Genomic DNA, 72,089 nt, shown 5'->3' with positions numbered 1-72,089 from the left:
CGACCATAGCTGTCAGCATATAATGAGTTAGCTAGCCCATGAGATATCAAATTGAAGGCATTGAGTCCTCTTTCCAACGCCATTGAGTTTGCTAAATTCCGAGTTCGAATGAAGGAGATATGCCCGTTTGACTGCAGCCTCTCTAAATTGAACTTTTTATCCGTTTCCTGGAGAGGTATTTTGGTCTTTTCCTTACCTCATTAATCCCACGCGTTTTGACTCACCCAAATAGGGGTTTAAGCCGACTGAAATCAATTTTCAAACTCTCACAAAACACTCACGCAAGTTAGCGCAAAGTTCAAGAGGAGAAGATAGGAGAGTTCAAGAAGTTCTTCAAGGTTTTGGGGAAATCGCCAAGAACTTGGTTCTTTCGAGGTACGTGAGGTTTCTCTTAGTGATATATATGTTCATCCTCATGCCAAACATGTATTTCTTTCAGTAAATCATCCACAAAAGCATTATGTATAGGTTCTTGAGGAATTCTCAAGGTTTTACTTCATTCCTTATCAGTGGACTCATGTTGAATTGTTAAAGTGAGGATTTTTTTGAATGAGTGTTGTTCTTAGTGTAAATTGAGTGTGTTTTCGATGAATTTCATTGGGTTTATGAATCTGAATGAGTTTGGGAATGAATCATTTGATTCATAGTGGCAGAATTTACGCAATTTCTTTTCTAAGAAAGAGATCATGAATTGAACAAGAAAAACTCGTTAAAATTTTTGGTTTGGAGTGGGGCATCATGCCCCCAAGGCGCCAGGAGTCCTAGCGCGATGCGCCAGCAGTGCGCCCAATAAAAAACCCAGTAAATGGGGGCCTGGCACGATGCGCCACCTGTGCACCCAATCAGACCCCAGTAAATGGGGGTCATGACGCGCCAACAGTGCCCCTAATCAGACCCCCAGTAAATAGTTTATTCTATGTTCTTGTTCCGTACTTGTTCCTTTGAGTTGAGTTGTCGTTTTTGTTTTTATAATTAACTATCTAAACCTCCATTAATCATTGAAATATCTTATGCACATTCCAATCATCGTTATTAAACTCACATTTTCAAGTCAATGTAAAGTTAAGAGGGAAGTTCAACGGTTTTATTTCATAAACACTTAAGAGTTTTCAAATGTTATTTATATAACCAAATGTGTACTTATGTATCTATGTTGATTATTGACTTGAAAGATCAGTTCACAAGTACATGTTTTCAAGAATGTAAACACGTCTAATGTTTGAAAAGTATTTCAATCAAGTTCCATTTCTTGTAATGGGTGAATTAGGCATAATGTTATATCTATTATTTTGGGAGTAGTATCGAGCACCGAGTTGGGTTAGAGTCTCTTATGATTCGGAAGTCTCACAGAACTACGTAGCTAGCATAGGATAGGATATCATTGACTCTTCATGCAACTCCTCACTGCCTCTGAGAAGGCTAAGTAAATGGATCCATTGTCACGATATAATCTTATACCCCGCAAAGCATAGGGTGGCCCTGGCAATGTGAGGTAAAATGTTGTATCATTCCTAGGCTCATGGTAATGGTTGTCAGTTAGAAAAACTCCCCACAAGGAAAGTATATTATTTTCATGTTGCTTTCACTACATTATTATATTGTAAAGCTTAAATGGTTTGTCACTTCATATTCAAGTATTAATCCAGTTGTGTTGTGTCAATCCTTCAAAGCTAGATTATTATTTACTCTAACATTTTAACGTACCAATACATTCAATGTGTTGACGTCATTGAACCTGTATAATTTCATGATGCAGATACATGTATTTAGGATCATCAACAGGCGAATCATTGAGATCATTATCCACTCGCAAACAATATTTGGTGAGGCCTCCTTGCTTTCAGGGGACTCCATTTCATTTTACTTAGTAGTTTTAGGAGGTGTCGTGGGTCGTATCCCAACATACATATCACATTGTTAGAGGTTTTGTAGATCGATTGAGTATGTGTTTTCCATTGTTTTCTGATGATGTTCAATTTAACTCATGATTCATGTTAAGTATTTTGCAAAGATAGTATTCTAAGATTTTCTTAAATGTTCAATTGTTCACCTATTTAAGCTTCTGCATATTGTTTAATGTCATGTAAGTCATGTATCCAGACCAAGGGTTCATTTGGGGATCAAAAATGGTTCTCGAGTGCCAGTCACGTCAAGGGTGTAGGCTTGGGGCGTGAAATTAATATCCTCCTCAGCCTCCCAAGTAGCTTCCTCAACAAATTGGTTCCTCCATAAAACGTTGACTAATGCAACATCCTTGGTTCTTAGCTTGTGAACTTGACGATCAAGAATCTGAACGAGTATCTCCTCATAAGATAGGTTATCCTTGATACCAATATTCTCAGTGGGTATAACAAGTGAAAGAATGCACATACACTTCTTCAACATAGAAATGTGGAATACCAGATATACTGATTCTAACTCTAACGGTAGCTCCAACTCATAAGCTACATCGCCAACTCTCTTGATTATCCGGTAAGGACCAATATACCGGGGACTGAGCTTCGCCTTCTTGTCAAATCTCATCACACCTTTCATGGGGGAAACCTTCAAGTAAACCAAATCATCCACCTCAAACTCCACGTCTCTTCTCCTAACATCTGCATAGGATTTTTGACAAATTTACGTTGTCTTTAACCTTTCCTGAATAATCTACGCCTTCTCCATGGCTCAATGAACCAAATCTGGTCCTATCAACTCAGCTTCACCACCTTAAACCAACTAATAGATGATACACCTCTTTTCTCATAAAGAGCCTCATAGGGAGCCATCTAGATACTAGAGTAGCTATTGTTGTAAGCAAACTCTATGAGGGGTAAGTGATCATCCTAATTACTTTTGAAATCGATCACACATGCCCTCAACATATCCTCTAAAGTCTGAATTGTGCGCTCTGCTTGGCCATCAATCTAAGGATGAAAAGCGGTACTAAGATCTACCTTCGAACCCAAACCTTTTTAAAAAGACTTCCAGAACTGAGCAATGAATTGTGCAATTCTATCTGACATGATAGACACTTGAACTCCATGAAGTTGGACTATCTCTTGAATATATAGTGTAGCATAATCTTCTGTGGAATTGGTAGTCTTTACCAGCAAAATATGAGATGAATTAGTCATCCAATCTAGAATCACCCAAATCAAGTCATGCTGCTTGCGAGATCACGACAAACCAGTAATAATATCTATATTGATCATCTCCCACTTTCATTCCAGAATAGCTATATTTTGAGGCACACCACCGGTCCTTTGGTGCTCTACTTTGACTTGTTATCAATTTGGACACTTGGCAATGAAATCTGCAATACACCTCTTCATGCTACTCCACCAATAGACTTCTCTCAAGTCACGGTACATTTTTGTGGAACCGGGAGAGATCAAATATCTGGAGCTATGAGCTTCCTCCATGATCCTCTCTTGGAGTTCATCCACCTTTGGTACACACAATCTACCTTGATACCTTAACACACCATCTTCCCCTTGTTCAAAAGCTATCATCTTTTGCTTATGAACATTCACTTTTAATTCAAGCAAAACAAGATCTTGGTCTTGTTTCTCCTTCAGACACTAGTGATGATTCAACCCCATTCATTACCACAACTCCAGCTTCGCTGGAATCCAATAGACGGTCTCCTAATCGGGCAAGTCTATGAACTTCTTTAGACAGTTCCTTCTTGCCTTCCTCAACGTGGGCAGTACTTCCCATAGATAGCATGCTCAAAGCACCAGCAACAAGTTAGCCTTACCTGGGTGATAGAGGATAATCATGTCGTAATCCTTGAGTAACTCTAACTACCTCCTCTGTCTTAGATTAAGCTCTTTTTGACTGAAAACATACTAAAGACTTTTGTGATCGATGAACACATCTACACGAATACCATAGAGATAGTGACGCCATATTTTTAGATCAAACACTGCAAACTCGAGCTCATGAGTCAGATAATTCTTTTTATGAATCTTAAGATGCCTGGAGGGATAGGCTATAACCTTACCATTCTGCATCAATACACCACCAAGTAAAACTCTGGACGCATTAAAATACAATACAAAGCCTTTTGTACCCTCCAGTAGGGTCAACACTGGGCTGTAGTTAACCGGGTTTTTAAGATCCATGAATGTTGCAAGAGTATAAGTTAAACCAAAAGACATAACTAGAAACTTATAGTGACCATTCCCGATCCAGAATGTTGTCTTTGAGATGTCATTTCTCTTACTCTCAATTGATAATAACTAGATCTGAGGACTATTTTAGAAAAACAAGTGGCACCCTGGAGTTGATAGAAAAGATCATGAATTCTTAGAATAGGATACTTATTCTTTATATTGACCTTGTTCAACTGGCGGTAATCAATACACATCCTAAGATAACTATCTTTCTTCCTTAAAAATAAGACCAGAGCGCCCCAAGGTGAGACACTAGGTCGAATAAAACCTTTATCAAGAAGATCTTTCAACTGCTCTTTTAACTCTTTTAAATTAGCTGGACCCATTCTATATGGCAGAATAGAGATAGGTCGATTATCCGGAAGAATGTCAATGCCGAAGTCTATTTCTCTCTTAGGAGGGACTCTGGGAAAATCATCTGGAAAGATCTCTGGATACCCACTCACAAATGGAACTGACTGAATAGGCGGTGTCTCAACACTAAAGTCATTGACTCGGACTAGGTGATAGATGCACCCCTTAGAGACTAACTTTCTACCTTTAAAGTGTGAAATGAAACAACCCTTAGGCACTGCTGAACTACTTCTCCATTCTACAACTGGCTCATTAGGAAACTGAAACTTAACTACTTGAGTTCTACATTCAACTGAGGCATAACAAGCATGAAGCCAATCCATACCTAGAATGACATCAAAGTCTACCATATTTTTCTTGACCAAGTCAGCCACGGTGTCCTTGTGATTGACATAGATGACACAATCACAATAAATTATCTTGGCTAGAATCAACTCACCAAGAGGAGTGAAAACACTGAAGGGCTCAAGAAGTCGTTCAGGAAGAATATCGAACTTCATAGCTATATACGAAGTCACAAAAGATAGACTTACGCCTGGATCAAGTAATGCATATACATCAAAAGTAAAGACTTTGATCATGCCTGTGAAAAGATCTAGTGAATTCTCTTGCTCTTGGCGACTGGTGATAGCATACAAACAATTTTCTCCTCAAGTAGTTCCTCTTGGAGCGCTCTATCTACTAGGGCCACTAAAGAATATTGGGATCTATTACCCTCATTACCATTTCCTTTACTGTTCTTAGAGCACTCTCTCATGAAGTGACCTGCCTGACCACACTTAAAACAACCATTGGAGCCATCACGATATGCTCCTAGGTGGTTCCTACCACACTTAGAAAATGTAGGAGTTCAATTAGCCCGTCATACCGCACTACCCTGAGACTGAGTAGGTCTAGCTCTGGAATTCTAGGAGTTCTAGTTCCTGAAGTCACCTATGTTATTTGGTGTAGGTGCACTAGCTCATGATGGAGCAGGTCCAGTTGGCCTTTCTTTGAAAAGATGACCAGTACACATTCATGTCGGTCTTCTATTGTCCGGACTCATGACATGTTTCTTAGCCCTCTTACTCCGGAACTCTTCCCTATCTTTCAACTTATCTTTCTCAACCTTCGTCACAAGGACCATAAGTCTGGCTATGCCCATGTCTCTTATCAACATAGATTCCTTGCCTTCCATACTTGACAAGCGAGACAATCCAGACACAAACAAACTTATCCTGCTTATCATATCTGCCACCATCTCGACAGCATAACCGGACAACTGGGTGAACTTAAGGTTGTACTCATGCACACTCACGGCCTCTTGTTTAAGATTCAAGAATTCTCTCATATTTGCTTCCTTTAGCTCACGGGGAAAGAAGCACCCTAGGAAGGCACTTTCAAAAAGAGTCCAGCTCAAAAGTTATGCCCCTTCAACCCTGCTCTTCTTCCATTGGTCGTAGCATATCCTAGAAACACCCTTGAGTTGTTATGCAACTAACTCCACACGCTCAACATCAGTGATACACATAACTTCAAACATTTTCTGAAGCTCCTCCACAAAGTTCTCGGGATCCTCAGTGACATTTAACCTTGTGAATTTTGGAGGATTCATTCTCAAGAACTCATGGATCCTGGATGTATTAGCCATATCCTGACGAACTACTCTTTGTTGACCAGCTTGAGTCACCACAACTTGACTCAACATTCGAATAGCATCCCGAAACTCAACATTTGTGGCCTCTCTTTAAGGGGGGTGCACTTTTGGTACATTAGGTACCCCTTGGTCTTATGGATCAACATTTCTTCTTGCAGGACGACCTCAAACAACTCTTCGTAGAGGCATGATCTTAAAAGATACGCGCAAGTATGAATTAGAAAGAAACATTTATAGAGTTGAACTATATCGCACGAAAAAAGAGTAAGTAGGAAGTGAAATTTTTCAGCAATGTCACAACATCCTGATTATAGATATGGCGTGCTTTACACCGATAAATAAGACTCTACGACACGAATTCATAGACATCATAAGACTCTTGAACTCTATGTTCTGATACTAAGTTTGTCAATTCCCGAGCCTACACCCTGGGAGTGGCCAGCACTCGAGAACCATCACTGGTCCCCAAACGAACCCTTGGCCTGGCTGACTACTTAGCGAAAGAAATACTCAAGTAAAATAGGAGCTCAATTGAAAAGATTAACTCATAAGGTTTCAATAACTAATAATTCACTAGATGTCTGAGAGTATTTAAATGAACATAACAATCAACTCAAAGTCTTTAAAACATTAACAAGGGAAATGGGAAAAAGATTCTTCAACTACTACTGTCTATGAAGCCTCTAAATAATAACCTAACAAGAACAAAAAAAAAACAATAATGTGAAGCCCTCTGAAAAGTAAGAAGGCTCACCAAAGCTAGTTGGAATGCAATGGGATCAATGAAGCACCTATTGATGACCCTCAACACATGTCTCTTCATCATAAATAAAGTAGTTGAACTCAAAACTGTCTGAAATTCTCAAATAAACGTAAATGTTCAACTCATTCACAAAACCCTTACCTCAAGAACTCAACAAGACTCCATTGTTAATAAGGAATGAAGCTAAATCCTCAAGAACTTCATCAAGAATCTCAATACAAATGATTACATGAATGAATTCATGGAAGAATTACATGTGTGGCGTGTGGGTGAACAAACCCAACACTATGAGACACTTACATACCCCGAAAGAACTAAGTTCTTGGTGATTTCCCCAAATTTCTTGATGAACTCTTGAAACTTTCTCTTTTCTCCTCTTGAACTTTACCCTAACTTTCTAAGCGTTAAAGAATGAATGAAAACTAATCTCAATCAGTTTAGACCCCTATTTGAGTGAGAAAAACGTTTAGGCATAGTAGGGGTAAGGAAAGGACAAAAATACCCCTTCTTAAAATGGATAAAATGCCTTAATGAGGGAGGCTGCACTCAACCGGGCATAACTCCTTCATCCGAGCTCAGAATTTAGCAAATTTGGTGGTGTTGGAAAAAGGACTCAAAGAACTTCGATTTGATACCTCATGGACCACCTAACTTCTTATATGCTAGCAGTTATGGTCGTTTGAGTTGATCTAAAACTAAAAACAGATTGAAGTCTAAGGTGTTATACATAAACAAGCAGAAATTCAACCCCTAGAACTTGAAAGTCATTGTACCAGAACTTCTAACTAAAACGGTCTAAGATAAGGGGATGCAACCCCAAAAAAACTAAACATACAGTAAAGAGTTTGGAAGGTCTAATTTTGAAGGAAATACTAAGATCCTAAATGAATCCATGGTAGTTTGAAGGATCTGGTTCACCCTTGAACTCGACCAGTCATTGATCTCTTAGCTGCGGTCTCTCAACAGCCACCTAAAGATGCTATGTACTCAACAAAGAAAGAGTAAGTGTAGTAACAATACATAAACCAATGGTGTATTGGTAAGATCACGCGGTTATTCCAATAAGTGAGACATACACGAGTAACTACAACATAATTAACCGCACATATACAGAAACAGTTCATGCTCAATATATCAATTTCACTATATCAATCTTAAATGCAACAATCAATGATATTAATCTAATGGTGTAATGACCCGCTAGATCGTTTTGAGAACTAGGACTGTTTTGACTCTTCTCAAAAAATTTAAAAGAGTATTTTAAATTATTTGGTAACTACGAATATCTAGTTGATGATTTTTTGTTAAATGAGTATTATAGTTGAATAGAGAGTGGGCTAAAATCCACAATTTAATTAATACTCTTTTTCCACCTGATCCATATAAGTCAAATAGATTAGTGGGATTTATTTTAGAAAAGAAAATAAAGGTGCAGTAACTGACCTGTGCGGCGGACGAACAAAGAGCGAAGAGGAACAACGTGCTCCAGGTAATGGTTGTTATCATTCTCATCGGGAAGTGAAATTATTGATTTGAGATGTATCATTAATTGTTATAAAATATTTTGGTGCAAGGGAATTAAAACAAGTGTGTAGGAAGTAGTAGTAATCTTCTCGTCTGGATCGAAATTAAGAACTAAGGATTTGTATGTTTGGTTGTATAGATGTAGGCAACTGTCATTAATCATTTTTGTTATTATTGAAGGCGTATGCCGTTATCATTAATTATTCAGTTGTTGTTGGAAAGGAATTGGGATGACAGTTTGGTGCACTTTGATTTTAAAGGAATGAGGTATTAGTCAATGGTGGGGGAAACAAGATTATGAGCCAATCATTAGGCAATCATGCCAATGATTGGCATTTGATATGTAATTTTTTTGAGATTAGGCATTTGACTGAATGGTTTTCCAAGGGTCATGTTCGCAGTGCATTCTGCTTGTTCGTAGATTAGGTGTTACGTTGACCCTTTTAAGTTAATTATCAAATTAAGATTTAAGTTTAACATATTGAGATAGGTAATTAAACATTAGGTGTATTGGGTTATATAAACGCTATTAGATTTATGATTTTTGGAGAAATTAAGGATTTACCCTAGGCTTGAAATTGAACAAATATGATTCTTGACATATAAATTTTAGGAGCTCGATTAGAGATATGAGTGAGTTTTGGGTCTAGGATAGACATATAACAATATCGGTGCCTATGAACTCGCTTACTTACGAATATTGCATAATTGGTAGATTGGGGAACGTTCTGAAGCTTTGCGAAAAGGGAAGAAAAAAATCTTGAGGATTCGTGGCACGTGATCGGCACTCAAGGTATGTTAAGACCTTTAGACTTCGTTGAGGACGTTTTCTAATTAAAGTTTAAAAATGGAATAGAAAATGGGTAAGGGCGAAAGATGGGGGTCTCGAACCAATGGTGTGACGGGCATTGATAGAGTACCGGTGTTATAAAGGAAAAATTTATTACTATAGAATGCGGATTGAAATCCGAGAATGCCAAAGCATATGGGCATTAGCTGATATATTATTAACTTGAATTTTTTTGTGTGATTGTGCTTCTTTATTGAACCCGTATAATTGTGGTAGTTCAGGTGGTTATATATTATGTTGATCTTTGATTGATTGAGATGCATTATCATCCCTTTTATTTGAAATTATATTGTGCACATGCATTGACATGGGACTGAGTATAAGTTGGGCACGTGGAGATCGTCCGTGCGAAAATTGTTTGATTATATGATAGTGCGTTGAGATCATCCGCACAAACACGTGGAGATCGTCCGTGTCAGTATATGGACCTTGCGACTCCCCCATGGGTCATGAACTCTTGATGTATTTCCGAGGAGTATCATGTATATACTGTTGAGAGAGTACTTGGTATTCTGAGGCATATCATTTCAGGGTGTCATATTGCATTGCATCTCATGGCATCTTTCATTCTTGATGATTATATTGGTGGTTGGACTTGATATTTGATTACCTTTATTTGATGAAACTTGACTGGTAAGTGTTATATAGACTTGTATAAGTAAGGAACTGATTTTTCTTATATAAACTCCGGTCACTACTTCTTCGTTGTCGTTCTATAAGATATACTGGGTACACGTGGTTTCATACTCAAACTACACTTGTTGCACTCTTTTGTGGTGCAGATTCGATTCCGAGTACGAGCACATCTCGTGAAGCTTTTTGAGTCTGTGCTTGGAGCATCTTGGAGTTGTGGTGAACTGTTTGGCTGTTCTGTGGCCCACACCTCCCTCTATCTTTTATTTATTTTGTTATTTTAGTACTCAGACAGGATATCCCTTGTTGACACCCAATTTTGGACCTCCACAATATGGATTAATCATCGAGTTTCTTCAATTTTAAACGATTTAAAATAATTAGTTTTATAAAATAAAAAAATAAAATAATAATAATAATAATAAAATTAAAAAAAATATATGTATATATATATATATATATATATATATATAGTTTACAAGTTATATTAAATAGTTTTGTCACCCTTTTATAAATTTTGAATAACATATATGTTTTATATAATTTTGGATATAATTAGCATAGTTTATAAAGATTCAAAAATCATCTCAAAAAGATTTTATTTTTTATATTTTGTTAAATAGTTTAGCTTAATTATATGCTACATTTTGAGTTAATTAGTTTATACTTAAGTTAACTATTTTATTTCGTTAAATTAAGAAGCTCTTTAGTTAATTATATTAACTTAACTCAATTTGGGCCCAACTCCCTCAATTCCCAGCCCATCAGAATACAACAACAATGTACAGCAACCAACACCAATACCCAACCGACAAACAGCCCAACTCTCTCAATTGCCAGCCCATTCCCCTGACCCGACCCAAACCCTTTTCCCCTTTTAATTGCAACTTGAACATCCAAGACCCAGAAACAGTCCAAATCACTAACACACAGCAGCAAGGAATAGAGAGAGGAGGCTGCAATTTTGTCGTCTCCCTACCATCCCTGTCTACATTAATATCGCAGCAGCAGGCAACAGACATGCGATTTCTCCCCTTTCCTCTTCCGGAATGGGTTGAAATCACAAGAAAAAAGGTGCCTCACCCGAATCATGAAAGTGTTTGGGGAGTTTTGAATTTCAAATTTGAAATCACTCTGAAATCTGCCTGTTTCTCCCCTTATCGATTCCATTATCCCCTCTACATAAACCCATAACTTTGACTGTTTTAGGGGGATTTTTTCTTTTTTCTTCGGAGGGAATAGAATACTCAGCATAGCTTAAGCAAAAAGACATACAGAATACACTTCAAGGAAAACAGAGGAGAAACCTAGCTTCCGTGTTTGGGTTGGATATTCTGCCCAGACTTCCTGATTACTATCCGTATTAGAATTTTCGTGGTGAAGGTCGTCCCCCTCTCCCGTCTTGCCTCAGCTCGCTGCATTTAAGAAGGTAAACTTCGTTTCAATTCCAACTCCTTGATGGATGTGCTGTTTTGACAAGCTGTGGGCTGTTTGATTGATTCACTAGTTTTTCTCTCTTCCTTGGCTGCCTTCATTCTCCTCGGTTCATTATTGATTATGTGATATCCAAGTGATTAGATGGAATTCGGCGTTTCGGTTGTACGAAATGTAAGACGTGCTCTTAAGAATGTTGTTGTTTGTATGAGTTTAGTTGGCTAACATGTTAAAGGGCATGTTTCCGTCCAATGAAATCTTTAGAATATATGTGATGTTGCTGGTCTATCTCATGTTTAGCCCTCTGTTCACTTTAATTTATGATGTTGTGCCTTAAATTCCTTGTTGAAATGTTTCGGTTTTAGCTAAAAATCTCACTCTTGCTTGGTCTTCTAGCATCTTTAGTTACTGTCGTGCTCATTGTTTTCTAGCAAATATTGTATTGATTGTTATGGAGAACTTGCTGCTAGTTTGACTCTTTATTAATGCTTTCATAGTTCCATTGATACTTTGGTGTGAATAATGGTCTTAGTTCCTCCAATCCATGGTTCTGTATCCTTTAGAGCATTTCATAGCCATGCATTTTTTCCATATTTTTAACTCTTTACTTCCTTTGTTGGATTTTGATTTTATTTCCTTAGGTTAGGCATATGGTTTTAATATTGGATACTATTCTAGTAGTAATATCTATTGAGGTCTATCTTCTTCTTTCTAGTTGTTTGCGATACTTTCCATGGGTAGTTTTAATTTAAATGACATCAATTCGCATTAATAATTGGGTTTTAGATTCTTATATGATATATTTGTTAGCTTATATCTTTAGTTGATCCAGATGTGGTTAAGCATGCAGTAGTTTGGTAGAAACAAGCTTATTAGTTTAATTGTGGTGCAACAAAAATACAAAAAAAAAATGTCAAAGTGTGTGGTCTGATTGCTCTCTAATTATTCTAATCAGTATTTGTGTTTTTTTTAGTGTATTGAAAGAGTTTGTTCATTTGCTAATTTGTTTCTTCTTTTCCTTTGTTGTGACATGTCGACGGAGTCCAATTCGGACTCAAAAAACATAATATGATTATGTAATGCACAAGTTTCATAAAACTCTTGAGAAATATTATTTAAATCTTCTTTACTATAAGTGTCAAAAAACCAAGTTTTAAACCGGTTCCATTTTTCATTTAAAAATTCGTTTTGAATATATTTTCTTGCCAGTGAACCTAGACTAAAATCAATCTGTTGTTTACTCATCATTAAGTATCATTAAGATTAAAATCCATCTCGGATACAGAAGGGATATCCTTATCAGAAATATCAGATGCTTTGTCATTCGTTTGAACAATGTTTAATCGAGTATCAATTTTAATTTTTTGTTTTTCTGCAGATATAACTGTTGATAAAGAATGTAATGAAGCAGCGCGATTTCTTGCTGGACCATAACAAGGTTCTATCGGAGAAATATGTTGAATAGCCAGTCTTCTATCAGAAGCAAAAGAATGTCTACTGTAAGGAACACTTTTTTCATCAAACTGCATACAAATTTTTCCATCGGAATTTTGACTAATATGAGAATATTTAGAATTAGTGACAACATCGGTCATTTGCTCAGGGAGTATAACAGAATCTAAAATCCAAGTGGTAGGAAAATTAATTTCTTCCCATTTTATAGGTCTTCTAGTAGTAACCTTAGATCTGGCGAAATTAGTTGCTACTAAAATAGTTTGATCAGATGTATCATATAACTTACATCTAGGATTCAAAGTAGCAAGTAATTTATAATAGATTCTATACGACAAGCAAATTAATTCAGATCCAGGTGCATAGTTATAACCATGGGTTTTAACATTCAAGGTTAAAACATCTAATATATTAGAATCAGTCAAAGATAACTGCAAATTGGGTTGAGCATTAAAATAAACTGGACCATAAGCCACCGTAGATTCTATCGAACCCATCAAGGATTGACGAAAATTTAAATTCCTCGCATCTCGTAGAGCAGCTAAGAAAGTCTCTGGTAACCCTTTAAGAGTTAAAGGTTTAAAATCAATTTGAACCACGCCAATATGCAAAAATTTATACTGAGATTTATATAATTCAATATCACCCTATTTAATAAACGAATAGTTTATCGGACAAGTTTAGCGCCAAGGATTGTTCAGTTGTTTTAATCAACTGTTTATTAGAAATCTTATCAAACCAACCATAATCATAAATGGTTTTTATATTAACTTTCGAAATAATCCATTTGTTTAACAAATCAAGGTTTTGAGGTATATCTACCTCTTCTAGTCGAGTGCTTTTAATATCTTCTTGATCCATAAAAGAGAGAATATATCTATGTCGAAATTCTTCACATCAATTATATATATACCATGAAAGTTCCTAGGCTCTGATACCAACGTTACAGGATCACTGACCTGGCGGTGGTCCGCCCAGTCATAGATCAAGCAAGTCAATATCCTTAGAGGTAGTCCAACTACATAAGAATCGAAATACACAAGAATTTTAACATAGTTTCTCAGACTGCATGGTTTAATTATTTTACCCAAGCAAAGGGCCTCTCAAGAAGCTAATACATACTTTTATTAAGCCCACGTGTCTACTAGTTCTAACCGGGTATGAGGTGCCCTACTTATCAAACTCAATTTCAGGCTAAAACCACGGCTCATCAGACGGAGTCATAAAGACAAAGCCAATAAAAGTAGTACTAGATCTGACTGTACCTCAATCTCGAAACCAAGTCGAGAAGCCATACTAAAATTCTTCTATATTTAAATAAAGCTTAGATCCGTCCATGGTCTATATAAAAGAGAAGTTAGTTATCCGGCATAGATATAATTTCTTAGCCTAGTCACGGCTTAACTCAGAGATAAAAAGATAAAACTAAAAGTAAAAGGAAGTACTTTGTAGCAAACAGCACACTTTACTATTCCTCCGGCCGAAGTCCGGTAAGCTTACAATACTTGAAAATATTTTACAAGTGGGGAGAGAGAAAGTAGAAAGAAGGAGAGAGGGTTTCTAAAACCTGCTCTCAATTAAAGAAAAACAAACCTATTTATAGAAAAAAGAAAGCATCTATGTACAGGATATTGGGCCCCTATCTGGGTCCTGGTAACAGTGTATCTACTATTGGTGAACAGTGTTGCTACAGTAGCGCAAGCCCGCTACCGATGCGCATAAGCTTTACACTTTGTCCTTTAATTTTGCCAAAAAATATTCGGCTTTCTTTAGTGCATCCACTGGACTTTCTTCTTCATATTGTTGGGCTTCGTGCATATCTTCACTTGTTTCACTACGCATTGATGAATCTGATTTTACGTAATGACTTATATTTAGAAGAATCTTCTTCTTTACTTCTTCTAGATATTTTATAATCATTTCATTTTGTTCTCCTTCATCATGATTAGAAATCTTTCTAGCCATATGTTTTACGGAGGTTGAGTCATCAGTCATAATTCCTTTATTAGGAATCGATTTATAATCATGTACGATTTTCGTAATTAGATCCAGCAGTTCTTGTCCGTATATGGAATTTGTTTGAGGATCTTTCTTCATCAACTTGTCCCAAAAATTATTATAATAAGTTCTGTATAGGCAAGGGATTTGTTCCTCAGTGAAATCTACTTCCGGAACCCATTTATGAATCCATGGAACAGAGAATTCTATAAAAAAATATATCTGTTCAATTTGTTGAAAATAACAAATATGTTCTTGATGATATAACTTGTTGAGATCTGGGGAAACCTTGATCCATTCTTTGTATAACTTGAGAAATGGTTCGGGCAATATTTTTATTGTTGGCCCGTGGTATGACCACCAGTTTAAAAACCAATTTGGTATAGAATTCGCAAATATCTTGGCACATACTTTTATGAACCAAGTATGTTTATGCCTCTCATTGTTATAACAAAGAACTTTATTAAATGCCTGAATATAATCTCAATAGGTAAAGCTTACCATGACTTTGTTTAGACTGAATTGTCTTTCAGTTATTGAGGAAATACCCCAATCTTCAATATGAATGACATGTTTTATAATCATTTTAGAGAAGTTATAAACATTTTCACTTGTATTATATCCTGAAAAATGTTAAAATTCAACACCTGTGCTTATCAGCAGAGTCTCATAATATTTTCGAGTTTTGTATGACTCACCCGGGAAATAAAGCCCATTAACTAAATACCTCTGGAATATCTTCCAAGGTTCTTCCCTTCTCTGTATGTCAGAGTTTTCTAAGAGAAATATCATTTCTCTTTTTTCTACGTTTTCATATGTTTTGATATCATCAACTTCTTCTTTGGCGATTGAAGCAAAAGAATCACCTTGCTTTTGAGTTAGAAACTCCTGTAGTTTAGCATATAATGGATCACTTTCTGGAATATCTTCCAGATGTATTGATGATGAAGCTTTTTCTTGTGCTCTAGAGTTTAAGTTATATAAAATCATTCCTCCCTTTTGTATAATAGGAGTACCAGATGATGAAGATCCGTATGATGATCTTGATGAACTTGGGGATGATCTTCCCCTTCCGCGAGTATAACTGCCTTTTCCTCTAGCCTTGGTTATCTAAGGAGGATCCATCCTGCAAACATAGCATTTAGTTTTAATCATTCAAGATGTTATATTTTTAATCATTCAAGAGGTTATAAACTTCATCACAATAAAATCTTTCATAAAGCTCTTGTTCAATCATGTAACTATTGACGATATCAATCACCATTCCGTTTATAATTTTCCATAATATAAGTTCCTTTAAATCTCTATTAAGAGGAACTGCCTTCAAAATCGTAATCAAATCTTTATCAGGAAAGAGGTCAAGAAAATCCATCAGAAGAAAGATATTCTCTTGATAAGAAGTCTGGGAGGGAATTATCACTTCCTTTTTTATAGTGAATATCGAAATCAAAAGGGGCTAATTGTGTCTGCCATCTAGCAAAAATTAACTTAGACTCATCATGTTTAAAATCTTTATCAAACATATACTTGACTGACTGAGCATCAGTTTTTATCAAAAAATTTTGATTATATAAATCATCTTGAAATTTTAAACACGCTTAACGATAGTTAACATTTCATGAGCTACTGTCGCATATTTTTTCTGAGCATCGCTCCATTTTCCTGAATGAAATCGAATGAGATATTAATTTTTATCATGCGGATTAATTTGTTTCAATATACCTCCATACCCAATATTAGACGCATCCGTATCTACAATCTTTGGCCAAGCAGGATTAGCAAAGGTTAAACAAGGTAAAGATTTAACTCTTTCTTTAATAGTCTTTACAAGATCTGTGAGACTATTAGTCCAAGGCTTCTTATGATCCTTTTTTAGCCTATCATATAACGGAGCTAGATCTCGAGACAAATTTTTGTAGAAGGGGGAAATGTAATTTAAACTTCCCAGAAACCGCTGCAATTGTGTCCTATCTGTATTAATATCAGGGAATTTTGATGCGAATTCAATAGATCGCTGAATAGGAGTCATTTTTCCTTGACAAATCAAATGACCCAAAAATCTAACTTATGTTTGAAAAAGACTCATTTTAGGTTTAGATATGACCAAACCATTTTGAATAACTATTTTCTTAAAAATGTCTAGATGCTTAATATGCATTTCAAGAGTCTTTAAGCATACCAAAATATCATCAATATAAACTATGATGAAATCCAAATAAAGATTAAAAATATCATTCATAATCTTTTGAAATTCCGAGGGAACATTTTTTAAACCAAAGGGTATTACATTCCATTCGTATTGTCCAAACGGAACATTAAATGTCGTTCTATAAGAATGCTCTTTAAATAGTTGGATTTGCCAATATCCAGATTTTAAATCAATTTTGAAAAGATATTAGCATCATATAATCTTGATAATAAATCCCTTTTGTTTGGAATGGGATACCTAATCCATTTTAAAAATTTATTCAAAGGTTTATAATTTATAACTAACCTGGGAACACCTCGTTCTTTTTCTGCTGCGTTATTAACATAAAAAACAGTACACGACCATGGTAATTTGGAAGGCTTTATCAAACCTTTTTGTAATAAATTATCAATTTCCTTTTTGCAGAATTCAACCAATTCGGTATTCATCTGACAAGGACGTGATTTGGTAGGGATATTTTCCTCAGAAAAATCATCTTCATATGGAAGAGTTACAATATGCTTTTTTCAATTCCAAAAGGCACTAGGATGATCAGCACAAATATCAAAGGCCATTTTTTCAGAAATGAGTTTAATCTTTTCCTGTACTTTAGTAGATTTTAAAGTGTCGAATATATTTATACTAAATATCTCAAGTTGTAAATAATCAACATGCTTTTGTTTCATTTCAATTAGAGCATTAATATCTCTAGAAATAGGCTCGGTGATAAAAGTATAACTAATATCTTGATTTTTATAAGTAGCAGAAAATTCTTTAGCATTTATATTAGTAAAAGGATAAATTGCATTTATAAAAGGAGTTCCTAGAATAATAGGAGGGTATAACTGATTTTTTACTAAGAAAAAGAAGTGAGGAATACAAACTTTATTCTGGCAAATACGAGTATTAGATAATTTATACTTAATATCTAAAGCATGACCAGATGCAGATTTAACCATATGAGTTGTTTTTTCAAAATATTTAGTAGGTACAAGACATTCTTGAATACAACTCACATCAGCGCCACTATCAATCATAGCAATGTTAGTTATAGAAAAAGTATTATCAATTAATATAGTACATTTAACATACCATTTATGAGCTGTAACAATTTGCACCATTCCTAAAAACATATTTTGTTTCGGATCAATATTCAAAGTGTTGGCAAGAATATTTTCTTCAGCAGTAGATTCATCAACCTTATTTTTTTCTTTGCTATTAGCAGACTCAATCTGAGTAAGACGGTGATCATAAATAATATGATTTTTGTTTAAGAAATTTAATTTCTTCCTTCAAATGTTCAATTTCTCCTTTTAAATCATCAAAAAAGGTATCACGAATAACCATAGTTTGTTTAGAAGAGAGTCTATTATGAACTTCAGACAAGGAGTAAGGAGCAGAATAATTAAAATCATCTTTAACCTTTTCATCACTAGGAATACTAGTTGAAGAGCTAGTTTTACTAGCAGCCAAATGAATGATCTTTTCACGAAGAGTATTATCGGTAACTTCTTTTAGAAGTTCTATCACATTGTCTGCAGTGATAGTGAACATATTCATGTCTTCAAACTGAGATTGCAGCTTGTAAAATTCATCATGTTCGCAGTGACAAATATCACCATGACATTTGCAAGCATCATTCGAATCTTGATGAACCTTAGAAGGCTCAGGTTGCTCACCCTCTGTTGCATAACTTGCTTCAGAATCACCATAATCTGATTCGGAACTAGAAGTATAAAGAAAACTATAAATCTTCTCTTGAATATCATCATCAAGTTCTAGAGTCTTAAGCTTTTCCAGCTTACAATTTGGAGCTATATGCCCAAATTTTCCACATTTATAACACTTAATCTTATCAAGATTTCGCTTTGACCTATTCCTGGTAAATCTATGAGATTTACGATGAGTCCTACGCTCATCTCTTTCTTCTCTAGTCCTTCTTCTAGATCTTCTTTTTTTATGATAAAATCTATGAGATTCTGATTTAGAAGTTTCGCGGTTTGTTCTTTTTGAAGCATCCGGTAAATCGAATTGGGTACAAAAATTTCCTAATTGAGACTTTTCTCTAAGCTTATCCATCTTAAGCTGTATTGAGAGTTTTAACTCATTGCACAAATTTATGCCTTCTTACGTACAAGCCCCAATAAGCTTTCCAAAAGTAAAATCACTATAGGGAATAATTCCTTGAGAATTTCTAAGAGTCTTTTTTACTCTTTCTGCAAATAAAGAAGGTAAGCCATCAATAAATTTGGCTTTCCAGAATTCTAAACCATTTTCGGGAAGTTCCATGACCCGACTTAAATAAGTATCTTTATACCGTCTAAACTCACCTAAATGTCTACATCTAAGACCATTTAGAAGAGATCTAATGGTTTCATATTGATTGGTAAATCTACCACTAAAATGTTTAAGAATAGTCAAAATAAGTGTATACACAGCGTCTGCTCTATTTTGAACAAGGGCAAAGCCACAATTATCAACTCTTTCATTTACTGCCTTAGCATTAATAAATGCTGCTCTCGCATCAGAGGGCATATAATTATCCCACCATCCTCTTAGTTGACCGGTAAATCCTGCAATAATCATCTTGCAAATGGTCTTGTCAGTGTTACTAACACTTTTGCAGATAGTAGCATACATAAGCATCCTATGAACCATAATCGTCAACTGCCAATCAGTTAACCCATCGAGATTCCATTCATAAATCTCACTGCCACTATAAGAAGTGTTAGTTTGATTCCAATCTCTTTCCTCTATTAAAACATCTTGAGGAGTAGGCCTGGGATAGTAATATGTTTGCATGCTAGGTTTTCTAGCATAAGCAGTATTACTACTATTCTTCTTTGGATACCCATGAAGTTTATTAACTTCCATTTCCATTTGAGTTTTGAAATCAAAAGTGGCTTCCATCTCATCTGCAAAATTTTCAGCGAGACTTATCGGTTTTGCACTTGCACCAAATTGAGAAAACTTTTTATCAAGAAGATTTTCAAGGTCGTGCAAAGGTCTAAGAATAAAATCATGAATCTCAGGAGGCCTTTGAATATGAACATCAGGTTGTTTTGACGAAGAAGCCTATTCCGAAACTTGTTTCACAGATTTTAGCTTACTATCAATTTGAACAATCAGATTAGACAGGCTATCTAATTTTTTGTCTAGAGAACAAATATGTTCACCAATAACTTTGACCTATAGGCCCAAATAATTATTTTGAGAAATAAGACGATTGATTTCATTTATACTTACCGCGGCGACCTCATTATCAATAAATTTATGAAAAGCAATAAAAGTAATATCAGTATTACTTGGTAAAATAAACGGAGCTTGAGGAGGATAAATGGATTGAATAATATTACCCGATTCATCTTTGTAAGATCGTTCAAGAACGTTGATGAATAAAGGCAAATAAGTGGTTATAAACCAAGGCACAAAAAATATAATATGATTATGTAATGCACAAGTTTCATAAAACTCTTGAGAAATATTATTTAAATCTTCTTTACTATAAGTGTCAAAAAACCAAGTTTTAAATCGTTTCCATTTTTCATTAAAAATTCGTTTTGAATATATTTTCTTGCCAGTGAACCTAGACTAAAATCAATTTGTTGTTCACTCATCATTAAGTATCACTAAGATTAAAATCCATCTTGGATACAGAAGGAATATCTTTATCAGAAATATCAGATGCTTTGTCATTCGTTTGAACAATGTTTAACCGAGGACCAATTTTAATTTTTTGTTTTTATACAGATATAACTGTTGATAAAGTATGTAATGAAGCAGTGCGACTTCTTGCTGGACCATAACAAGGTTCTATCGGAGAAATATGTTGAATAGCCAGTCTTCTATCAGAAGCAAAAGAATGTCTACTATAAGGAACACTTTTTTCATCAAACTGCATACAAATTTTTCCATCGGAATTTTGACTAATATGAGAATATTCAGAATTAGAAACAGCATCGGTCATTTGCTTAGGGGGTATAACAGAATCTAAAATCCAAGTGATAGGAAAATTAATTTCTTCCCATTTTATAGGTCTTCTAGTAGTGACCTTAGATCTGGCGAAATAATAATAATAATAATAATAATAATATAATTTTTTATATTTATGCTCCATACTTAGTTTTTTATTTTATTAGTCCCGTCAACACTTGAGGTTTTCCCTTTAAAAGTTTTCCTTTATTTATTCCCCTTAATAATAGTAATAATAAATAAATAAAAAGTGAATTTCTTTTTAATTAGTTAATATTTTCTCAAAAGAAATTAGTCAAAGTCATTTTTAGTGAAATCGCCGGTCAACCACAAGTTAGCGGACATTCCGAGGGCCTAACACCATCTCGGAATGTACATTGAACTTCGAACCCTTTTTCAATAGATTTTATCTGTTTGAGTCTTTTGAAAAACCTTATTTTTTCTTGGTTTTTACTAAAAAAAAATTAAATGGCGAATTTGTTTCTTCTGGAAATCGATTTCTCTTCGAACTATAAGTTTAGTCGATTTTTTGAAACTAGTCATTTTCTTTTATTTATTTTTCGAGTAAAACATCCCTTAGGTTTGAATTTGTCATTTTAGTTTCAGACTTGCACCATATTGAGAAGCTCTTGTACTTATGACACCAATTCTTGGGTGGTATTTTAGTTTTCTGCATTTTGTATTTATAAAGGACTTAGTGTTGGAAATATTTTACTCGTTGTTTACCTTTTACCTCATTAGTTAGTTAAAATTGATAAAATATGTTGGGTTGGCTTACCTATTGATTGGGAACATATGTGTCATCACGACTTGTGAATTTGGGTTGTGACAAATGTAACCCACACTCGAACGATTAGTGCGTCAAAACGTGACACCCGATCCAATATATGTCGAAACGTGAAACCTGATCCAATAGTGTCGGAACGTGACGCCCGATCCAATCAACCAGAATCACAAACACAATTAGCACCACAATGAATGATTTACACATTTGTATCGTATAGTCAGGTAACAGGTTCATTGCATGCTACGAAATCACAAATAGTCATTTCATTAGATTCATTTCATCTTTCTCTATTCACATACATGCATGAATACAATGGAGCAGTTAGTAAACATATATAACACAGACGGGAAATCAAACCATCACCTACTTCGAAACCAAGCATGAACACTCTTAAGGAACTTGAGCTTTCCCTTCCCGGAGTCTCTCAGCTTGTTTTTAGTCTAAAACAAGTAATTAATACAAAGGATCAATAATAGTGGCCTAGTTTACCAAGATTATGTCCAAATACTAACCCTTGGCCAATTCCATGATCCTAACACCCAACTAGGGCTTTTTTTCCACCATTAAATTCAAGCCAAAACCCTCCCCAACGATAAATAGCAAATATTCTAAGTTCTAAGAATCATTTTATGAATTAGGGGAGTACTTGACTTACATTTAGCGTAAGAATTAGTGGAAAAAAAAGAAATAGCCCTAGGTCGCTCTTTTGCTCTCGAAAAATGAAGTTTACAGAAAAATAACGTTTTTGAGACTTTTTTCGTTTTTAATCACGACTGGCTCGCCATGGAAGGAATAATTTTGTCGTGGGCGGTTGCATGGACACAAAGACTCATAATTTGTGTTCCAAGTCTCTATTTCATAACACACCCTCAAACCTTAATGTTCTAAAACTACCATTTCACGCTAAGATCAATAATGGGAGTTCTGCCCACCCAAATTTGATTTCGTAAAGCCATGCATACACATATCGTCTTGGTTATCCACTGAAATGATCAAATTCATAAACACATCCCCCATCCATTATCGGATTACCCTATACATAACCTGACTCAGATTTTGTCCAAGTTTTGCCTAGGTTGGAAATTTCCAAGTTACTACATTGAAGTTTTCTGGCTCAAATTACTTGCCCATTGGCTTATCCATAATGACGGGAACAAGTCGTTACAATAAATACCAATTTACCCATCACCCATCCCCGAGTGGCTAGAAGCTTAATTAGCTTGGATACTCCTCACCTTAATGTCACGCCCCAAACTCGAGAGGGGCAACTGGCTCCTAATGCCAAAACACAGGCCCGAGCCGACCCTGCTGAACCATTTGCTACTAGCGCATGGCAGCCACACACAATCAAGAAATCAAACAAGTATATCTCGGCGTAAAACTAAGCCATCGGCCGGCAAGGCGGGGTCAACCAATCTATAAAAGAAACAGCTAGTCCCAGGAGATCATATAAATAAATAGTCAACTAGCACAGAAGTCCTAATTGGGTCATCGAGGCCACCATGATATCTATACCAAAACTAAAAGCAGGTATATATCAATACAATACATCAATCAGCTCACAAGCTTCAACAAACCAACAACATAGGCCAGGATGGCCGTAACGTAGCTATAAACCCCACACACTAGTCTGCAAGCCTCTAAGAGTAGTAAAGATTGGTGGGACAGGGCCCCAGCCTACCCATAAAGATATATACAACAAAATGTAACAAACCTCCCAACTCTGGCAGCTCCGGAGGAATGGGGCTAGCCAACCGGATAAAAGTCAATCCTGCTGCTTAGGAGGTCTACTCAGTCGTCTGTCAAGACCTGCATACATGCATGCAGTGCCCCCAAGGCCATGGGGTGTCAGTACAAAATAATGTACAGAGTATGAAAGGCAGTAGACTATGATGAGGTATCTTGATATACTAGAATAATCTAATAAATAAATCAAGGCTAAGATAAGTGTACTGACCTGCTCCTAAATCTAAACTTACCAAAAATAATAACACAACAACCTAACCAAGCCCCCATAAGCTCGGCAGGTACAAACAGCACACAAGACCACCTACTCAGGCCCCCATAAGCCCGGAAGGTGCCGATCAACCTATATACCCCTATTAGTAGTCCCCTAGCCCCGTAGGGAGTCACATAGCCCTCTTAGGCATTAATATAGCCCCTTAGGTAGCACATAGCTCCTTTAGGCATCAACGTAGATTATAGACAACTCATAGCCCTTTTAGGCAACAACATGGCCCTGTAAGAAGAACATAGCCTTCTTAGGCGTCAATATAGCCCTGTAGGCAACTCATAGCCCTGTTAGGCATTCATATAGCCCTGTAGGCAGAACATAGCCCTTCTAGGCATAGATCACATTCCTGCATCTAACCACAATAGCCCCAACGACAATAACAACAATCCAACCGCTAAAAGCGAGCAATTTAGTTATAAGCAATCTATACAAATAGCCTCTTAAGTCATGTCCAACATAGGGACGCTACTAACTGAATAATAATCCCGACAAGGGAGGATTATATCAACTCGAGCAGCCAACAATATATCAAGGACAACAACCCAAATACATTGCTTCTAAACTTTAAGGAAACATGTCGTAAGTAGAGAATAGCCTTAACATACCATTCCAATGAACGCTCGAAAGACCGTAGTTCCTTCACAAAAGTTGTTCCTTATGTCCTAAGCTTCTCAAACACTATATATACACAGCTGGTACGCACCTATAAACAGTTTATAATTAATCTTATATCAGCAGATTTGCCATATTGCCCCAACTTGTCGAAATGTCCGTAGAAATTCATAAAAACAATCATAAAAGAGTCCCGAGATGATTACCTTAGTTAACCAAGTTAAAACCTTGAAGAAACACCAATAGTTACAAATTTATATCTTCAAAAACTAGCTCCAAACGCAGCAAATAAAAGGGAAAAATGATTGCCACGTGTAGGGATTACGTTTCTAGGCACGGGGGCAATGTTTAATGGTAGAAATCGTCAAAACTAACCTTCATCATACTAGGACTCCATAGGAACCCTCTCCTAAGCTTTTTTTCTTGTTTTGGAACTGCAATGAACTGTTTCCATGGCTAATAACGTTAAATAGCCGACATACCATATTTCTTTACCCGACCCGGATTTTGCCCTGGCAGTCCCTAGTAAAACCCTCATAACTTTTTACTCGGATGTCCGTTTGATACGGGGTTTTGTGCGTTGCAAACTAGACTCATAGGCCTTCGATTTAATGGGTAATAGGCCTTCTAACTCTTTATATATTGGGAGAAAACATCCAATACATTTTACCCAAATTTCAAAAAAATCTTTAAAAAGGAACTTACGATAACTTTCGCCAACTTTTATTTTTCCATTTATTTAACTTCAAAACTTGAGATAAAACCCTTGCACACTTAAAATATGAATACCACATCCTTTTCAAATTAAAACTCACCCTCTTTCTCTTTCCACGAAGGTACGAGTTAATTTAGACATTTTGGAAGAGTCGGGTGTTACACTTAAACTGAGCATCCTTTACAAAATCCACCCTCAAAGGTTTCACATATCCAGCCTCAAACCATCATATGGGAGATCTACAACCCTCCCATAAAGTGCATCGAACGGTGCCATGTCAATGCCGAAGTGATAACTATTGTTGTAGGAGAACTCATACAAAGGTAGGGATTTATCCCAATGTCCTCCAAAGTCAATTAAACATGCCCTTAAAATGTCTTCCAACACTTGATCTTCGACTGTCCATCAGTCTGTGGATGAAAAGTTGTGTTGAGAGTGAGTTCAATGCCCAACTCTTCATGCAACTTGCCCCTACTTAAAATTCATAAAATACATTTACTTCTGTCAACCAATGCCTTTCACAATATAAACAATTGTAACACAAAAAATATTAAATTTATCATCAAAATTAGTGTAGTCAAAAGAGTACTTAAACTGATGCTACCAAAACTTTATATTTTTTTCTATTTAAAGAATTTCAAGGAGCAAAGAATATTCAACTAGTAGTAGTATATACCTTTGATTTCCGGTCAAAGTTAGTGACCGAACACTATTGTATTGCAAAGTACCAAATGAAATTTATTTTTAAACCATAAAAAGATTCTAGAAATACATACCTAATTTATGCATATAATATTCTTGATTCCAATAGTTACCATTTTCCTTTTTGATTCTCATAACGAGATCAACCAGAACATGAACTGAGTAAAATATGAGCTAAAGCAACTAAAACTCAATCCCAGTTAGATACAGGGTTTTGTGCGTTGCAAACTAGATTCGTAGGCCTTCGATTTATTGAGTAATAGGCCTTCTAACTCTTTATATATTGGGAGAAAACATCCAATACATTTGACCCAAATTTCAAAGAAATCTTTAAAAAGGAACTTACGATAACTTTCGCCAACTTTTATTTTGCCACTTACTTAACTTCAAAACTTGAGATAAAACCCTTGAACTCTTAAAATATAACATACCACATCCTTTCTAATTTATTACTCACCCTCTTTGTCTTTCCATGAAGGTACGAGTTAATTTAGACGTTTTGGAAGACTCGGGGTGTTACATCCTTCCCCCCTTAGAAACATTCATCATCGAATGAAAAATCTGAGTCACACAATCGTGTCTCTAGGAGTTGCCAAAGTATAGGCAAAGTATCATTTGTGAATGTGACTATCCATAACCTAAAACGCAGAAATTTTAACCTAGGCGTCTCACATTACGGCATAAATAGCTAAGCACTATAGCTCCCCAATAACAATGTGAGCAAAATACAACGACAACAACCGTAATAATAAGCAATAATATATAAATAAAAATAAAAATTTATAGGTATTTAACCTTACTTCACTAATATAAATTGATATGTTATCACCCTGGGGTATGAAACAATTGAGGATATTTGGACCTCATGCCATCCTCAGCTTCCCAGGTCACCTCTTCTCTATTCTTGTTTCTCCACAATACTTTAACCGAAGCCACCTCCTTGGTCCTCAATTTACGAACCTGTCAATCTAATATGGCAACTGGAGTTTCCTCGTAGGACAAATCCTTTGTGATCTGAACATCCTCAACTGGGACAACCCGATAAGGGTCTCCTACGCACTTCCGTAGCATCGATACATGGAAAATTGGATGAACAGATTCTAGCCCCGAAGGAAATTCTAACTCATAAGCCACTTGTCCTACCCTCCGAAGAATCTAGTATGGCCCAATGAATCTTAGACTAAGTTTGCCTTTTTTGCCAAATCTCATAACACCTTTCATAGGCGAGACTTTTAAGAATACCCAGTCATCAACACAAAACTCTAAGTCCCTTCATCGCACATCTGAGTATGACTTCTGTCGACTTTGAGCTGTTAGAAACCTCTCCCGAATGAGCTTAACTTTCTCTACTGTCTGCTGGACTAAGTCAGGTCCAATCAACCCTGACACACCTACCTCGAACCATCCAATGGGGGATCTACATTTTCTCCCATACAAAGCCTCATAAGGTGTCATCCCGATACTGGAATGATAACTATTATTGTATGCAAACTCAATAAGAGGCAAGTGGTCATCCCAACTTCCCTTGAAGTCTAGCGCGCACGCCCGTAACATATCCTCGAAGGTCAAAATTGTGCGCTCAGCCTGGCCATCTGTTTGAGGGTGAAAGGCGGTACTAAGATTAACTTGTGTTCCTAATCCTTTCTGGAAGGACTTCCAGAAGTTGGCGGTAAATTGTGCTCCTCTATCGTAGATAATAGATACTGAGACACCGTGTAGCCTAACAATCTCTCTAATATAGAGCCCTGCATAGTCTTCGGCAGAAAAAGTAGCCCTGACTAGTAAGAAGTGGGCTGATTTTATTAGTCTATCAACAATTACCCAAATAGAGTCAAACTTGCGAAGCGATCGAGGTAACCCTGTAATAAAATCCATATTAATTGTTTCCCACTTCCACAAAGAAATGGCTATCTCCTGACCTAGCCCAGCGGGCTTTTGGTGCTCAACCTTCACTTGTTGGCAGTTAGGACACTGCGCCACAAACTCAACAACGTCCTTCTTCATCCGCTGCCACCAATAGATCTCCTTAATATCATGGTACATCTTCGTCGAACCAGGGTGAATAGAATAACGAGAATGATGTGCCTCTTCCATAATTCGATGTCGAAGCCCTGCAACATTCGGAACACACAATCGACCGCTATATCTGAGGACTCCATCTTTTGCTATATCAAATGCTAAAGACTGTTGATCCTGAGCCTTAGCTCTAAGCTGCTCTAAGCTAGGATCCTCTTGTTGTCGTGATTTTACTTCTACAACTAGAGATGATACGACTGTATCCTGATTTGTGACCCCACTATCGTATGCCTCTAATAATTTGACTCCCAAACTAGCCAACTGATGAAGCTCTCGTGCTAGCTCCCGCTTCTCAACACCTAAATGGGATAAACTACCCATAGATCTTCGACTGAGGGCATCGGCTACCACATTCGCCTTTCCTGGATGATATAAAATATCCACGTCGTAGTCTTTCAGTAACTCAAGCCATCAACGCTGTCGCAGATTTAACTCCTTCTGTCAAAATATATATTGAAGGCTTCTATGATCAGTGAAGATGTCAACATGAACGCCATAAAAATAGTGTCTCCAGATCTTTAATGCATGCACAACTGCATCCAACTCTAAATTGTGGGTTGGATAGTTTTTCTCATGCTTCCTCAACTGCCTTGAAGCATATGCGATAACCTTACCATGTTACATTAGAACACATCCCAACCCAACACCAGAAGCATCACAATACACCACATAGCCTTCTGAATCGTCTGGTAATGCAAGAACTTGTGTTGATGTCAACCTGTCCTTCAGTTCCTGGAAACTATGCTCGCAAGCCTCAGTCCACTGGAACATAGCTGTTTTTTGAGTCAGCTTCGTTAATGGGGCTGAAATTGAAGAAAACCCCTCTACAAACCTTCTGTAGTACCCAGCTAACCCTAAGAAACTACGAACCTCAGTCAGAGTCATGGGTCTGGGCCAAGTCTTTACGGTCTCAATCTTTTGTGTATCAACCACAATACCTACATCTGATACAATATGGCCTAAGAAAGCTACAGAGTCCAACCAGAACTCACACTTAGAAAACTTTGCATAAAGTTCTCGGTCTCGAAGAACTTGAAGGACTGCTCGCAGATGATTTGCATGCTCATCTTTTGAACGTGAATACACCAAAATATCATCAATAAACACAATCACAAACAAGTCTAGATATGGCCTAAATATACTATTCATCAGGCCCATGAACACTGTTGGGGCATTAGTTAATCCAAAAGACATTACCAAGAACTCAAAGTGTCCATATCTAGTTCTAAAAGTTGTCTTTGGAACGTCTTTCTCCCGAACTTGTATCTGGTGGTACCCTGATCTTAAATCAATCTTTGAGAAACACTTAGCACCTTGTAACTGATCAAACAAGTCATCTATCCTCGGAAGGGGATACTTATTCTTTATAGTTGCCTTATTCAGCTGTCGATAATCGATACACATTCTTAGTGAGCCATCTTTCTTCCTTACGAACAACACTGGCGCACCCCATGGTGAAGCACTAGGCCTAATAAAGTCTTTATCCAGCAAGTCTTTCAGCTGATCCTTTAACTCCTTTAGCTCAGCAGGAGCCATTCTATAAGGAGGGATAGATATGGGTTGTGTACCTAGTAGCATATCGATAGCAAAATCAATTTCTTGTTCTGGAGGGATACCAGGAAGGTCGTCTGGAAATACATCTAGAAACTCACTAACTACCGGAATAGACTAAAGAGTCGGTGGTTCTGCATCTATATTATGAACGCGAACAAGATGATAAATACAACCCTTAGTAATTATCCTTCTCGCCTTAAGATAGGAAATAAACCTACCTTTCAGCGTTGCTGTATCGCCTTTCCATTCCCGAACTGCCTCCCTTGGAAAGTGGAATCTAACAATCTTTGTTCGGCACTCAACATTAGCATAACAAGACGATAACCAGTGTATGCCCATAATGACGTCGAAATCGACCATCTCTAACTCTACAAGATCTATAGAGGTCTGACGATCGATAATTTCTACGGTGCAACCTCGATAGATTCTCCTGGAAACAATAGACTCACCAACTTGTGTAGATACAATAAAGGGTCGATCTAATGACTCTACTACTATACATAACTTCCCCGCAATAAATGAAGTAACATAAGACAGAGTAGATCCAGAATCTATCAAAGCATAAACACAATGGGAGCAAACAATCAATGTACCTGTCACAACATCTGGTGATGACTCTGAGTCCTGTCGGTCGGCTAGTGAATATGTACGATTCTGGCCACTACCAGAACTAGATGCTCCCTCTCTGCCTCAGCCTCTACCTCTACCTGCAGAAGTCTGGGGTCCACGCCCTGTAGACTGTGCTGATGAAGAGGAACTTAATACTGACCTGGTCGACTGACCTATACTACCCTGACCTATGGTCGGGCAGTTTCTCCACCCATGCCCCTCCTGTCCACAAGAATAACAACCTGTGGAACCCTGTTTGTACCTCCTGAAATGCATCCTACCACAAGTTGCGCAACGCGGCGGTGCTATCCTAGCCTGGTCTTAGCCTCTCTGCTGTTTAGAGCCTGATGCTCGTGAACCCTCACCTGGGCCTAACTGTCCCTGACGATAAAATCTACTCCCCTGGAACTGCTGTGGTGGAGGTCTAGGTGGCCTACTAGAATATCGAGGTCTGGGACCACCCTGAATATCTCCATATGAACCAGCGGGCCTATCCCTCTTCTGTCTCTCTCTATCGTCCCTCTCAGTCATATACTGTAGATGTCGGCGATCCTCTATGCCTTGTGCAAAGGCCTAAATTTGTGAGATATCCATATTATCATTTAGTGCAGCAGTAAAACAAGCGTCGATATAGTCTGAGTCAAGCCCTCCTACAAATCTACGCACCCTGTCATGCATTGTATCAACAAATGTTGGTGCATATCTAGCCAATGAATCAAATCTCAACCCGTACTCTCGGACACTCATGCTGCCCTGTCGGAGGTTCAGAAACTGGTCCACCCGGCCATCCCTAATCTCTCGAGGCAAATAGTGATCTATGAAAGCTTCTGTAAAGCTATCCCAAGTCGGTAAAGATATATCTTCTCCCCTAGATCTCTCCTAACTTTCATACCACAATACTGCAACATCACGCAATCGAAATGATGCTAACTCAACTGACTCAGTCGCTGAGGCATGCATGACTCTGAAGATCCTGTGAAGTTGATCAACAAAGTGCTGAGGGTCTTCTCTGCTATCTGTCCCAGTAAACTGTGGAGGATTCAAGGCAACAAATTCACGAACTCTCGAACTTCCGGGCCCTTCAGAAGGTCCGGCAACATTTGCACAACTAGCTGGCGCTGTGCAGCTACTAACTGTGCTAGCATATATACTGCACTATTGAAATCATGATCAGATGGAATATGAGGAACTAGAGGTGATACTGCTGGTGGAGCCGGGGGTCATGTAGCCCTTGGAGGCTCCTGAAGCGGTGGAGAAGCAATAGGGGGCTGAGAAGATGTCTCCCCTTGGGTCTCACAATGGGCTGCCTCCACCTGTGGTACCTTGCCAGTACCCTTGCCTGCAGTTGTATCTAGTTCCCGGCTAGTTGTGGTCTGTCTGGTGTCAGCCATCTCTATCTGCATACAAATATCAATTATAAGCCAGAAACCTCAACCCTTAATACACCGCTCTAAAGCACGAGGTAAGCAAAAGAAGGATAGTCATTCTAATATGCCCGGCAGCTTCTTGCTTATCGAATGCGGTGCACAACACATTTATAAACAAGACTCTACTAGACATGGCTTGCAGACTCCCTGGGATAAGACGTTGCTATGATACCAAGTTTTGTCACGCCCCAAATTCGAGAAGGGCAACTGGCTCCTAATGCCAAAACTCAGGCCTGAGCCGACCCTGCTGAACCATTTGCTACTAGCGCATGGCAGCCACACACAATCAAGAAATCAAACAAGTATATCTCGGCTTAAAACTAAGCCATCGGCCGGCAAGGTCCCTGTCAACCATTCTATAAAAGAAGCAGCTACTCCCAGGAGATCATATAAATAAATAGTCAACTAGCACAGAAGTCCTAATTGGGTCGTCGAGGCCACCATGAAATCTATACCAAAACTAAAAGCAGGTATATATCAATACAATACATCAAACAGCTCACAAGCTTCCGCAAACCAACAACATAGGCAAGGATGGTGTCACGACCCGGGAGCACCCCCTAGTTGTAACCGGCGTACTCGACCTCAAAGAGGTCTAATACAAGCCTCTTAGCATTCATTCATCGCATAGACACCAAAACCATAAGGAATTAAAAACTTTCTTCACACACGAAGATACTTTCAATAAATAGCAAGCGAAAGACTTTCTAGACTTTATACAATATGTCTCAAAACCATCTAATACTTGAATATAACATTGGGACTAAGCCCACTCAAAACTTAAGCAAATACTAGAGAGACATAAAAAGAACATGTTGGTTATTGCCCTCGAATCTATGAGGACTCACCAAGTCTTCATCTTCAACTCTTAAAAACCTATCAAGTAGCCATGACATATCACCATCTCCAAATCCCTACACTTTAGTCAAAAAGCGAAAGAAAGGGGTTAGCACAATTAAGTACTAAGTATGGAGACCATGCAAGAAAATATGCACAACGGACATTTACAAGAAATGTATGCTTTCATGTCCTTTGATAAAACCTTTCCTTTACAAGTATAAGAGACATAATACAAGTCAACATTAACATATTAGACCATAGCCAACCATACATATACTTAACATAAATCCATATACAACCCATGCTTAACTTTAGAAGGACACATGTCATTTCATTACCATAGGACCTCTACCTAATATAACCTTAAGACACACTTGAGTGAGACAAGAAGTGACCGCCCACACAATCCTCTTCAAGCACACTTAAGTGTTCCCCAAGATTACCTTAGATAAGGACTTTATAGGCAAAGTGCATAATCATACCCGATAGATAGCATATTAATGAGATGATATGTATAATGATGCTTACATAAAATAAATCATATTTAGTGGGGCATAGTACATGTGTGGTGAGTGACCATCAATATAGTATTTCCAAGGCCTACCACCCCCTTGGAGAGGCGAAAGAGGTACAAACCCCTCAATGTGGTTACCCGGGCCTACCACCCCCCGAGCTAGGGACCAAGGTACAAACCCCTCGATATGGTTATACGGGCCTACTACCCCCCGTACTAGGCAACCAAGGTACCAACCCCTCGATATGGTTATACGGGCCTACTACCCCCCGTACTAGGCAACCAAGGTACCAACCCCTCGATATGGTTATACGGGCCTACTACCCCCCGTACTAGGCAACCAAGGTACCAACCCCTCGATATGGTTATACGGGCCTACTACCCCCCGTACTAGGCTTGGTCGACTCACAACACTTATATAGAGAAAACAATATACATGTGTCCATTTCATCATCATTTCAGTAATTATATAACCATCCGATTCATAGGACGTACATTGGACCTTCCATTTCCTAAGAATTCTATAAATGGGCATTTTATCAAACACAAGGTGGGCTATTGTTCATGTAAATGAAATCTTGTATTTCAAGAATACTAAGTCCAACCAATTCCAAAATCCATATAAATCAGCCCACCAACAACATACATATATATCAACCTTCATAATTTGATCATGGAAGCATGAAAACCATAAACATCACATAATAATTCCATTTCATGATAATATGCAAAATAGACCATAATAGGATGTGTAGTAGTAATTCCATAATTCAAGAGTTCATAAATAATCATAAGGACCCATAAACTTGAAGTAGAAATAGAGGATAAATGGTTGGACTTGTGGAAAGGAAGGTTTCCACAATCAAACCCACATACCTCAACTTGTTCACGAGTATATCAACCTTAGAAATACAATTACATAACTTATTTAACTTCTATTAGCTCAGTAATGTTGACGTAAAATAGGATCATCATCATAAGTAAGCCTAGCATGTACAAATACAACTATGCTCCCAAAACAGTGAATCTGGCCAGCCTAGTACCTCATGTTGCATCTTAGATTTGAAAAGGAAAATGGCAGAACTAGACTTTATAACCTTCATGAAAGATGTAGATACATCTCTTAGGGTTGCAAACAAACAAGGATCACCGCAAAATATATTTTGTACAAAAAGATATAGTCAAGACACTAGCCGCTGGTCATGCAGGATTTCAATTCTCGGAATCTGGGCAGAACTTGCCCTATGTTGCGTCCCATATTTCGTATCCATAACAGTTAAATTAGAATTTTACATAAACATAAAAGTTGTAGGTATACGAGTTAGCTTTCCAAATCATATTTATTCACTGCAAACTAAGTTCTAGAGCAAGAGATATGCCTAAAATACCAAACACTATCCAGCTCAAAAACAGGTTTCGTCACTTACATCCGAAAGGAATGCCATATCCTATCGATTCATATTCAACAAAGCTTCTAATGTATCAAGAAGAGGCACCTAAGTCTACCAAGTCAAGACACACATCACATTATAAAGATCCTTCACATTCCATCATCATCACATATGAACAATAATAGAGGACACACTTTCAATCACAATACAATAACACTTTAAACAAGATCACCTTGAGATCACATGAACACCTTTATATTCACAACATGATTGCCTTTACTTCATTTGATTCTCATTCAAGTCCTTCACATCACATTCACATATATGATATCATGTCAACACTTCAATTCCTCATATAATGCCTCCAAGGCCATAAACACAATACATTCAATAAGTAAACACCTCCACCATAAGTGGATCACACATCAATCTATCACAATTCTATATCAATTCTACCTTAACAATGAAGTTAGGTCCACTTACCCTTTTTCCCAAGCCACAATCACCATTCCTCAACTCTCCAACAATTCACAATAGATAAGCATAGATAATAATAGAAGTCAACTATTCAACTCAATCCAAGCATACTTCCATCATCATTCAATCATAAATAATAAACCCACTTCATAAGCCAACTTTAGGAAACTTGCCAAGACATGGGTTCATGGAAATTTCTTTCTTAAAACCATCAATAGACACCATTAATAACGTAAATCATCAAAAAAAATCATTTAATGCAAGAACCCATGCTTAGAATCGAAATTAGGATTTTTGTGTTTTTGGAAGAACTTTGAATCATTTGAATTGAGCTCCTTGAAAGGAAGAATAATCAAGGATAAAGGATCCCCATACCTCTAAGTTGAAAACCCACGAGAATTGAAGAAGAAAGAACTCAAAATCTTCAATCCTAGCTCCAACTTCTTCTTCTTCTTCTTCCCCTCTTCTTCTCTTCTTCACTCAAGAACCCTAACTCTTACTCTTTTAAAATGGAACAAAAATGATCCACAATCAGCCTAACACAATAATATAACCTCAAAAGAAAAGATTTGTGAAAAGACCAAAATGCCCTTAAATTTCCGGACGGACTCCTTGCTAACTGCCCAACTTTCAAAGGGCATAACTCGCTCATACGAACTCGGAATCGAGCAAACTCGGTGGCGTTGGAAAGATCGTTCCAAGGGCTTTCCAAACATAACTGGAACTACTCCTGGATCATCCTGAGCTAGGAGTTATGACTGCTCAAAGTTGGCCAAAAACTCACTGATTTCCCACACTTAACCAAATTTCCAGGTTCTGAACTTTTTCCAAAAGTGACTACTTCCAATTTCAAGCTACTTCATATTCATTTTAAATTGTCGGATGTAACACAATTAAAACGAAATTACATAAAAACCCCTCATAGAACCTCATTATAAAGTCAACACAAAGTCATAGGCTCTTGCTTAACCTATCATTTTCCGAGTCGTTACCGATGGCCATAACGTAACTATAAACCCCACACACTAGTCTGGAAGCCTCTAAGAGTAGTAAAGATTGGTGGGACAGGGCCCCAGCCTACCCATAATGATATATACAACAAAATGTAACAAACCTCCCAACTCTGGCAGCTCCGGAGGAAAGGGGCTAGCTAACCGGATAAAAGTCAATCATGCTGCTGAGGAGGTCTACTCAATCGTCTGTCAGGACCTGCATGCATGAATGCAGTGCCCCCAGGCCATGGGGCGTCAGTACAAAATAATGTACAGAGTATGAAAGGCAATAGACTATGATGAGGTATCGTGATATACTGGAATAATCTAATAAATAAATCAAGGCTAAGATAAGTGTACTGACCTGCTCCTAAATCTAAACTTATCAATTATAATAACACAACAACCTAACCAAGCCCCCATAAGCTCGGCAGGTACAAACAGCACACAAGACTACCTACTCAGGCCCCCATAAGCCCGGAAGGTGCCAATCAGCCTATATAACCCTATCAGTAGTACCCCTAGCCCCGTAGGCAGTCACATAGCCCTCTTAAGCATTAATATAGCCCCTTAGGTAGCACATAGCTCATTTACGCATCAACGTAGCTTATAGACAACTCATAGCCCTTTTAGGCAACAACATGGCCCTGTAGGAAGAATATAGCCTTCTTAGGCGTCAATATAGCCATGTAGGCAACTCATAGCCCTGTTAGGCATCCATATAGCCCTGTAGGCAGAACATAGTCCTTCTAGGCATAGATCACATTCCTGCATCTAACCACAATAGCCCCAACGACAATAATAACAATCCAACCGCTAAAAGCGAACAATTTAGTTATAAGCAACCTAAACAAATAGCCTCTTAAGTCATGTCCAACATAGGGACGCTACTAACTGAATAATAATCCCGACAAGGGAGGATTATATCAACTCGAGCAGCCAACAATATATCAAGGACAACAACCCAAATACATTGCTTCTAAACTTTAAGGAAACATGTCGTAAGTAAGGAATAGCCTTAACATACCTTTCCAATGAACGCTCGAAAGACCGTAGTTCCTTAACGAAAGTTGTTCCTTATGTCCTAAGCTTCGCAAACACTATATATACACAGGTGGTACGCACCTATAAACAGTTTATAATTAATCTTATATTGGCAGATTTGCCATATTGCCCCAATTTATCGAAATGTCCGTAGAAATTCATAAAAACAATCATAAAAGAGTCCCGAGATGATTACCTTAGTTAACCAAGTTAAAACCTTGAAGAAACACCAATAGTTACAAATGTATATCTTCAAAAACCAGCTCCAAACGCAGCAAATAGAAGGGAAAAATGATTGCCACGTGTAGGGGTTACGTTTCTAGGCACGGGGGCAATGTTTAATGGTAGAAATCGTCAAAACTAACCTTCATCATACTAGGACTCCATAGGAACCCTCTCCTAAGCTTTTTTTCTTGTTTTGGAACTGAAATGAACTGTTTCCATGGCTAAAAACGTTAAATAGCCGACATACCATATTTCTTTACTCGACCCAGATTCTGCCCTGGCAGTCCCTAGTAAAACCCTCATAACTTTTTGCTCGGATGTCCGCTTGATACGGGGTTTTGTGCGTTGCAAACTAGACTCGTAGGCCTTCAATTTAACGGGTAATAGGTCTTCTAACTCTTTATATATTGGGAGAAAACATCCGATACATTTGACCCAAATTTCAAAAAAATCTTTAAAAAGGAACTTACGATAACTTTCGCCAACTTTTATTTTTCCATTTATTTAACTTCAAAACTTGAGATAAAACCCTTGCACACTTAAAATATGAATACCACATCCTTTTCAAATTAAAACTCACCCTCTTTCTCTTTCCACGAAGGTACGAGTTAATTTAGACATTTTGGAAGAGTCGGGTGTTACACTTAAACTGAGCATCCTTTACAAAATCCACCCTCAAAGGTTTCACATATCCAGCCTCAAACCATCATATGGGAGATCTACAACCCTCCCATAAAGTGCATCGAACGGTGCCATGTCAATGCCGAAGTGATAACTATTGTTGTAGGAGAACTCATACAAAGGTAGGGATTTATCCCAATGTCCTCCAAAGTCAATTAAACATGCCCTTAAAATGTCTTCCAACACTTGATCTTCGACTGTCCATCAGTCTGTGGATGAAAAGTTGTGTTGAGAGTGAGTTCAATGCCCAACTCTTCATGCAACTTGCCCCTACTTAAAATTCATAAAATACATTTACTTCTGTCAACCAATGCCTTTCACAATATAAACAATTGTAACACAAAAAATATTAAATTTATCATCAAAATTAGTGTAGTCAAAAGAGTACTTAAACTGATGCTACCAAAACTTTATATTTTTTTCTATTTAAAGAATTTCAAGGAGCAAAGAATATTCAACTAGTAGTAGTATATACCTTTGATTTCCGGTCAAAGTTAGTGACCGAACACTATTGTATTGCAAAGTACCAAATGAAATTTATTTTTAAACCATAAAAAGATTCTAGAAATACATACCTAATTTATGCATATAATATTCTTGATTCCAATAGTTACCATTTTCCTTTTTGATTCTCATAACGAGATCAACCAGAACATGAACTGAGTAAAATATGAGCTAAAGCAACTAAAACTCAATCCCAGTTAGCTAGACTCTCGTGTTGATAACATGTTGTAAAATATAAGCAATGTACTACAAATAATATAGACAAGATGTATGAGAAGTATAATGTAAAGATCATCTTATTCAAATGTCTTCAAGTGTCTCTTACAATGGTGAATGAACAACCCTATTTATAACTAGTGAAATCACTCCAAAAATCACCATATTAAGTGTCAAAATAAATTAATACATTCTTATTAAATTGGTTCATCGAACCTAGAAAATACACATACATGAATATAAGTAGTTCGTGTATTGAGAATATGGAAATTCAATGAATTTATAACATGTTTGACATTATTTATGAAAGATAATCTTTTATGATACATTTTCCTTTGTGAAGGGTATGGAAAAAAAAATTAGAAGAGTTTGGAAAATATTGTAGTGAGGATAATGTAGTAAAAGAGGGTTGAAATAGAAAATATTTCAAGTTTTTAGCTTTTTCATCACAATAAAAAAAAAAAGTAACTTTATATCGTAAAAAAAAGAGTATTAACTTTATAATGAAAGAAGGTACTCTTTTGATGGAGCAATGATTTTCTAATTAATTTATAGAGTTGTTTAAATCATCATGATGTTGTTAGACTGTTATATTACGAAGGAAATAAGTCAAGAGTTATAGATTAAATCAGTAGAGACTGAGCGCTATGTAGGGGTGCACATGACCGGATTGGTTCGGATTTTTCAAATATCAAACCAAATCATTTGTCTCGGATTTTTAAATCTATGAACCAAACCAAACCAAACCAATAAAACTCGGGTTTTTCAACCTCGGGTTTTTTTCGGATTTTTTGGATTTTTGGGTTTTTTTGAGTTTTTCTAGTAAAGTATTCATACAAACATATAATTTACTTGTACTTCAAATATTTCTTTAGTCCTACCAAAATACAACTATCTAAGGTGTTTCTTAAGAAAATAACACAAAATATGATATGAGTAATGACACTAACATATCCTACAAAAAAATAATAATAATGAAATCGCGTAAAACAAATATTGCAAATTAACAAGTCATAATGAAAATGATCATAATTTAAAAGTACTAAATCATGCTAAAATAAGTTTAATAAGTATTAGTTATATGACTAAATATTAAAGAAAATTAAAATTAGATTATGTATTTAAATTGTCTAAACCAAAGAAAAAATATTCAATATTATTTTCATTCTTAGTGTTGAATTGATTTTCTTTTTGCATTAGAGTTAATTTGATTTTGATTTAAGCTTTATTATAATTACCAACATTTGTGAACTATAATCTTTATTGAACCATTCAAAATTTTAAGTTTCAAACTTGAAATAATATATTAAAAGATAAAAACTATGAAAAAGTATAAGAAATATTTAAAAATTATATCAAAGTAAATATTTTTATGTATAAAATAAAATTTTAAAATTATACGGGTTGGTTTGGTCTCGGATTGGTTTTTTTTAGTTAAAACCAAACCAACCCAAATATAGTCGGGTTCTTTTTTCCAATACCAAACCAAGTCAAACCAATTACTAGTCGGGGTTTTTTTCTTGATTTGCGGTTTGGTTCGATTTTCCTTCGATTTGGTACACCCCTACTGTTATGGCTAGCGTGTCAGTTAGAAAGTACCACAATGAGTTTGAATTTTCTTTTTAATCCATCCTGTCATTTTATTTTTTAATTATAATTTATTATAATTATGATATATATACGATAACCAAACGACTCCTCTGGAATTGAAACTTTAGTGGGAAATAAAGAAAAAACCGTAGGGTTGTAGAAATCCGGCAAAAACATGAAAAACGCTAGTTAACTTCAATTAGTACACGTTGCTGTAGTTTTCACTACAACATGATTTGCACTATAAAGTCCATTTCTTTCTCGAAGCAGCCAAGAAGTAAGTATCAATTAATAAACCTTTAGCTTACGGCAGTTTAAAAAAACCTTTTACACTATTACATGTAGATGTCCATAACTAGTATGTTAACTAATTACCTTGGCATAGTAGTTAAACTACAGTGATAGTGTAAACAAATTTAAGTATCAATTGTATTATATAGAGAAGAGTGTTGTCTAGTCAAGAACTTCTACTTTCAGAAGAAAATGATAGTTGCGGAATGGGGATGCTGAGATGGATGTGCGTGCCAATGAGGAGAGACAAGATTAAAAATTAAGATATCCATGCCAAAGTAGGGGTGGCACCATAGAGGATAAGATGCAGGAATCGAGATTGAGATGATTCAGACATGTGCAAAGGAGATGCACCCCAATGTGGAGATCTGAGAGGTTACCTATAGTTTCAGGTAGAGGTAGGTTGAAGAAGTATTGGAGAGAGGTAATTAGAGATGAGATGACGCAACTTCAACTTACCGATGACATGACCTTAGATATGAAGTTATGGGATGGCATTCTTCTTCCTCTCCGACTTTACGATATTATCCTTGCTAGTTTGATCTCTCGAATTAAGGTTTCCGATTGGATTGGTTATAAGTCTACCATACTCTACCATACTGTAGAGAAAAGAATGCATGTTCATCCGGACATTGAGAAGGAAGAGGACACATATTTGAGTAGGAGGTTAGTTAGTTTGTTGATTGTTGTCTCTCATATTCCTCTTTACTATTAGTTGTATAATTACTCTTGTAGTTTTTTGTCCTTTGAGTTTGGTTATCTTTTTACATTTTGTTATGACTATTGTTTATGATGATTTGTCAGGTTGTCTGTAGTATTTTGCCATGATTATCTTCATTTATGTTATTTCTTTCTCTATATTATTTTGGACTGTTTTTTTTTGTTTGAGTCAAAGCTCTATTGAAAACAATTCTCTACCTCTAAGATAGAGCTAAGATCTGTATATACTATGTCTTCTTCAGACTTTACATTACATTATAATTGTTAAATATATATAACTTCAATCTATTCATCCATTAATGCGCAGTTGCGCACACAATATGAAACACGCGAATTTTTTGATAATTTAAAATTATTAACTTCTGACGTATGAAACATGAATACGTTGTGACAACGATATAAATTTGAATATCTTATTTCTTATCACCATAGAGATCCAATCACTAGAATTATTAATTAATAAGGATTCATTGTTCTATAATTATTTAATGGAATAATAGACAAGAATATACGGTTACAATAAATAAAAGACAAATTAAATTGTATATTGTTTATGTATTCTTTAAACTATGATTTACGTTGCTATCACACACTTCTAACATAGTCCACAAAAGCTTGCATGTTCCTCTCGGAGGAGCCACCCTCCGCCACCGCTTCCTCCGCCTTCTTCTTCCATTTCAACGCGTTCTCTTTTATCTCCGACGCCTTTGGCCCATTCGTAGCCTCCCTTACACATTTCTCCACTTCTTCCCTCGAAATAATTCTATTTTCAGCCACACCTCTACATAATCGAACTCCAATTTTGAAAACATCGACTAAGTACTTAGCATCGGTGACTTGGTCACCCCATTGAGGAAAAGCCAAAATGGGCATGCCACTTGAGAGTGCTTCCATAGTCGAATTCCATCCACAGTGTGTCATGAAACAAGCCACCGAGGGATGGGACAACACTTGTTCTTGTGGACACCATTGCACTATTTTCCCCTTATCTCCTACCTTCTCTAGAAATCCATTAGGTAACAATATTGGATCAAAATTTTGGACTTTAGTAGGTGGCCTAATGACCCACAAAAAATTCACCAATGAATTCAACAACCCATATGCTATTTCCTCCACTTGTTCTTTTTTTAATATGACCACACTACCAAAGGATATGTACACTACAGAGGATGTTGATTTTGTATCAAGCCAATCTATGCAATTTTCCACCTTCATAAAATCACCTTGGACATCATTAGGAGCTACTTCTTTAGGGTATTTGAATAGAGGACCAACAGTTTTGATAGGAAATATTTCGGAGAGGTGATTAACAACGTCACGTTCAAGTTCTTGGAATGTTTCCATAAGTATAAAGGTAAGTTTGGATACGTTCTTGAATTGTCTCAAAATGACTGTTTTCAAGAAAGTATATGAACTTGAAGGGTGCAAGAAACTAGGAATTTCATCATACTTTAACAAAGGCATACAAGGTAATTGAACATCAATTTCAGGTTGTGTTTCACTAGGAAATTGAACTAAATTATGACTATAATGATAATAAGCTGAAAAGCTAGCAGCAGATTGTATCCAAAGCATGGCACTAGGGATGCCAAGGCTTTCAGCAACATCACAAACCCAAGGGACAAAAGGATTATTAATCAAACACGAAACAGGGCTGCCCTGTTTCGCGTATTTCTTGATCATTATTGGGAGTATTTTCTTTCCTATTATCTCGAGATGTTGTATATACATCTCCAAATCATTGCCATCGGGCTTCGAAGGATCCCATTCATCTTCAAAGAAATCAAATCTTATCATACCATTACCATATGGAGTAGGTTCATTGCTGATTTTTGGATTAGCTTTCTTCATTTCTACACCACAAATTTCGGGTGCTGAGAAAGTGACGAGAAGGCCTTTTGAAGCGAGGCGTTTGGCGAATCTAAGAAGAGGATTGACATGTCCTTGGCCTGGAAATGAGACAAGAAAGACATGAACAAGGCCTTTAGATCCCATTCTTTGGTTTAGTTTTTAGTGAAGAAAGAAATAGGAAAAATAATACTAGTTGTTGGTAATAATAAAAGTGAAGAAATATGGATCAACTTTATATCAACTTTTTTGTCTTCTACTTTAGAAGACATGTAAAAATTCAAATTGAATTTCCTCAAGTGTGGAATGGATAGATTGATTGATTGATTGGGCACAATGGTCCCTCTTTTAAATAACAGGAGAATATACAAATTGAATAAGCTAACCCCTCACGTTAAAAATTGTTAACCCAATTTTCTTCTTCAATTTTTTTTGGAAAAATGCATAGCAAAATAGAGTCTTTGTTATAAAATAGGGAAAAGGGTAAAAAATACTCCTCAATTTTGATTTACTAGTTGACTATGAAGTTATTTTTACCCCTGTCGTCTATAAATTTGTCACCCGTACTGCCGTACCCCTCAATTGGATGGGAAAAAACCAAATTAACAAAGAAAACTCAATTTTACTAAAATTACTCAATTTCAGTTTGTTGGTAAGAGTTTGATTTCCTACCTCGTAAGTTTATTCCCTATTTCCTCTTCTCCTACCCCAATTTTGAAAAATAATAAGGTCACAATAAAGAAAATCTCAGTAGCTCAATTGTAAACTTTCACCTTGTTCGCCAACATTTTATTTTTGTCTTGTAATCTTCTCCCATTCTCCTCTCTCTTCCTCCCCCGCACCCTTAATTTTGAGAATTTTGTTACAAGAATATAATATATTGGAAGTAATGTTCAGGGATTTGAATATCTAAATTATATTTCAATTAACTTTTTTTTTATTTGTTTCCCTTCTAATGTTGTTTTTTTAGGCCGATCAATTTCGAATCTAAAATTTCTGCAAAATTATCAAATAACCCCCATAGTTTTAAGGCTATGGAGATGTTAGAATCAGATGAGACATAGTCTCCTGTTTAGATAACTAGTAGCACCAACACCTTGAGACCAAGTTAATCTTCATACATTATAGTAGGACTTCATCCACATGTACCCTGAATTTCTATGCCGTCCAGATTCATACCTCATTAATTGTAAATAAATGAAGTCTTAATAATTCAGTTGGTGGATTATTTGAACTTTTACTTTGTTTGTGAAGGTTTGATTTCCTACCCTGTAATGTCCTCTCTCATTTCCCTTTTCCTACCCCCAATTTTGAAAACATTTATTTACACTTACCCCATTTATTTATTTTACACTTATTAACTAGTTTGTAATCTCCTATCTTGTAATCTCCTCTCTTATTAACTAGTTCGTAAGAGTTTGATTTCCTACCTTCTAATATCTCCCCATCTCCCCTCCCTTTACCCCCATTCCTTTTTTAAAATAAAATAAAATTATATCAAGTTTTCCAATTAGCGAATCTTCAACTTATGTTTTATTTTTTCTTCTTTTTATCGTCATGAGTCGGAGTATTTTGTTACGAGAATAAAATATATTGGTTGTAATGTTCAGGAATTTAAATATCTAAATTATACTACTCTTCATTTGCTTTTTTCTTAGTTATTTCCCTCCTAATTTTACTATGCCTTTTTAGGTTGACTAATTCGGATTTATGTTGGATAGTCGCTCTTTAAATAAAAGCACATTTTATTAAAAGATAGTTTTGTCTTAAGATTTGAATTTAAAGTCTCAAATTATAAATAAATAAATATTTGTCATTAAGAATGTTCACTAGAAATCGAAAAATCTAATCAATTGAAAGAAAAAAGAGCTAAAAGAATATGGAAATTAGCCAAAATACCTGTTTGGAAAAAAAAAATGTACTTTCTCGATTTGCTCCAATTTCAATAGTTTGAAATCAGACAAAATGATCCTCCACACTAATAAGATTAGAACTAATCTATTTTCTTTGAAATTTTCTTTTTTCATAGCTTACTTTGGCGAAAAACTAAAAGAAGAAAAAAAAAACTTGGACATTTTTGCACATTTTAGCTAACTTCCTACCTATATATAAACTTAAACTATTCAAGAAATAGTTAGGCACTTTTTTTTCACCACCTGGTGTTCGGTGTCCATATTAGTTCTCCGATTAAATTTAGATCGTGCACCGCAAGGTCCATTCGGGCGAGATGATGCTTTGGTGTAGTAGTTCTCTTATGAACTTATATTCAGCCTTCAAGTCTTCAAATAGCAAACCGACCCCGTAACTTTTCTATTTTGTTAGATGGTTCCTATAACTTTTTTATATCTCATAATCATGATTCAAGTAAGGGAAAAAGGACAAATATACCCACGAACTATCGTTAATGGTATATAAATACCCTCCGTTATACTTTCCGTTCATTAGTGCCCCTGTCGTCCAAAAATCAGTGCACATTTACCCCTCACACTAACGAAAGAATTATTTGGTACACATGGCGCAATCCTACGGCTCAACCCGATTTGACCAATTATTTAACCCAAAATTTGAATACCCACCCATTACCCATTTAACCCACCCGATACACCCATTACCCACACAAATAACCTATCTAAAAACGTAAAAAACAATCCGGCTGTCCACGACGATAGAGCTCTCTCTACCATCCATAGATCCGGCAGAAGAGTAAAAATCCACATCATTTTCAGCAGTACCGGAGAAAAACATGATATTCCCACAACTCTCTCAAATTTCATCCATGTAACGGCGGCAATGTACGGAGCTCCGGCGAGTCCATTTTTCTCGAAGAAGGAGCATAGCTAGAGAAACTCTGAACTAGTTTGAGACGATCTTTAAAGCATATGAATATCACTATTAGCATCATTTTTAGCACCATCCCGACTCAACCCATTGCTATTACTATCAGATCTTTGAATTTTCCGGTCACTTTGTTTCCTTCGCTTTCGTATATGCAAAAAGATAGCAATAGATAGAACAATGACAGCAACAACAACAGAGATAACAACAGTGACAATGAGTTTAGTTGAAACAGGGTTAGATTTGGAGGTATTTGAGAGGATAATAGAAGAGACATTTTTAGGAACAAAATCAGCAAGGGAAATAGGGGAAGGTGGAAGAGAAGGATAAGTAGGGAAAAATGGATTATTATAACTGTTATCAGGAGTAGTAGAACCTTGAAATGGGTACTCTGTATGGCCCAGAGGAGAAGGTATAAGTGGTTGAGAAGAAGGTGGTGGTGAGTCTAATAGGAAAAAGGGTTCACGGTGAACACGACGGTTGTTGCCTTAGACGCCGGCGGTGGTGATGGCAAATGATAAGTAGTAGTATTGAGGTGAAAAACAGAGGAAGAAGATGAAGAAAAAAGAAATCACCATTGTTAACAAATATGGGTAATGGGTGTATCGGGTGGGTCAAATGGGTAATGGGCGGGTATTCAGATTTTGGGTTAAATAATTGGTCAAATCGGGTTGAGCCGTGGGATTACGCCACGTGTATCAAATAATTCTTCTGTTAGTGTGAGGGGCAAATGTGCACTGATTTTTGGACGGCAGGGCACTAATGAACGGAAAGTATAACGGAGGGTATTTATATACCATTAACGATAGTTCGGGGGTATATTTGTCTTTTTTCCCTTCAAGTAATTACTTTTACATCTCTAGATAAAATTATATGAAAAGTTTATGAGTCCAAGTTTAGAATCTCAAATAATAATAAAAAAGGGACTCTTAGTAAAAAAAAAAAAAAAGATTTTTTTTTACTCCAAAAATCTCTCATGGTCATGGTTATAATTGAAATTTTAGTGTGTTTTTTTTACACTACTCCTCAAACTTTTAACTTGATCAGGACCACCCCATTATTGAAATTTTGTACCTTTTGAAGCTTAATTAGATTGCGAACTCCAAAGAATCAGATGATACTAAATACATATAGATATGGCTTTAATCATATTATTCCTCAAATTGCTAGGTAAATAGCAACAACACCAATGAAGCATCTCATCATGAATATACAAAAATAGACCATTGGGATATTACTAACATATGAAATTGTAACAGCTCCAAATGGATTTATATTGATAAAAGAGAATCACAACATAATAATAGTGAATAGACATACAACAATACCTAACCAACATTCATGTACCATCTACTCTTGATGGGAGTAACACAAAATAGTGACAATAAAACATCAATGCCTCTATCATCTTAAACCATGCTCTTCTCCAATGACAATTGAAGCAGAGCGCTGCAGCTAATCCCAACAAGATCGCTCCATAAGACACAATAAAGCCAATGTAAAAACACAGAATATCCTCCAATTCTGATGATTCCTCGTCTCCATTTGACAATTTAGGACTCATGCCACACTTGTTGTCTAATGGATAACCGCAAAGAAAAGGATTTCCCTCGTAGCTGCTTTTGTTGAAAGTTCCAAATTGAGCTTTAAAATCAGGCACTGCACCAGATAAGTTGTTGTATGCAACACTGAATACTGCCAAAGAATTTAGCTCAAGTAGACCAACAGGAATGCTCCCATTCAATCTGTTGTAGGAAAGGTCTAAGCTCTCGATTTTCTGTAGATTGGAGAAGGTATTCGGTATTCTTCCGATGAGATGGTTGTGCGATATATTCAATGCATGTATATTGCTCATGTTCCCTAGCTCAACAGGAATTTTACCAGTTAATATGTTACTTGAGAGATCAATACCCGACATATATTTCAGAATGCTTCCCTTAAAGTGTATGAGTTTCTTTTTGTTGAAAATTGGACCTGAGTTTCCACATCCATCAAAAATTAGATAATAAAAAATATCCAGCCCAAAAAGGTTAACCATGAACGCCTAGAAGTCGTAGCATAATAGGCCATTGTTATCTCTGCATCCTTTTTGGCTTGTGTGAAGTTACTCAAACAAGGTAGGAGTGGACCATAAAGCTTATTGAAAGATAAATCCACAATAGATAACTTGTTTAGCATACAAATCTGAGTTGGAATCTGCCCTCCCAATTGGTTATTGCTAAGGAGAAGGTAGTTGAGAGTATTAAGAGAGCCTATGGAGTGTGGGATATTTCCTATAAAATTGTTGTAACGAAGATCCAATGTTATCAGAGAAGAGAAGTTGAAAAGTACATGTCCCAATTCACCACCCAGTTGATTTTTCTCAAGATGGATGTGTGTTTGAGAGGTAAAGAACTCACACAAGAAGGTATAAAGCCTGAAAGCCTGTTTTCGGATATAGCTAAGACTTGAATGAACTTTAAATTGCAAATCTCCGCTGGAATTGAACTTTCGAGATGATTCTTGGACCAATCAAGCTGTAACAATTTTGTATTATTCGTAATCCATCTCAGAATCTCCCCCGTGAAGTTGTTCCTGCTAGCATCGAGTACAATAAGGGATATAATAAGTAGTGGTCCTTAAAAGTTATTGACATTCAAATACAAAAAGGATAATAGATGTGGCCTGAACTCCTCCGGAAATATTTTTCCTTTAAGGTTGTTGTTTGACAACCGAAGGTAGAACAATTGTGGAGAACCAATTGCCAGATCACTAGGAACTCCTCCGGACAAGATATTGGCAGATATGTCTAGGAATTCTAAATGAATGCCACAAAACTTCAAGATAATTTTGTGACATGTTCAAAAAAGTAAGCTTCGGAAAGGCTAAACTCATATTTGCTGGAATATGTCCATTTAGTTTGTTATTAGAAACATCGATCGTCTCTAGATGTAGGTGACGATTTGATGGCAACTTCAGTGATCGGTTGAAAGCATTATGGTCACCATAAATGGCTGCAAGTCTGGTGTTATTTTCTAACAACCATGTTGGAATTTCCTTGCAATTGATTTCCATATAGAACAAGGATCCTCAAGTCATATTGGTAATGAAGGAAAGAAGGCAATTTTTGAAGGTTTATACATCTTCGGATAGCAAAAAACTCCAACTGAAAATTTGGGATCCAATTTTGGAATTCGATATCTGGAATTATTGTATTAAAACCAACATCCAAGTAGATCAATTTTGTATAGTTGGAAAATTGGTTGAATGACAGAGGAACTTCAAATTGGTTATATGCAATATCGAGGTACTCAAGTGATGTGAGTCTCCTCCAAATAGAATGTGACGTTATATTTCCATGTAAGTTATTCCCAGAAAAACTCAACCATCGAAGTGATGTCATGTTTCCAAGACATGAAGGCAGTGTTCCCTCAAAAGTATTGTCTGTAAAATCCAGCTCTTCAATGTGTTTGAGCTCACACCAACCTATATATAGGTTCAGAGACATTTAGCTAAAACAACTTTCTATAATAAGCCACATCTTATTAATATTTTGTTTTTATGTCTATGGGTGTGTATCAAAGGAAAATGTTTTTAGAAAAATACGTGGATTTTGTTATTTATTTTCTTGTATTTGGTACGTAAGCAAAAAATAGTATTCTAAAAATATTTGTATATAATCTAGACAAATAATTTGTAATGTGAGGGATGGGAGGGGGAGGTGACTATGAGGTGTGTTGGAGCTAGGAAGGTGAATGTTACTTGTAGAGTTTGTTTTTTCCTACTTTCATTAGGAAAATTATTCTTCTCATTTTTAAGCAATTTGTTTTTCTAATATAAATATTTGACCAATTGAACATAATTGAGAAAATCAATCCTATAGAACTATATTCATGAAATGCAAGCATTAGAAGAAAGAAGAGAAAAAAACATTACCTTGATTAGGGAGGGTGCCATTATTGTCACCAAAAGCTATACTCAACACTTTAAGAGAAGTCATTTGTCCAATGTTTGGGAGAAAGTTGTCATTTAAAGAAGATCCCATCTAGTATAGGTACTCCAGTGTGCTCAGATTTCTTAATGCTTAAAGAGTCAAAAAAAAAAAAATATTAATCATAGTTCAAAAGAAAAGAGTGGCGACAGAATTAAGCCAAGCTAAGGCATATAACTTTTGATTTTGAGCTTACCGTAAATTATGGTGGGAGCAGTGAGATCACTATATTCATAGGAAAGTGATTTAAGAGATGAGAATGATTTTAGGGATTGTATGACCCTGCTTGAGTTGGAGTTAAAACTTCTCAATAGTAAACTCTACAAAGAACTCATTCTTTTGCTACCTGTTAAATAAATCATAGATGTGTTTATACAAGAATGATAGATCAATCTTATATCTAGCGAATTACCAATCAGAATTTATTAGAGAAAAAATAAATAAATAATTAATCTCTAAATCAATTTAATCAATTAACAAACCGCATTGATTAGTGTACCTTTGGCAGTGACAATGCTCTCTATACTTTTATCCGAGAGATCCAGATATTTCAAATTGCTCAAAGCAATTATATCTACACAAGTTAATCAAAAATATATAAATAAATCAATCAAACTTTAATTTGATATGCGAAGATATAAAATTGAGATTCGGTTAGCGTGGAAGAGGCGTAACAAACCATTCATTTCAAATTTGCATTTTGTTCTTAAGTTTAAAATCAAACATTCAACATTACAGAAACTGCATTGCTTCGTGTACCTTTGGTAGTCACTAAGCCCTCTATATTGTTGCTTCTGTGATCGAGATGTTTCAAGTTGCTCAAAGCAATTATGTCTAGACAGGTAAATCAAAAATAAAAAATCAAACTTTAATTTGATATGCGAAGAAATAAAATTGAGATATTTAGATGCATCATTAATATCTTAGTGGAGAAAAATATGCTAACAAACCATTCATTTTGATATTTTCTTTTATTTTATTCGCTGCAAGTTCCAACTGCTTGAGAGATGGAAAAACCTTCAGTGATGAAAAGATGGTAGAATTGAAGTTATTATAATTCAAATTGAGTTTCTCTAAATTCCTCAGTCCACTATTGGCACCACCACCTGCATTTGATTTATGAAGTGATTCCCATTAGTGTTATTTTGTTAATTGCTTTTTCTCTTATGGTAAAGAGAACCTGCTTACCCAATGCAAAAAGGGTATTGATGTCACTGATTCCATAACCTTCAAACCAGAGTTCTCTTAAATTGGTTAGCCTTCCACATTTCTTACTCATCATGCCTTCATCCAAAAATTACAACTATACTAAGTATTATATTGCAAAAATGGCCACAGTTTCATATGTAGAGTTTATGTTGGAGGATATACTGTTATTATATATGTCCATGCGCTGAAAGAGGTACCAACATATGCACCAAGTCTTAGAACCTCAAGAGATGAAATCGAACATAAAGATGACAGTAAAATTTTAGGATGGATTATATTGCAAATCGACTTCTTTCAGGTTAGGAAGCTGCCTTAGTTTACAAAATAACATGTTAATATATAGTGTACTAATACATAGGTATATATAGTTTCCGTATTCACATTTCCCCACTATCACTCTATTTTCTGTCCACCCCTGAATGGAAGAAAGAGAGACACATTAAATCTCCAACCATCCCCTGATCCAAACCTTGCTGCAAGATCGAGTTTGATCACTCGACCTGTTTCTAAGTTGCATTTTACACTATTCCAAAAACAACAATCGGTAAAACCATTCGTATTATAACCTTCCCAATCAACCAACAATTCGCCATTCGAACTCATTATGTTTGTTTGCATATCAAAGAGAGCACTTCTCTCTTCCTCCCAACAACCATTCGCCACAATTGCTATAAGAAAAAATGCTAACAACAAAAACTTAATGTTCCCCATTTCCCCACTATCACTCTATTTTCCTTTCTAACTAACAGAGTGTTTATATAGGAACTGTATAAGGGTAGAATTATAGTTTTTTCTTAGGAATTCAGCATAACTCAATAATTTTGTTCATACTTAAAAATTCAATTAATTTGAATTTATTATTTATCGTATTTTCTAAAATGCAAAAACTCATAATTTCAGTTATTATCTAAACAAGAAAATGGATGGTGGAAATGAAACTAGCTAGCTAGTTAAGTCAGCATCACTTCAATTTTGTTTGTTTTTTGGGCCCAGTGTCTGTTGACAATTTTTTCAAGCTATCTGGTTTCTAGTGTCACGTAGGCCGAAAAGGGGTAAAAAATTATTTATAAAATAAGTTAAGGGTAATAGGACCTTAGTATAGTATAAGTGTGTTTCTAGAATTTCGGACATAGGTTGGAGGTACTTATGCATTTTCCCATTAATATTATAAATTAATAATTCTTTTTAAGTACAAATATATCTGAGAAAAGCATTTGACCAAATGACCAGATTTAAGTTGACCGCCGCCGGTGACTTTTTGACCTAATCTCACCACTATGGCCACTCAGGCCACTGGTCAGCCTAGTCTTGGGGCTGGCCAGTCCTCAATACTTCAAGAAGCTGCATTCCCACCCTTATCGATAAAAACTAATAGTGCGAACCTTAATATCGAGCCTAATAGTATTGGTTGCCTAACGACAACAATGATAAATTACAGGTGAATTATGCCAATGCCCTTAGAAATCAGATCACCTATTCGACGAAGAAGGTTGAACCAATTCCTATGAAGACAATCACCTATACGAATGGAATTCCTCGAGTGATGTGGACAGAGAAGGAAGTTAAGAGGATGAACATTATTGAGAATCTCCAATATGCAATAGTTGGTAAATTTTCATATGGATGGCCGGAACTGGAGGAACTTAGGATGCTTATCCCGAAACAATGCAACATTAAAGGAGAATGTAAGATAGGTCTATTGCGCAATAGACATGTCCTCATCAGACTTGATCAACAGGAAGATTTCATCAGCGTAATGTCTAAAAACATACACTACATATTGGCTAAGGATGGATATTCATATTCCATGAGGCCCCTTATTTATGATGAAAAATTTTAGGCTACAGAAGAAACAACACAGGCGCTGGCCTGGATATCATTCCCAGATCTCAAACCCACCTACTTTGTGAAGGAATCCATATTCTCACTGGCAACATCAGTTGGAAAGCCATTACAATTAGATATGGCCACAATAAACAAAACGAGACCAAGTTGTGCCCGAGTCAAAGTGCAAGTCGATCTTATGTCAGAGTTCCCAAGGTTTATTGAAATGGAGATTATGAATGAAGATACGAAGGTTTCAAGAATAGAACAAGTGAAGATTCAACATGACTTTTTGCCTAAATATTGTACACATTGTAAGGTTCAAGGGCATGTGGAGGAGGACTGTAAACATTTACACCCAGAATTGAGGACTGGAAATGGAGGAGGAACCAGGCAGCCAAAAGGTGATGAAGAATCACAGGATGATAAGGGATGAGCAAAGGAAGAATGATCAACAAGGAAGACGAAGAACAATCAGAAGATATTGGAATCCTACAAATAAAATGTTTACAATGGAAAAAGGTGTTGGCATTAGTGAGAAGGCTAGTACTCCTGGCAAAGCTGACAAGGGGAATGCATTTGCAATCTTAGCAGCCAATGAGGCAGACAGAAGTAACCAGGAGATGAATGAGCAGCAAACGGAGGAAGTAAGTTTTGTTCCTGAGATAAGTAAAGCAGCTTATCAACAACTAGGCAATGAATCCACTAAGGATTGGATCAACAGGGCTTTCACTACACAGCAGGAGAGGAATGATGAACAACATACAAGTAATACTATAGCAGCACAGATGCAAAATGGAATTTGTAGCAAAGATGGTAACAATGATAATAATGGGAATACATATTCATCAAAAAATGCAAAAATCATAGTCGAAGTTGCGGAGGTTGTCCACCAGCAAGGAGATATATCTGCTACACATGAAAAAAATGATCAAATTAATGAAAGGGGAAAATAATAGAAGAGGTGCATACAATTGATGAGGACACATGGAGGAATACACATGGGAAGGAAATAGTGGCTTATAATCAACATGAGGATTGGGGAGATGCTACATATCTTGAGCCCCTCCAAACAATGGTTCCAAGTGAAGGGGGGATTTCCTTCTGCAAATAATCTTCATATAGGTGTGGGTGAATCAAATGAGTTGAGCAGCAACCTGCAAGCAACAAGGGGTCCAGATGATGTGCAGGCTATCACAATGGGCAAGAGAAGATCTGCACCTAATGAAGCTTTACATGCTTTAGTTACACATCAGGTCCTACAGGAGAAGATGCAGATATCTAATCAGGAGAACATATCCAGGGAAGATAGTAATGAAGTAAATATTGAAGATGGTGAAGAAGAAGAAAGTGTGCAGTTGGAGAACAATATTTATAGAGAAGCTGACGTATCTCCTCAGATGATGACAAGAGGAAACAAAAGAAAAGGCAAAAAGGTTAATGAGACAAAGTCGACAAGTTTACAGGCCAAAATGAGTGAAAAGAGTGTTTTCCAATGACTCAAAAAGCTTTATTTTGGAATATAAGGTCGGTGAGAACTCAAAATGCATTTCATAGAGTTCAAATGTTACATAGACACCACAAATTCTTCCTAATTGCCTTGATGGAACCTTTTCAAGACACTAGGCATATTCAGAAATACAAAAGAAGGTTGGGCATGCAATATGTCAATTACAACTCCAATGGTCAAATTTGGGTATTTATTCAGGAGGGGATTCGTGTGGGAGTAGTTTCAGATTCTGAACAACAATTACCTTTACACCTATCATTTCATAATGGTATTCAGTTCTTGGTCACTTTGGTATATGCTAAATGTACAGCAGTTGAGAGACTGAGGTTGTGGGAAGATATTTATGCAATAGGTGATAATCACTCATTACCTTGGATGGTTGGAGGAGACTTCAATGTTGTTATGGGGGAAGAAGAGAAAATTGGTGGACTTCCTGTATATCTACATGAATATGAAGACTTTTCTTTATGTATCAATTCATATGAATTAAATGATCTACACTTCTCTGGTAGCCCTTTCACATGGTGGAATGGTAGAGCAGATGAGGATTGTATTTTCAAAAGACTTGATAGGGTGGTTGCAAACCAGGCTATGCAGGATATGGTTGGTAATATGGAGGTTATGCATTTGGCTAGGACTGGATCAGATCATGCCCCTCTCCTACTGACTACTGGAGGTCCTGTCCCAAATTTCAGCAAACCATTTAGGTTTCTAAAATTTTGGTCTGAAAGTGATGATTTTACGGAGGTGGTTAGACAAAGCTGGGAGGCTGATATATCTGAAAATGTGTTTGTACAATGGAAGATGAGACAGAAAAAAACCAAATTAGCCCTGGCTAAGTGGAGTAGGGCTAAATTTGGGGATATTTTTAAACAATTGCAGATTAGAGAAGAAATAGTTAGACTGAAAGAAGAGTTGTTTGAAGCTGATCCTAGAGCCAATAACAGAATGGTACTTCAACAAGTTCAAGCAGAACATAAGCTTTATTTGCATCATGAAGGGGAATTTTGGAGGCAAAAGGCTAGCATTCAATGGAGCACTGAAGGAGATAAGAATACCAGATTCTTTCATTGTCTGGTTAAAGAAAAGAGAAAGAGATTAACATTGAAGAGAATTCTCAAATCTGATGGTACCTGGGCTGAGGGAGATGATGAGATCACTAGGGAGGCCTTGAAATTTTACACTGATCAATTCACTGGGACTGAGTGTATTGAAGATTATAGCATGTTACAACACATTGAAGCACAAGTCACACCAGAAGATAACTATCTTATTAAAACCATGCCTGAAGAAGAAGAAATCAAATCTGTTGTATTTAAGCTGAACGGAGACAGTGCTTGTGGACCTGATGGATTTACTGGTATCTTTTATCAATCTTGCTGGCCAATTGTGGGGGCTGATATTGTTAATGTTGTACAAGCCTATTTCCAAGGTCAAACTCTACCTAAATCAATTACTCATACTAATTTCGTCTTAATTCCAAAAAGGGAGTTTATTCAAACCTTTTCAGACCTTAGACCAATTAGTTTAAGTAATTTCATCAACAAAGTGATTTCCAGAATTGTACATGATAGAATGGAAAGTCTTCTTCCTAGATTAATTTCACAAAATCAATCTGGTTTCGTAAAAGGAAGGAATATTGCTAAGAATATTTTGCTGGCACAGGAAATTATAACTGATATTGGAAAGAGGGGGAAACCTGATAATGTTGTTATCAAACTAGACATGGCCAAAGCATATGATAGGGTGAATTGGAAATTTTTGGCTAGAGTTTTAACTCATATGGGCTTTGATAATACAGTAGTTGATATGATATGGAGAATCATGGCTACTAACTAGTATTCCATTCTCATTAATGGACAACCTCAAGGATTTTTTCATTCCACAAGAGGTGTAAAGCAGGGTGATCCTTTATCACCTGCTCTATTTATACTAACGGCTGAGGTGTTGACTAAAGCACTGAACCAACTGTTTAATTACAGTGAGTTTAGATGTTTTGGTATGCCTAAATGGAGTGACAACTTAAATCATCTAGCATATGCAGATGATACCATTATTTTCTCATCTGCAAAGAAGAAGTCTTTGGAGTTAATTATGAAGGTGTTGCAGGATTATGAAGCACAATCTGGACAAAAAATCAACAAGGAGAAGAGTTTCTTCTACATGTCTCACAAGGCGGCAAATACATCAGTAAAGGTGGTGGAAGACACTACAGGTTTTCTACGAGGTAAATTTCCTTTAATGTTTCTTGGATGTCCCATTGGGCATGCTAAGAAAAGGAAAGTTGATTTCACAGAATTACTTAAGAAGATCCAAAATAAACTTCAGGTTTGGAAAGGCAAAATGCTTTCCTTTGGGGGTAAGGCAGTCCTTATCAAACATGTGTTGCAAAGTATGCCCATATACTTATTATCTGTTATGGCTCCTCCTAAATGCATCATATATTACATTCATAAAATCTTTGCTAAGTTTCTATGGAATTTCAAAGAAGAGGGAAGGGCAAAACATTGGATCTCCTGGAATGATATTTGTGTACCTAAAGAAGAAGGAGGTCTTAGCTTTAGATCCTTATTTGATTTGTCTAAAGCATTGTTTGCTAAACTTTGGTGGAGTTTCAGAACTAAAAACACATTGTGGTCCAATTTCTTATGGAATAAATATTGCAAGAGGCATGGTCCACAAACTGTAGAATGGAAAGGGGGATCTCAAGTTTGGAAGTTGATGCTACAAGCAAGAGATAATATTGACCAGGAAATATGGTGGGATCCAAGAAAGGATCATGCTAGTCTGTGGCATGATAATTGGACTCAACTGGGAGCGTTGCAGTATGTATTACCACTAAATCATACAATTACTGATGATTTTGCAGAAGTTAATCAGGTTATGAACACTGATGGGTGATATATGGATATGTTGCGGGAGATGGTTGGAGAAGACATATGTAAGCATGTGAGTACTAACCTAGGGAATGGCATAGTAGTTAATGAGAGGGACAAACCTTGGTGGATGCCCAATAGTAAAGGAAACTTCACTGTTGGAAGTGCCTGGGAAATGGTAAGACAAAGAAAGGACAAGCAGCATAATATTATGGTTATTTGGGAAAAAGGAATACCTTTCAGAGTTTCCTTTCTTCTTTGGAGAATGTGGTTCAAAAGAATCCCTATTGGAGAGGTATTAGTTAGGTGCAAAATTGCTGACTCTGTTGTATGTGTTTGCTGTAACAATTCAATGGCGGAAACTTTTGACCACTTGTTTGTAGCATGTCCAGATGCTAATTTCTTATGGAGATCTATATCAGGAGCTGCAGGAATACAGGGACCTTATATACAGTTGACGCAAACATTGGACAAATGGTGGGGTGCTGATTGTAATGCTAAACTGAGACCTATATATAATGCAGTACCAATATTTATCATCTGGCAGATTTGGAAGAGAAGAAATGTTATTAGAAATGGGGGACATTTATCCAAGGTCACTATGCTTAGTGAAATCAATAGGAATACTTATCTATTTGCAATGAATAGATATCCTTGGCTAGTTAATATCCCAAGCTCTTGGCCTTGGATGGTAAATTTTTTTGAAGAATATATCCCAAGGCTCTCTTGGAAAGTAGTAAGATGGAACTGGCCTGCTGTGGGGGTATTTAAATGCAATACAAATGGCTCTAGTAAAGATCAGTTATCACTCAGCTCCAAAGCTTTTTGTGTGAGAAACAGCCGTGGGGATTTAATCTATGCACAAACTGTTTGTATGACATTTTGCAATGCCTTAGAAGCTGAAGTGAAAGCTTTTAGAAGTGGTTTATTGTATTGTGTGCAAAACAATTACCTTCCTCTTGTGATGGAAACAGACTCCCTAATAATAAAAAAATTCCTTGACGGAAAATGGGAAATCCCATGGGGAATTTCAGTGGACATAAGGTGCATTATGGAGGAGCTAAAGGAGAAGGAAGTGGTGGTCAAACACATTTTCAGAGAGGGGAACAAACTGGCGGATTTTTTAACTAACTACATCTTCAACTTTGCAGGTACAAATAGCATTCAGTTTACATCCGTAGAAGATCTACCAGGACAAGCTCAAGCATTACTACATGGTGATAAACAAGGCACACCAAATCTCAGGACAAAGAAGTGTCAAAATGTAAATTTCAATATATAAAACACACTCTTTTACAAAGAGGAACAAAGAGAATTTCTTGCCCAACAAAAAAGATTTCCGGTCTACAATAACATCGACACAACGATTACGCAAAGAGGAATCTTTAGCAAGGAACACAAAAATTAGGCAAAATGTGCTTATCGGTGTCATAAATCTGCAGAATCAAAGAGGTTACCTAATAAACCTGAAATTGTTGCAATGGTATTAGCTTCTTGAAGCTCAGCCTGCACGATTTAAGGTCAGTTAGCTCAATCTCTTTGACATAGCTGTGACAATTTGTTAAGCTCTTGGAGTATGTGTTACCTTGCGGACAAGCTGGACGACTGTTAAGAGTTGAAGAAGTCTTCATCAGACCGGATCCATGGCGTTTGTGAGAATTTTGAACGCCCAGGTGGATGCCGCCTAAGCTCTTGATCATTTCGTCTCAATGTCTGCTACTGGAATGCGGCCGGAGTTGCTGATCATAATGGTGTCTGGAGCTGCGTCGAGCAGCTACCAAGGAAGAAGACGCAGAGGGTTTCTCCTTCTCTGAATCTTTCTCTGTATTTTGCTTTTGTTTCCTTTTTTGTTCTCTGTCCTTTTGGTTATTAAAGGACTTGCTTATTTTTACTTTTATTGAATAAAAGGGTCTGACCCACTTTTGATCTAAAATAAAAAAATATATATATATCTGAGAAAATTTAGTTAAATATGATTTTATTATGCTTTTTTTTTGTTAAAATTTAAATTTAGTTAAAGCTCATCTCTAACTTTTCTTATTCCAACCAAAAGTTTCGGTGTCTTTTCGAATTGCACCATAAAATTGTGAAGAGTTCTAGATGTGATAAGTGTTTCCTTAAGTGTAACTGTTTCCAAAGGTATTGTATCATCTTCAACTTAATCATCAACATTAATATCCACAATTTCTTCTAAAGATTTGGACCTCTGAACATGTAACACTGTCTTACCAGATTAAGTTGATTTGATTTTTATTTTGATCAATAACTCATTCCAATCGACATCTGAACACTATTACCTTTATATACAATATCTACACCTTAAATATGATTTATTATTATCAGAACTGACTCATGCCAAAAGAAAGTGAAATTGTTCTATTAGTTTTCTTTACACGGTATCTCTGGTTGTTAGAGTTGGCATTACTACTAATTAAGTGGTTCTTTTTGTACCAATATGAATTGAAATGACAATTTCCTTTTTTATTTTTTTGTATTACTAGTTTATGTTTTTTTAAAAAAAAAAAAAACAAAATACCAGTCAAACCCAGTGTGTGGACGCAATAGTCCAGCAACATTGTCGAAAAAGACTTATAAATTAATTAATTTTATGTATTTTTATAACAACAGATTAAATGATCTAGGAAGGATCTAAGAAATAGTAAAGAACGTTCATTTACAATTATACATCGTTAATTTGACGTCTCATATGGGTTCCCACGTTTTTACGTGATGTAATAAATTGTGGCTACAATTAATTTAAGTTTGAATAGTTCTATTTCAATTTGACAATCTGAAAGTGTGTAATTTGTTTACATGTGAATCACCTTTAGTATATGATACCTCAAGTTTTTTAACACACAAAGGATATTAAGAGTCTATTTGACATTGCTATTAAAAACTACTTATTTTTAGAAGCGTTTTTTTAAAAATAACTTTTTAGAAAACTGTTTTTCAAAAAAATTAATTCGTGTTTGGCAAGTTCATTTGAAAAGTGTTTTTGATAAGCAATTTGTGTTTGATTAATTTTTTTTTAAAAAAAAGTGCTTTTAGAGTCAAATTACGAAAAAGGACGAGTATCAATGTACTTTTAATATTAAGATTATTTTACAGAGAGAAACAATTTTAAATATCTAATACAAGAATTTTAATTACATTTTTAATTTAATTAATTAAAATGTACATATTCAAATTTTCAATCAATATTATAATTAAATAGATAAATATTGTTGAAATATATTGAAAAGAGATTTTTTTTTTGGTTAGTTTTTACCTATTTTTTGGATTCAATCTTAGCTATTATCCATTTTTTTTTTGTTATAATACTCTAGAGTTTTAGAAAATTCAAATTAAAATAAAATAATACATAAATTAAGAAAAGAAAAATTCGTTATTTGGGATGCTTTTTTGTGAGGGTCTAAATCTTTAATTGCTACGTTTTCTCTTCCTTTTAATCCTGCAAAAATATTGTTGTTACTTTTATTTCTAATTTCTGTAAAATAATACATACAAATAAAATATAAATAATAGTATAAAAACATAAATAAAACAAAAAATTTATCATATAAAAATAAAAAATAAAATTCTTGAATGAAAATTAAACAAACTTATGAGATATGTTAATTAATTAATAAGTGATATATTGATAAATATGTATATATGTAAGGGATATTCTAGTCTTAAAAAATTAATTTTCTGCTTCTGCTTCTAATTTTTTTTTTTTTAAAACAGAAATTTTTAGATTCTTCCTAACACCAGAAAAACTGTTTCTACTTCCACTTAAAAGTAGTTTTAAGAATTTGTCAAACACTTTTTTTTATAAAAAAAAAAACGTGTTTTTTTCTCAAAAAAAAAAAACTTCTGACCTCCCAACAACAATGCCAAACAGGCTCTAATAGATCCTTACTTAAATACTCCAAGAATATCTTTTTATTCTTCCATTTCAATTTGTTTGTCCTATTTTTTGTTTTTAGTTTTAAAGAAGAATGTCTCTTTCTTTTTTTCTAAAACTCTTTAATTTTAACTATACACTCGACATGTTCAAGACCACAAGATTCAAAAACCTTCTTTATTTTCTTAACTCTATGTTGTCAGGTCGGCTGTAGCATGAAGCAACTAAAGCTCCCAGGGCTTGAAAATTTTCTAATATGTTCATATACTGTATTTTAATTTAATACATCGTTATTCATCAATATAAATTATTATTTTTATACTTTTAGATCACCTAATAGATCTCTATCGATAAACCTCTTTAAAATATGAGATTTGAAATCTTCGAATTAGATTAGAGCGAAGAAATAAAGGAAGACAACAAGATACAGAAGAAGAAGAACTTAAGGAAATTAGGGGTGTACAAAACCGAACCAAACCGCAAACCGAGAAAAAAAACCCAACCAGTGGTTGGTTTGACTTGGTTTGGTATTGGAAAAAAAAAATCCGACTATATTTAGGTTGATTTGGTTTTAACTAAAAAAAACCAACCCGACATTATATATATAATTTTAAAATTTTATTTTATACATAAAAGTATTTACTTTGATATAATTTTTAAATATTTCTTATACTTTTTCATAGTTTTTATCTTTTAATATATTATTATTTCAAGTTTGAAACTTAGAATTCTAAATGGTTCAATAAAGATTATAGTCCACAGATATTGGTAATTATAATAAAGCTTAAATCAAAATTAAATTAATACTAAAGCAAAAAAAATAATCAATTCAACACTAAGAATGACAATAATATTGAATATTTGTTCTATGGTTTTACATTGGTTTATTCAAATACATAATCTAATTTTAATTTCCTTTAATATTTAGTCATGTAACTAATACTTATTAAACTTATTTTAGCATGATTTAGTACTTTTAAATTATGATCATTTTCATTATGACTTGTTAATTTGCAATATTTGTTTTACACGATTTCATTATTATTATTTTTTGTTGGATATTTTAGTATCATTACTCATATAATATTTTGTGTTATTTTCTTAAGAAACACCTTAGATAGTTGTATTTTGGTAGGACTAAAGAAATATTTGAAGTACAAGTAAATTATATGTTTGTATGAATATTTTTCTGGAAAAAACCCAAAAAAACCCAAAAATCCAAAAGATCCGAAAAAATCCGAAGTTGAAAAACCCGAGTTTTATTGGTTTGGTTTGGTTTGGTTTATAGATTTAAAAATCCGACACAAATGATTTGGTTTGATATTTAAAAAACCCTAACCAACCCGGCCATATACACCCCTAAAGGAAATAATGTCAATTGAAGATCCTTCGGTATAAGCAAAGTCCAAATTACATATTAGTTGATTTTAAAAATTATGAGTCAGTTCTTGTTAATGTTAATACAGAGGAATTGGAAAAGATGATTCAAAATATGGAGATTTACAATTCATCTATTATATTTTTAATTTTTCTAATTTAAGTTTATGAAATTAGGGACAACTAATTTTAACTTTGTATGTTTTGAATTTTATCAATCTATTAATAAAGTCGAAAACTCGTTGAATCTTTGCATTTCTTATTCTCTTTTTTTCATAAATTTGTATATCTTCAATTAAATAATTTTAATTACTTTACATAACCATGTATTGAAAATTAAATTGTAGCCACTATAATAAGTCAATACTTGAAAAAGTTAATACTAGCAAATATTACTTAAACAAGCATTGACATATAAAAATTCAAAATACTTTTATTTTAATATTTGTAACTTGTAACTTATATATATATACACACACTTGAAGTCTATTTTTCTAATATTTTATATTCAAAGTTGTTAAAAGAAATTTAATTGATTTCTTTTAAATATTATTGTTTTTTTTTAATTTCTAATATATCCAATTGTTTTAATCTCTCTTGAAACGTATTTTATAATTTGGGGTGTTTCTTGGTTGTTGAAAATTGTTTCTGTCCTTCTCTCTTTCTGTTTTTAATTGGATATTCCTCAAGCCATGAACATCGTATGCATTGATATATATTTTGTGAAAAAATAATCATATTAATTTTGATTTAATTTTATATATTCTAGTAAATATATTTAGGGTATGTCAATGGTTTTATCTTCTTCTTTTTTTAATTATAAAATTATATTCTTGTCTTTAAAACAATAATAATATATATTTATGAGTTTAAATTATATAATTGTCCGTGAACATAATTTGTAAACAACTAGATTATATTTTACATGTTGTAGTAAGTACGTATTTTGTTTTTAAGATTTCAAATCTCATATTCTAAAAAATTTATTTATATAAATTCATTAGATGATCAAAATATAAAAATTATTCATACTGAAGAATAATTATGTATAAAATTAAAATATAATATATAGTATATACATATATTAGAAAATTTTGCGGCGCCCAAAATTAGGGGGCCTAAAGTTTATTTACTATATCACCAAACAACGTGGGAACCCTTCCTCATAGGTAGGGATGGCAATGGGGTGGGGTGGGTTTAAGGCTATGCGGGGCGGTGGGGTGGGGAGGGTTTAAGGTTGTGCGGGGTGGGTGGGATGTGGGGCGGGTTGAAGTGGGTTTTTTAAAAATTAATGTGGGGCGGGGTGAGTTGCGGGTATATGTGATTTCATGTGGGTTTAAACTTAATTTTTACTTCTTACATGTTATAAGAGTGATAGAGCATTATTTATTAAAATAATTTCTTTAAAGCTACTAAAATATTCAAGATAGTAAATGAAAATGGTTCAATAAAAAATATTACAATTTCTTACATATTTCCAATTGACCTCTAAAAAATAAAATTTCCAGTTACTATCCTATTAAATTAATACTACTTAATGAAAAAATGAATTTCTTTTTATGAATTTTATTTTTATCATCAAACTTAACTAGAAAAAGAAAATATTAAAAAAGTTATGCGGGGCGGGGTGGGACGGGTTGAAAATGAAAAAAGTTATTATGCGGGGTGGGGCAGGGCGGTTTAAAAATTATGCGGTTTAAGCTCAACCCGCCTCGCACCGCCCCATTGCCATCCCTACTCATATGTGTCGTCATGTTCTATTATTTCCTATAGGAAAAAGTGTGTTCTGCTTATTATTTATTGACATTATACGTAAATATGTCTTTTTAACTTGATTTTATTGGCATCTATATAGAGACGGAGTCAAAATTAGGAGTTCAGGATTTTTATATGTTAGGACAGAATAATAACTTCAAATATAATCGACAAATTAACTAAGGATACTGTATAAGAAACGAGAATCTTTTTTATTTTAAGACGAGTAGATTTTTTTAATCTTGTTTTTTGTTTTTCTAATTGTTAATTTTATATTTTTAATTTATTTTTATTTTTATTTGTTAAATTTGCATAAATATCAAAAGAGAAAAATACTGCAAAGCATGCTTCGGTTTTTTCTTTTTTAAAAAAGAGAAACTCTTGATGATAGTGCTATTCGAGAACCCACAGCTCTAGCGTGAGTAGCATTTCCATGGTCCCTTCCTTACCAATGAGTCGTCAGTCAGTTTTGTTAGGGGGTTCACAAGTTAATATACATATATATTTATTTAATTTTTTAATACAAATATAGGATCTACGGAAAAACTATTGGGTTCGTCCGAACCCCCAAACCCCCACTTAGCCCGCCCCCACATCTATGCCCTCCAACTTTGAATGTGCACAAATCGACACTTAAACTTGTATAATGTTGAACAAGTAGACACACGTGTCAAGTCAGACGTCAATAGGACGCGCGTGTAATTGTGTATATGTGCTCAACTCTATTCAAGTTTAAGTAACAATTTGGGAAAAGACATAAATCTCTCCCCCCCCCTCCCCCCCCCCCCCCTAAACTTATACCAAAAAGTCAGTTACAAGCTTAAACTATTGCGGCAGCCTATTACACACCTAATCTTGTTCAAAGTGATATTAATACCCCCTCAGAACGTGACATGACAAAGAAAGCGTCTTCACCTTCCTTAAGGTGCGTGAGAAGAAAAAAAATATATTTTAGAATGACAAATTTGAACACATGACACTATTTTATTGGTCATTATATAATTATGTATTATAATTTTTAATATATTAATTATTTCAATTTTCTTTCTTTTTTAATCATTTTATTGGTGGCCCCAATTTCTTTAAAGCATATACATTTTTCTTAATTTTGAGTTCTTCTTCTTCTTAAGGAATCACAACATTTGTCACCATTGATTGTTTGATGGAAGCACATCCAACACTCTACCCTTAAAGAGGAACTCTAAAAAGAAATAGAAAGAAGTGGAGAACATGGTGACTTCCAAAGAAAAGTTAATAATTTTCAACTTAAAATTCATGATTTTTCCGTTCGAACTCGCCGGAGGATTCACCAGAGAAGATTACCGAAAAATAATCACGAGAAAGATAATTATTTCTATTGAAAATCTTATAACATTTATGGATAAAATTCATGATTATATTACCTAAATTTATCAAAAGTTCATCGAAGAAAATGATTTCTTCATCTTTGTCTTCTCTATTCTCGCCGGAGCACTACCTACAACCATCACAGTGTCATTTTTATGTCTCAAATCATCAATAGCATATTTGATTAATATTACACAAAGAATACTAATGAAATGCTTGATTTACATACTAGTTATCAAGATTTTTAAAGAATTTTACAGATCTGGAAATTTTATTTGTTCCATCGGCAATAATGGTGTTGTCCATCACCAATCGCCGCCGCCAACATCTCTTAACTTCATAATTGACTTACTGACTCCTATTTTCTCTTCAAATTTTTATTTTTTCCTTCAATTTATGAACAATGGAGAAGAAGAAGAAATAGATTTTAAAAAGAGAAATGTATGGTAAGAGGAGGAAGATGCCCAAATCTTTATTCTTTTGCAAAAGTTTAAGAAAATATCAAGAGATAAGGTTTTTAAAAATTAAAATAAATATTATTTATGTATGAAGATGCATGTACAACACTTTTTATTACATACAACTGAGTTTGTCTTCGGAAGGGGGTATTAATATCACTTTGAACAAGATTAAGTGTGTAATAGGTCGTCACAACAATTTGAGCGTGTAACTGACTTTTCGGCACAAATTCAGAGGGTAATGTATGCCTTTTTTCTAACAATTTATGCACATCTAAAATTGAAGAGCATAGATATCAACTAACACTAATGCTTCGTTTAGTTTGAATACAAGTTATGCTGGGATTAGTTATGCAGGATAAGTTGTACTGGGATAAACTATGTTGAGATTAATTATGTTGGGATTAGTTTTTACTGCTTGTTTGGTTTGTCATATTCAAACTTATATTCATTGTATAATTTTTAAGAATAATTGTTTACAAAAATACCCTCCACCTTATTTAGTTTTTTTTTTTTTTTTTTACATTTTCTTTGCAAACTTTAGTTATTCATTCTTAAAAATAAAATTTTCATCTTATTTAGGTTAAATATTTTTGTGTGTGCATTTCCATGATTGTGTTGTATGTTTTTTTAAAAAAAATTAATCTTTCATCTTATTTGACTTAAAAATAAAAAACGTTCATCTTATTTAGCTTTAAAATAAAACTAATTTAGTTTGAAAATAAAACTTCAATCTTATTTAGCATAAACATAAAACATTAATTTTTAGTTTATTAAAGTAAAAGAAATTTTATTATAAAAGTTATCGACATTTTAAGGTTATCTACATTTTAATTTATATATAAAATATATTTTTTGAGTGAGTACTAAACTATTTAATAAAAAATATATAATTTATTAGTGGATTGAACATTTTAAGAGAAATCAAAATGTAAATAAATATAAGAATTAGGTAAATAAATTCCACTTATAATATATTCATAAATAAAAATTGAATTTATAAAATGTATGTAAGCATTAAGATTTTATTGGATTTAAATCCATAAATTAATTTGGACTATATTATATTTAAGAAAATAGTTCAAGTTATGTGGCAATTCAAGTCAAATTAAATGATCCACTGAAATCATGACATATGTCAGAGTTATGTGGCAATTCAAGTCAAATTAAATAAGCCACTAGAGTTATGTCATGTGTCAAGGTTATGTGACAATTCAAATCAAATTAAATGAGCCACTAAAATTATGCCACGTGTCAAAGTTATGTGGCAATCCAAGTCAAATTAAATAAGTCACTAGAACCATGCCATGTGTCAAAGTTATGTGGCAATCCAAGTCAAATTAAAATAAGCCACTAGAATAATGCCACGTGTATATATGTGACATGTTCTGACACAATCAAATCAAAGCTTTCATCAGAGTGCTATTTTGTTGCTGCTGAGAAGTTTTGATGATTTAATAAACTTCGGAAATGATGCAAAAAGGGGGACCAATCCAGTTACCTGAAGAGGAATGCTAATAGGGGGACTGGTGAAAGGGGGAAGAATGTGAACAAGTCTGTTATCATCAAAAATGGGAAAAATGTTGTTTTGGAGCTGATATTAAGTTTTGATGATTTAACAAACTTAGAGATCTAACAAGGGACTAGATCCTTATTATCGGGACTGACGACAGGGCAAATGAATGAATTAACTCAGTGTGAGGAATATTTGTTTGTCATCATCAAAAAGGGGGAAAATGTTATATTCTAGGTGTTTTGATGATCCTCACAAATGCAGGGACTCGGTCCCTGACAAAGTGCTCTCGTCCATATTCAAAGTGGGGTATAACTGTAAAGCTGTCTTGTTAGAATGGTTGGTGAAAAGTGCAGTGTACTTCACTAATAGGAAGGGGAAGACGAGGTTATTTGTGTCAGTGGTCAAAACTCTTGTTGGTGACTGATATATACAACAATAAACAAACAACATTATTTATTCAAAAAAAGAGAGATATTCTCAAGAACTCACAAAGAACACATTGCAAGGACCTGATCCCTGCAAGACTGCGTATGTGAAAAGAGGACAAGATATCTGTCAAACAAGCTGTCACCTCTGATGTAGTAGGTGCACGTCTTTTTAGAGAAGCAGGCTCTCAGCCAATGGGGTCGTCTCAAGAGGTTTGTGTCCATTTAATATAATCTCTTCTCACAAGACACAAACCAAGATTTGGCAAACAAAATTCATAAGCTTACAAAGATAAGACCATGTTCAATGAAGAATACTGCTCATATCAACAAGGTACATGATGGAGTGCTGAAGCGTCTTGTTGTATTTTGAGCTTTGTGTCTTATGTGGTTACATTGTAAATCTACTCCTAAGTTATAAAAGATGGTAGATCAGTTGCTTGTCTAAGTCTTTAGGTTGAGTCGTATTAACTAGAGTTAGTTAGTCGAATCATATTCCTCGTTTGACTTGGATTGATGAAAGAAATTCGAGGCAAATGAAATTGACGAATTCAATTTTGATCGACCACATCTTCATCTTTAGGAAAGGGATTTTGGTACGGACTTTAGGAATTATGGTCGAACCCCAGAAATGGGTTTCCTACATATCTCAGGCTATATGAGAATTCAGGCCACTTGTAGTTCAATACATTTGATTTGACGCACGATTTTGAAAAAATTCAAACGCCATCCCAATATCGAATTATGAAGAGAACGGAATGCTTAAGAATAAGATTTGAGAGAGGATGTCGGAATACAGCCGAGTTTTTAACATCGAGCCCGCCTACATATCCGTCAACTTAGGGAATTAGGCTACTTGTAGTTCAACTCAATCAGTTGAAAATGAAATCTATTGTGCAAGGTAACCTTTGGTTCTGGAAGAGCACAAAGTAAGTTGAGGGTCTTGGTGCATTGTCACTCGAATTGGAAAGTTGCCTCTGGTGGAGACCAAAATTTTTGGATACGACACTGAAACCATGAAACCTAAAGAAGAACCCACATGCCTTCTGATAGGGGTGTGGTTTGATTGTGGTGGAAGTCACTCCTCAGCTCGCGTCCTAAGAGTTTGGCACTCCTCTTTGGACTATGTCCCAATTCGCTACTAAGAAAAAGTTTCACGTTGTGCTGCATCCTTTTTGATGTCGTCCACACCTGTGGTTTGCTTAAGAATTCATCCTCTTGGATGCTCTTGACAAAGATTGAGATAAAACTCATTAGCATAAAAAATGCAACCCTATATAGGAAGATAGTGTCTTTTACCGTTTTGACACTTATTGCTCTACTTGAACATTTGACGTCAACTTCCTCCAGTTTGACGTGAAATAAATAAAGCTCGTATTTTGTATTTGTAATATAATCTTCAATGTACTCTTCTTTTGATGACGAAGTAATAAAATAGGCAGATGTAATATGTTGACGGTTCTCTTAATTTCATTGTTTTTTGCCAAGAAAATGATGCAATTGATGTTGATTTTTCTTGCGATGGGTAAATCTTTCTCTTGCAATGCATAAATTCCTTTCCCGCGATGCATGAATCTTTTTTTTTTTTGCGATGCATGAATCTTCTCTTGCCATGCATGTATTTTCTCTTGCAATGCATGAATCCCTTTTCTCGCGATATATGAATCTTCTTTTGCAATGCAGAATCCCTTTTCTCGTGATGCATGAATCTTCTCCTGCAATGCATGAATCCCTTTTCTCGCGATGCATGAATTTTATTTTATTTTTCCGCGATGCATAGATCTTCTCTTGCAATGCATGAATCTTTTTCTCGCAATGCATGAATCTTTTTCCGCGATGCATGGATCTTCTTTTACAATGCATGAATCTTTTTTCTCGCGATGCATGAATCTTCTCCTGCAATGCATGAATCCCTTTTCTCGCGATGCATGAATTTTATTTTTTTTCCGCGATGCATAGATCTTCTCTTGCAATGCCTGAATCTTTTTCTCGCAATGCATGAATCTTTTTCCACGATGCATGGATCTTCTTTTGCAATGCATGAATCTTTTTCTCGCAATGCATGAACCTCTTTTCTCGCTACGTATGACGTTTTCTCTTGCTATGCATGGTTTCCTCTTCTTACTATGCATAAATCTCTTTCCCGCGATGCATGACTTCCTTTCTCGCGATGCATGACTTTCTTTTGCAATGCATGAATCTTTCTCTCGCAATGCATGAATCTTTTTTCCACGATGCATAAATCTTCTTTTGTAATGCATGAATCTTTTCTCGCAATGCATGAACCTCTTTTCTCGCGATGTATGATGTTTTCTCTTGCTATGCATAAACCTTCTCTCGTGATGCATGATTTCTTTTGATGATGCCTCCTTGATACCAAATGAAGATAATGCTTTACTGAGCAATATATGTGATCTTTTGGGTATCTTTTGGATGGCGATATCGTCTCAATCGACAATATAAATAAAAATGACCCTCGGAGTAGTGGTATCATCTCTTCTGACAATACGATATAAATGACTCTCTGGGTAGTGATATCATCTCAATCGGCAATATAAATAAAAATGACCTTCGGAGTGGTGGTATCGTCTCATTTGACAATACGATATAAATGACTCTTCGAGTAGTGGTATCATCTCATTTGACAATACAATATAAATAACTTTCAGGGTAAGAATATTATCATATCTGATAATATAATGCAAATGAATATCTTTCAGGTATTTTTAGTTGCTGAAAAGTAATAATATTTCTCTCTTCAAGGTTTTCATTTGTTCCATCTCCGAACATAATTGCATGTTCATTATGGACTTCGCCTTGTTAGGAATTGAATGAAATAATGTTATTCATATTCCAAAATCTTTGATATAAGCAGCATAAAATATTTCCTGCATCCACAGAAAATTTGTCAATTTTAGGGAGCTCTTTGCCCCTTTGACTTCTCCATATTCATTGAAGGATGTAATATGTTAATCTTGAGGCAAGCTTATAGACCTGCGTCCACAGAAAAATTGTTAGTTTAAAGAAAATGAACTGATCTGTGTCGATCTCCTCGATTGTTTGCTCTTTGTCTTGCTATCTTCGGTTGATTTCTCCGATTTCCCGCTTCTTGATAGATAAGACAAAATATTTTTTTTATGCAAATATAATTGAAACATGAAGGAAAAGTTTTTTAAGGAAATAGATTTTCAAAAGTAATGTTTGGAAAAAGTCACTGCCAAGTGTCATGTCATGTCGAGTTTAATGAACGTCATTCGGAGTTGGTGTTTTGAGATCTGTCTGATCACTTGTTGGGAAGTATTCAAAGTTGCTCTAAACTCTTGCTGAACCTTATTGAAATTTCTGAGGTCATCCTCAAAAATTTCTGTCCAGTTAACTTTCTTGACTTATCTCGAACTGTTGGTAAGCAAATCACGAAATTTTTGAGATCTTCTCAAAAATTCTGTCCCAGTTGCAAATCTCAAAGTAACTTCAGTCTCAACTTTGTTAGAGAGATCTTCTTTTTGAGAATTTTTGAGTCCCTTTCAAAAATTCTGTCCAGTTTTTATAGTAATGAGAAATAGAAATCTTATGGGAAATATGACTTGTGGCGCCTACGTATCCCATTGAGGCAGGAATCAGGTCAAGCGTAGTTCCCCTCAAGGATTAACAAAAGTAGAAATTTTACAAAGAAAGCGACCGAGGCCGACATAGGCCGCCTACGTATCTCGTTCTTGAGAATTCAGGTCGAACGTAGTTCAAATACTAAAGGAAATATTTAAAAAAGGATAAAGGGGTGACCGAGGCCGACATAGGCTGCTTACGTTTCTCATTCTTGAGAATTCAGGTCAGACGTAGTTCAATTACAAAAGGATAGATTCTAAACAAAGCAATTACAAGCAAATAGAATGATTACAAGGAAATAACAGGAATACAAACTGAAATTTCACACATAGTATCTCTTGACAGCATCTGAATTCATCGGTTTCGGCCATTCAGTGCCATCCATCTCCGACAGGACTAGAGCACTTCCAGATAACACTTTGCGAACCATGTAGGGTCCTTGCCAATTCGATGCAAATTTCCCTTTGTACTCATCCTGATGAGGGAAAATGCGTTTAAGGACTAACTGACCAATTTCGAATGTTCTGGATCTTACTTTCTTGTGAAAAGCACGGATCATCCTCTGTCGATAAAGTTGACCATGACAAACCGCAACCATTCTCTTCTCATCGATCAAGGTTAACTGGTCAATCCGCTTGCGAACCCATTCAGCATCATTCAATTCAGCTTCTTGGATGATTCTCAATGAAGGTATTTCAACTT

The 72,089-nt window shown here is 35.4% G+C and overlaps 1 protein-coding gene and 1 pseudogene across 1 annotated transcript; both read right to left on the bottom strand.

The window, feature by feature from the left end:
• Positions 1 to 41,366: 41,366 nt before the first annotated feature.
• LOC125842423 (gallate 1-beta-glucosyltransferase 84A24-like) lies at positions 41,367 to 42,986 on the bottom strand. Its single transcript, XM_049521720.1, has 2 exons — positions 41,532 to 42,986; positions 41,367 to 41,500 (listed from the first exon to the last, which is right to left on the bottom strand). Coding segments are annotated over exons 1-2 (1,410 nt in total). The 5' UTR covers positions 42,941 to 42,986; the 3' UTR covers positions 41,367 to 41,499.
• Positions 42,987 to 46,875: 3,889 nt separating this feature from the next.
• Positions 46,876 to 51,518, bottom strand: LOC125842420 (receptor-like protein 56; annotated as a pseudogene).
• Positions 51,519 to 72,089: the final 20,571 nt, after the last annotated feature.

This window comes from Solanum stenotomum, chromosome 10, assembly GCF_019186545.1.
Source record: "Solanum stenotomum isolate F172 chromosome 10, ASM1918654v1, whole genome shotgun sequence".
In the NCBI taxonomy this organism is placed as follows: domain Eukaryota; kingdom Viridiplantae; phylum Streptophyta; class Magnoliopsida; order Solanales; family Solanaceae; genus Solanum; species Solanum stenotomum.
The sequence above is the reverse complement of the archived record's forward strand: the minus strand, read 5'-3'. Positions and strand labels throughout refer to the sequence as shown.

Coding starts and splice junctions, on each gene's coding strand:
- LOC125842423 (XM_049521720.1), bottom strand. CDS start 42,940: ATGGGATCTAAAGGCCTTGTTCATGTCTTTCTTGTCTCATTTCCAGGC.